Source organism: Dipodomys merriami, unplaced genomic scaffold (genome assembly GCF_024711535.1).
Source record: "Dipodomys merriami isolate MVZ:Mamm:240054 unplaced genomic scaffold, mDipMer1.0.p SCAF_901, whole genome shotgun sequence".
In the NCBI taxonomy this organism is placed as follows: domain Eukaryota; kingdom Metazoa; phylum Chordata; class Mammalia; order Rodentia; family Heteromyidae; genus Dipodomys; species Dipodomys merriami.
Window position 1 is genome coordinate 30,006 of NW_027206515.1, and position 70,166 is coordinate 100,171.

Genomic DNA, 70,166 nt, shown 5'->3' on the forward strand with positions numbered 1-70,166 from the left:
TTATTTTATTAATTATTAACATTTAATTATTGTTTTCTTTATTTGTAGCATTGTTTTACTTGTTGAAATATAGTACAACTTTTTTGGAGGGGTTTGGTCGTGGGGCCTGGGCGCTGTCCCTCAGCTCTTCAACTCAAGGCTAGCGCTCTACCATTTGAGCCACAGCACCACTTCTGGCTTTTTTCTTTTTGCTTATGTGGTGCTGAGGAATTGAACCCAGGCCCTTATGCATGCAAGGCAAGCGCTCTACCGCTGAGCCACCTTCCCAGCCCTAGTAAAACTATTTGTAAATCATCATTAGGAGGTACTTTGAGAAGGTTACTTGGATGGCCAAACCAATTTTTATAGGTGCATATTAATTTACAAAGAGGAAAATTAAGAACAAAGTATTTATTTAAAAAATTATCAAATAGAGTCTGAGTCAGAAGTGTTGATGAATGTCCACACCTAAATTTTTTTTTTTTTTTTTGTCAGTCGTGGGGCTTGAACTTTGGGGCTGGGCGCTGTCCCTCAGCTCTTCAACTCAAGGCAAGCACTCTACCACTTGAGCTACAGCGCCACTTCAAGTTTTCTGGTGGTTTTATTGGAGATAGGAGTCTTACGGTCTCTCCTGCCTGGGCTGGCTTTGAACCGCGATCCTCAGATCTCAGCCTCCTGAGTAGCTAGGATTACAGGCGTGAGCCACCAGTGCCTGGCTTACACCTAAAATTTTATCCCTAGGCTGAAGCAGTGGTATTACAGAGTTGAGGCCAAAACAGTGATAGACTGTGTTTTGTTCTTTATTTTGATTTTGTTGGTCATGAGGCATGAACTCTGGGGCCTGGGTGCTGTCCCTCAGCTCAAGGCTAGCGCTACCACTTGAACCACTGCACCACTTCCATGTTGTTTTGCTTATGTGGTGCTGAGGAATCAAACCCTGGGGCTGATGCATGCAAGGCAAGCACTCTACCACTGAGCCACCTTCCCAGCACCTGAGAAACTGTTTTAAAATATCATCTAAACAACATTTGCTTTCTGCTTTGGGTTATATAATGAAAGATATAAATATATTTTTATATTTTTGTGAATTGTACTTCTAAATTTATACTAACTTCAGCCACTTTATCCTTTTCAAAGTCATAAATATCTCTGAGAGTTTGCTTCTGAGAAGATTGTTTTGCATTATAATTTCTTCTGAGTTATTTTTATTTTTATCAAAATAACTTTATATTTCATGTTGATTTGTTATCATATATCAAATACCTTCAAATGTACACATAGAGTCTAAAGATAGCAGTATGAATATTCTCATACAGCTCTTGTTTGTCTGTTATGCACTTCCAGTATTGTGATATTTTTCTCTCTCTTTCACTCTCTCCCATTTCCTCTCTTTCTCTTTCATGCTCCATGTCTGGTACTTAGAATTTTGGCTGGTCTACTATTATCCTTCAGGATCCACTAGTTTTGTGGGAACATGATAGCGACCATCAGTTACCCTTGCATTATTTAAGAATTATAAGAGTGACTTGATATTATTCTTTGCCATAATAAATGGCAAAACAGCAGATCTAGGAATTCCTTTTCACTTTTACTATTATAAATTTTATCTCATAGGAATCATTGGGATGGATAAGATACTTTTAACCTGTGACCTAAAAGTTCTTTTTCTTTTACAAACAACCTTTTTCTTTTATTATCAGTTAGTAAATACATATAATGAAAACAAAGCTATCCTATGGAAAGTGGACCGAAGTTGCTCACAGGGATGAAAAACAAAGGAATGTGGGAAGTGAGTACAAAGAATGCCCATCATAGAGTACAGATCCTAGGAGCAATTTATCATGTACACTTTGTGAGAATGACAACGTGCTGTGAACTATAGATTAAATCACTAAACAACTGATATATATATATATGCACATATATTTGTATATGTATATTTATTTATATATGCACACATATGTGTATATGCCCTTATATATGTACACATGTATGTTACTGTACACACAAATACACACGTACATGTACACATGTATACATGCACACATGGAGAAAGACACATAGATACAGCCAACACAAGTTTCACTAGTTGTTGAATATGCCTTAAATGGAATGCTTGGAACAAAGTATGTTCAAGATGTATTTGTCTCTAAGCGTTTTTTTAACCACTCTCTTATCTCTTAAAACTTGTACATTTAGAGAGATTCCACTTGCAAAATGCAGTACAAGGGATAGCAAATCACACAGAAATCTCAGTAAGTAAAGTTCATATGGTGTTTCCTTGCTCCCCACAGAATGCTTGCTCTTGTAGAAACTCTCAACAATCAAAGTAGCAGGAGAACGCCCTGGTAAAGAATAAAGTTATAAGGCTTTAAGTGGCATCCTTGCTTGAGCTTTTTCCAGGGACTGGATTCTACACATACATTTAACCAACCCATGTGAAAAGTCTTATGTGAGAAATGCTGACTGAGCTCTTGCTGATTTCCTGGCCAAGAAAATAAGAAAAAAAGAAAATATTTTTAATGTTTTAAAGTTTGAGAATAATTTGTAACCTGTCAATAAATGTGTAGAACACAATTATACGAACTAACAAAAAATGATGGCATTTCATTTATGTGCTCTTGGCCTTGATGAGTGATTTTAGGTGTGTCTACACAAGTAGAATCAGCATAAATCAAGCTAGCACTTCTTCATTTAAGATATAAGGAAAGGATACAGGTTGACCCATTTTAACAATGAGATGTACAAGACAGTCTATCTAGGGGTGGGGGGGGTGAATGGGGAAGTTGAGGAGGTGTGAAGGAATGGTATGGTAGAGGACAAACAAATGAGGGGGTAACAATGTTAAATAAGAAATGTACTCATTACCTTACTTAGGTAACTGTAACCCCTCTGTACAGTATATTTACAATAAAAATGTATATTAAAAAGATACAAGGAAAACTTCTGTACTTATAGGAAGTTGTATTTATCACTCAATATCAGTAAGGTATTGGTTTTAGGACCCCAGGTATATGAAACTTTGGATACTCAAATTCTCTATATAAACACAGTATATTATTTACTTTAGAATCTGCCCACAAGCTAGTGCAGAGTAATTGCTATGAAAATTGTTACTACATTCTAGGTTTGTAATGAAACATAAAAATATATGCACTATCAACAGATACAAATTTTTTCAGATAAATTTTGTTTGCAGTTTGTGGACGGAACTGGGAGAGCAATTTTGAAAAGCACAAATTTCATCACCAAGACCGGTCTGCAAATTTTAACAAGGAGCTAATACAGCATCATTGAATAGTATGGAACTCCAAGGAGAAATACTTGAATTGAGACATTATCAGAAAAGGTAACCACAGGGGCAGGGAAGGTGGCTCAGTGCTAGAGTGCTTGCCTTGCAATGCATGAGGCCCTGGGTTCGATTCCTCAGCACCACATAAGCAAAAAAAAGCCAGAAGTGGTGCTATGGCTCAAGTGGTAGAGCGCTAGCCATGAGCTGAAGAGCTGAGGGACAGCACCCAGGCCCAGAGTTCAGGCCCCACAACCGGACTCAAAAAGAAAGAAAGAAAGAAAGAAAGAAAGAAAGAAAGAAAGAAAGAAAGAAAGAAAGAAAGAAAGAAAGAAAGAAAGAAAGAAAGAAAGAAAGAAAGAAAGAAAGAAGAAAGAAAGAAAGAAAATGTAACCACACAAGGACTTTTTAGAAATGCAGCTGCTAGATTTTCATGGAGAGCTTTCATAACACTTTGTGAAGCACAAATCAGAACTTCACTGAAGTGTAGATGGATTTCCCTCTCCTTCCTGTCATGGTTAGTCATTATCAATCAACATATAGCTAATCTTGAATAATCCTCTAATAACAAAATATTGATGGAGTGTTTATATGCAGAAAACCTGGGAAGGCTAACCTTTTCCAATTAGGACATTCTGGATTCTATGACCCAGCAGAGAGAAAACTAGGTAAGCATCCATTTACAGCCTTCTGAATAATTCTGATTCTGCCCACATCAGTTATCTATCCATACCTGTGCCCGAGCGAGAGGATTTTAAAAGAATTTAGTGATTTACAATTTAAACTTAAACATGGAATGAAATTAGTTCCAATGCATTACATTAAGATATTTAGAAACAACTGGGAAACCTAAAGGTCTATAAGATTTATTTTTATTGAAAATGAAGGAATATTGGAATTTGGTTTTCTACAGTTTAAGAAATTTTCAGCAGACTTGATACTTATTTAATTTTGTATATTGAAAGGAACACAAGCCTCAACAATATGTCAATACTATCCTCTTATTTATCTCTAAAGATTTATGCTTCTGGTCTCTTAATATTAAAACTTCAAAAAATTATCTTTAGCAAGTTGTGCAAAGGGGTTTCAGTTCATCATGTCAGTGTTGAATAGAGTGTATGTGCATTTCAATGTTCAGTGCATCTGGATCATTGTCAAACTTTCCATTTTTCTTCCTTCCCTTACCCCAACCCCACCTATCCCTTCAAGTTTCCTAATATATTCTCACATATGTACATTGAGTGTTATGACTGTATTAGTCCACCATTTCCCTCTCCATCCTTCTGCCCCACTTCCTTTAAGCCTAGATCCCCTTTTAAGACTTGTTTCAACTTCATGGTATTTTATTAAATATCTCTACCTTTGGCATTTGGCTATGGGCTTGCCACATCCTCTCTTCCATGTTTGACCACATAAATGAATATATTTCTCCACATTTCTAATCTCTGAATGGCTGACATAGGTCTCTTTTACTATTCACTTTCTGTCCTAAATTTAGAATTGCACCTTCAGGGCCATCCTAGAGACCTTTATTGTTCTCTACACACTGAAGATGGAAAGGAAATAATTTCCATGCTCTCAGCATTATGCAATCCATCATGAATTTCCATCACTTATCACTTCAGCAGTCTATGTTTAGGGACAATCTTCAATTTCTGATGATAGGAGCACGAGTCAGTTTTAATTATGCAGATTCCACTATGTAGTGAGCCCTGTAGTCTTCTAAATTTTCAATAAATTTCGAGTAACTTTTTATTAATAATTTAAAAAGTTTTATTTCAGTATTTGAAATGCTGCCCCAATTATTTTAAAAGTTTCACAATAAGCTAGACTGAACTTTTCCCCCCATTTTCCCCACTAGTTCAGGTTAAGTCTCCTTTGGCTTTATTGTTTGAGAGGCCAAAGGAAGAGGTTAAACAGAGAGATGATATTACTCAGATATCTCCTTCCTCTTCTGTTTCTGCTATTCTTGTTGAGAGGAAGACTGTAGCAGGGAACAAGAGTGATACTTGACTTCACCATACAAGGGAGCATTCCTGGCATGCCAATTATTGTTTCTCAGAATAACTTAAACAGCTTACTCTTGCCTTCTCTGTAACAGTAACCTAACTATGGCTTCCTTGGTGCAGGAGGAAGCACACTAACAGGTTACTACCTGTAAACTGGTATTTTATATCTCAGCTTACTACCAAAAATATAAAGCTTTGGCTACATAAATGCAAAGGTACTGATTGTCCAACAATACCTTAGTGAGCAGTAGACAATTCTACTCAACTACCCTCTCCTCTCATATCCTCCCTTTCACTCCCCTCCACTCATTTACCCACCCCTTTTACTTTGTCTCTCTCCTCCATATTAATCTCTATCTTCTCTCTTTTTCTTTTCCAGTAGCAAGTGATTTGGTTTATCAGACATACACAATTGAACAAATATTTATTTCTCCTCTTTTTGTGATTATTTATTCTTAAGAAGTGAGTTCTAGCACAGCACCAGTGGCTTACACCTAGATACTCAGTAGGTTCAAATTTGACAATTGCAATTCCAAGCTATTTTAAGTAGATAAACCTAAGAGATTCTTTTCTGCACTTGTGGTAAAAGGAAGACGTGAAGGTATGGCTCAGGTGGTATAGAGCAAACATTGAGAATTAAAGCCCAGATAGAGCTCAAGGCCAGGAGTTCAAACCCCAGTACCAGCACAATATAAAAAAAAAAAACTGAGTCCTTTGTCTTAGAAGGGATATTTCTCCAAAAATTCATACCCATGGCAATTTCCAAGGTCCAAGACTATTTGTAAGGCTCTTTCACATCTTAAACCGATTCCTCTGCTTGATTCACATTATGGAAAATAGGAGTCACACTTCGCATTAAAAAGTATGTGCATTACTGAACAGTTCTTCCCATTTTTAATGTAAAGGAAGCATGACAGAGGAATTCACCTCACTTGGGTGAGTTAGGTTTGACTCACTGACAGACTTTTGCAAGTAAATGAGGGTCTGTTTACAGATGGTTTTCTAGGAGAGAGAACAAGGTAGCTGTTGTCCAAGTTTGAATCAGAGTAAGTTTATTCCTATGATATGGTAAAGAGAAGCTCATCTCATAGAACACTATGCAGACAGTAATTTCAAAAGGATTAAAAAACCCATGTCTATGTTGTGAACAGCCAAGTTTTCACAAACAAAAAACAGTTTCCTGAGCCATGAAAATATAAGTTAGAGCAAAGGGAACTATGTTAAATATAGTTAATGGCTAAGTGACATGTGTAAAAGAGTTCTGTAATCACAACTAAACTATAAATTTTTCATCATGTCCCTAACAAGAATCGCTAAGATAGGCCTGCCTAAATCTGTCATAGAGGACTGGGTTCATGCAATTATCAGTTTTGTTTAGGGTCTAATATCTTCTACAGTTGCTTGGGTTGCAAACCGCTCACACGACATGCAGTGTCTGGAAAAACGTGCTGTCTTGCTAGGCACCTAAGGGATTTTTGTGCCACTGTGAATATTAATCGTTTTTTAATTATACCTGTCAGTGTGAAGTCGTTTCATGATAAGAATAATAGTTTCTGTACCCTTTGTTCCACTAACAAATCTCAGATGTAAATATAGCCGGGAGCCTGTGGCTCATGCCTATAATCCTAGCTACTCAGGAGGCTGAGATCTGAGGGTCACAGTTCAATGCCAGCCCAGGCAGGAAATTCCAAAGATTCTTATCTCCAATAAACCACCAGAAAACTGTAAGTGGCACTATGTCTCAAGTGGTAGAGCTCTTACCTTGAGCAGAAGAGCACAGGGACAGCACTCAAGCCTAGAGTTCAAGCCCCAAGACTGCCCCCCCCAAAAAGTATGCATATATATATATATGTATAAATGATGAGATGAATTACATTTAAATATAAGTCAATATTTATGGTACACATTTAAAATATAACTATATATGATATATTTATAATATATACATATATTTATGTATAAGATCATATTGGCTTAGGGGTGTTTGTGTGTTCATATGTGTGTTTGTGTGTGTGTGTGTGTGTGTGTGTGTGTGTCTGTGTATAAGTGTCCGGGATACCTACCCTCATCTCTCTGGTGCCTCATCCTCCCAGCAGGGAGAGCATCCAGGATCCTGACCCCAAGGAAGGTGGATGGGGGAGGGTAACTAAGGTCACATCCAGGGGGATGATCCGAATTCTGTCCTGCAACCTAAGCCTGGACAGATAAAGGAGAGGAGAGGTTTAGGGGAACATCAAGGGAAGCCCCTTACCTTTGGCTACAAGTACCAGCAGAAAACTATATCCATCTTTCTTAGTAGTCAGATAAAAGGTGTACACTGTTCATTTATTTTATGATTGTGTTAGTCTTAGGACTTGGATTCAGGGTCTGGGTGTTATCCCTGAGCTTCTTTTGTTCAAGGCTGAGGCTCTACCACTTGAGCCACAGCACATCTGGCTTGTGTGTGGATTTGGAGAGGAGGTGATTTATGGGAGATAAGAATCTCCTGGACTTTCCTGCCCGGCCTGGCTCTGAGTCATGACCATAAGACCTCAGCCTCCCAAAGAGCCAGGATGATGGATGGGAGCCATGAGCCTCTGACCGCCACCATCCATTTATAATGGGCCGGGCCACCCACATTACACCTCCTTGTTGGGAGTAGGAAGCAGACATGAGTAGGTTTGATACTTCAACAGCCTACTTATCTTTGAGCATTGTTCTGGGTCAGTCTGATGTGGCTTCCTCCTTATCCACAGCAATGACATAGCTCTGTCACAAGAACAAATGTCCAACGGAAGTTGTCAGGTCTTGGGTCTTTCCTCTGCACCCCACCCCCCTAACCAAAACTACACTCGCCAGCAAAAGGTATTAGACATGGACTGTTTTCATTGTCTTATAGCCAGGCCCTGACCAGATAGGTGGGGGTATGGGTCAGAGTCCCAGGATTGTGCTGGGCAGAAGGACAAGGCAACATCTCCTCATCCACTTTCCTTCAACGGTGTAGCAGAGGGATGTGAGGAAGGACTCAAGGGATGGACAAGGAATAACCATCACAGTCTAGCCGGGGCACAGAGGGGCTTACCTCATGAAGCTAGTTCAATAGGCTGAGCAAAAGAGCTCCTGACCCTCAGCCCACCTCCAGAATGAGAGGGCCACCTTTGGTTCCAGCCACATGGGGATGCTGGGCCACCTCCTCCAGCACCTATTCAACCAGTTCCTGAGAGAGAAAGAGAGAGACCTAGAGAGAGAGGGAAAGAGGGGCAAGAGAGAAAGAGAGGGAGAGAGGAGAGAGGTGGGAGAGAGAGAGAGAGAAAGAGGAAGAGAGGGCCAGAATTACACGTAAGCCAGGTGCTGGTGGCTCAGGCCTATAATCCTAACTACACAGGAGGCTGAGATGTGAAGATCATGATTCACAGCTAGCCCAGGCAGGAATGTCTGTGAAACTCTTATACTCAAAGAACCAACAGAAAACTGGAAGTGATGCTGTGGCTCATGTGGTAGATCGCTAGCCTTGATCTAAGGAGCTCAGGCACAGCATCCAGGTCTCAAATTCAAGGCTCACACATGACAAAAGTGGACCTCCCACCACAAGAAGTGGGCTGAATAACACTCACTGTCCTAGGAAGCATGGCAGAGAAGTCAGGCCGAGCTTCCTGTCTGCTGGAGGTCATGAGTAAGTCACCTGGCTTGTCAATGCCTCATTTTCCCCAGTTGCAAGACTGAATACAGTTAAGGATCCCCTTCCTCATGGGGATAGATTAATGATGAAAGACGGCCATGTTTTGTTTCATAATCCTATACCTGTTGCAGGATTAATAACAGACCCCATCTGAGCCCTTTCTAGGTAACTTCCTGTCATATGCTCACAGAATTTTTGAGAACCATATCTGACAGCTGCTCCCTCTGTGCCTAGCCCAGCTCTAGAGAGCCCTCTGTATTAGTCCCTTGTTTCCTCACAACTGTCCCATGAGGAGACTGAGGGCCGATGGTAGACATCCAACCCAGAGCTTCACCTGTGGTCAAGAATCGGCTGCCATGGACTAAGAGATTTGGACAATCCATCTAAAATGATAAGTGAGTGGGGCGCTAAATGTCTACCACCCCCACTGTACACACACACAAACACACCTCCACCATCCTTTGCAGGCAAAGATGTTTTACTTTCTTTCTTTTTGTTGGTTGTGGGGCTTGAACTCTGGGCCTGGGTGCTATCCCTGAGCTCTTCAGCTCAAGTCCAGCACTCTACTACTTGAGCCACAGCACCACTTCTGGGTTTCTGGTGCTTTATTGGAGAGAAGAGTCTGAGGGTCTTTTCTGCCCAAGCTGGCTTTGAACCATGATCCTAAGATCTCAGCTCCTGAGTACTTAGGATGACAGCCATGAGCCATTGGCACCCAGCCAAAGAGGCTTTTTCATGCCTGTCATCCTATCCCCTCAGGAGACTGAGATCTGAGGACTGCAGTTGGATGCACCCTTGGCAGCAAAGTCATTGAGAACTCTTATCTCCAATTAAACACCCCAAAACGTTGCAAGTGGAGCTGTGGCTCAAATGGTAAAGTGCTAGCTTTGAGCATAAAACAAGGGATGGGACACAGGCCTTAGTTTTAAGCTTTTTCTAGCATAGACGCACCCAAGTAAAGGAAGCAGGTGAGCACATGGGAGCTCAAAACGCACACATAATACTCAAGACTCACAGAATAGACCCCATCCTGCTCTGACTCTCTAGCTTCTATGTCCTAGATCATGGCAGTCTTAGATGAGACTGACCATGCACCAAGTCAGGACATTCAAGTACAATCCATACTGAGGATCCCATGACCTCATCAAGGACTCAAGATCTCTCACTGTCCTGCCTTGACACTGGGCAGTCAGGTGAGGTCTAGTTATACAACTACAGGATATGGGAATGAAAGGATTTCTCAGCCAAGGGATGCAGACTGGAGGGCTCTAGGTCCCTCTCTCTCAGGGAGGAGAAAAGAGCCCATCCATCCCAGGAATGTTCCTGGGTTGTGAGTATCCTCAAAGAAACAACCCTGCTCCGAGCCCACTGCCTCTGGTTTTCCCACTAGCCTCGATCTTCAGTCGGCCCTCTCTGAATCCCAATCTGCCATCTAGATTAATGGCTGAGCCAGCAAAGAGACCCACCTCTACCTCTGAGGATGGCAGTCACGCGGCCCTAGAGTCCCCTAAAGGAAGTCTGAGGGCAACACGGGTCTGACTCTCGCCCTCATTCCCCGGGTGTCCTCTTCCAGTGGCCCGCTTACCTCTTTCTCTGGTTGAGGAATGAACACTGGGGGTGTCATCTTCAGATTGAGCCAGCAAAAGTCCCAGTCCCCAAGGATGTACTTCACAGGCATTCTGCAGCAGATGACAGACAAATCGTCAACGGTGAACCCAGAGTACCAGGACTTTTCATAGGCATGTGGCTGGGTCGAAGGCTCTATCACTGATGATCTAGGTTGTCAGGTGAGGTCATGGCTTCAATGGCCTGACACACCTGATCTGAGATCATCCTCCCTCTTCATCTTCCTGCTTATCCCTTGCCCCTCTTGACACTCCCTCACCCTATACTTCCCTAGCCCTTGGACATTTTCTTCTTATCTGACCAGAAAATAAACTTGGTGAACCAGGACAGATTGAAACTCTGTGACCCACCCTGAGCCCTAGGGTCTACCAGAGGCTGTTTCCCTCTGCAGTCAGCGACCACTCAGATATTGGATGTCATGAAGTTGCTGATGTCATGAACGGGTCAGTGGCTTGGTCCTACATACGAGCTTTAGGCTCAGAAACTGTCCCCACAGAGATTGTGAATGGTTGGCTCCCTTGATCCAGGGACTCCAAACCAAGGCTTGTATGCTCCCTTCTTCCTTCCTTTCCTCCTTTTCTCCCTCCATCCTTCCCTCCTCTCTTTCTTTTTCCTTTCTTTGTGTCACTCCTGTGCTTGAACTCAGAGCCTGGGTGCTGTCCCTGAGCCTTTGTACTCAAGGCCAACAGTCTACAGCTTGAGCCTAGTTCTGGCATTTTCTTTTTGGTAGTTAGTTGGAGATAAGAGTCTTACAGGCTTTTCTGTCTGGGCCTTAAGCTTCAATCCTCCTATTTCAGCCTCCTAAGTAGCTAGGATGGCAGGTGTGGGGCACCAACATCCAGCTCAAACCAAAATTTCTTCATGTGCTGTGGAACCAGCACTGGAACCTTTCATTGTGTATGACCCCCACCTCTCCCCCCCCCCCCCAGGAACTGGCACACACTGTAATGTTTTGTTAGATAAATAGATGAGCATCTGTCCATGACAATACTACAGAAAAGTCCCATCCAATTCAGGTAAGCATCCTGGGTCGGGGTAAAGCCTGATGTAGCTCTCCCACAGTTCTCCCTCCTCCTTCTTCCCACCCTCCTGGTGCCACCGCACTTAATTGTTTTGGTTCTAAGGACGTGAGCCATGATGTACTCACTGGATTCCAGGGCCTCTGGGATGCCTATCTTCTCAAGGATCTCTGTCCAGCGGCTGACCAGCTGTGTGGCACTCACTTTCCCACTCAGCTGTGAAAAAGGTTGCCCTGAGGTGAAAGCCTGGCTCAAGGGGCCTCCTCTCCACTCCCTGGGGCCAGACAGGATGGTCCACCATATCCAGCCCCCAAGTTTCATGTTCCAGAGATAGGATCCCTGAGGCATCCCAGGTCTCTGAATTTCCCAGAGTCCAGTACAGGTCCTGGGAATTTTCTCTACTCACAGCTAGTAGGCTGCAGATGGCGAAGTCACAATCTCTGCTCCCCACAACATCCTCAACTGTGGTGGTCACCCTAAAGAGAGCTGGAGAAGAATCAGCATCTACCGGAGAAAAGCAGTCAAGGCACGACGTTCATAGCAGGAGACCATCTGGCTAGGGAACTCTGCTTGTGCTGCTTTGAATATCATTGTTTGGTGGCTGAAATGGTCCATCTAATTTGACCCAGAATCCCAAGCATTAGTTAGAAATTGCCAGCTTCAAGGAAAAACCCTGGAAAAGCTGGCATTTCACATGTCCCAATCAAACTTAAAGGGTTCCAAAGTTAGTGGTCCCCTTTTCCTTCCAGACAGCCTACAGCGGGTCATAGAAAATGGCATTCAGAGAGCCTTAGCTAACTGCCATGTCCTGATCCCAAGTAGGCTCCAGCAGAGGGAACACAGTTGCCTACCATTGCGCAGCTGGAAACAGCCCAAGAAGGACACAACTTGGAGTCTGCAGGACTCCAGGGAGGACTACCCACCAGTGCACTGCCCCTGGAGGGAATCCTTGCCACCATTGGGGGCCTGGAGCCCCATGCCAAGATGCCCACGTACACCATCAATACCCTGGGTAAGATTCCCCTCTCATCCTCGGTCGTGGTGAACCATCTGCTATGTCACACCAATCGTCACTTCCCAGACCCTCCTAGCTTCACAACCCCTGCCCTACTACCCCCCATCTCGTTCCCTATTTATGTTTGGCAGACTCATTCCCAACCTTGAATTAGCTCCAACTATACACACCAGAGCAGACTGTCTGGCTGGAAGAGTGCAGCTGTGATCACAGTAGCCTCATGAGCCTTCTGGCTGAAGACAGAAGAGCAGGTGTCCACTCTGGTCTGTGGTTCACACAGGCCTCCTAAGGGAGACCCACACAGGTCCAGCAGCTACTGTGGGCTGCAGGAAAGGGGAAGAAAGAGGTGGAAAGGAACATCTACTGAAACCTTCCCTAAAGGAGCCATGAAATGGTGAAAGAGAAAACAAAAATTGTGGCTGGTCTCCTAGTGGGCATTAATGAAAAAAGAACAACAAATAAAATGCTTTTGCTCTTTTTAGACATGGTGACTTAAATATATTTTCATTGTTCTCATCCTCCCTGCTCTCCCAACAAACACACACACACACACACACACACACACACACACACACACACACACAAACACACACACACACAAACACAGACTCAGAGCAGTGCCTCTCCGGAGTTTGTTTCTCATCTGGGCAATGTACCAGCTTAAGCACATGGGTTCCCTTGTCAGAATCAGGGGCAACCACCCAAGCGGAACAATGCTCTAATAATGCAGAACCACCCTGCCTCCCCGTTTCTCCAGGGCCAGACCCTTCCCCTTGGGAACAACCAGCTTTGACTCCTCATTCACCAAAACCCTAGGCCAGGACGCTGGGTGAAGGAGTCCCGAGACATGTGGCTCCTCAGAGCCTGGACAGAAAACAAAGCAGGGGGTCATGGTGCCACCTGAGAGGTGTCTGACCTGGGGTGGGGGCGTTGTTGAGGACTCTGATGGGGTTCTAAAGGCTATATACATGGTTAGACTCCCTATTTTCAGCCTATATACTTCGGGGCGACTTGGCAGATCTTGGGGAGGATGAGAAGACCAGATGGACTGGGAGCACTAGCAGAAGCTGGCAGAGCTGGGAAATGTGATCAGAACTGTTGACAGCTGGGGTTGGGGTACAGGCTGGGTGTATATCTGTTAGAAGGGGTGTGTATTTCTCCCAAATATCCACCTTCTATCTGACCCCAGTGCCCTCACCTCTCTAGTGGGCTCTTCTGGGAATGTCCGCAGGTGAAAGGGTGACTGAGCACAGAAGACAAGGGCTCACACAGCAAGGGAGGGGCCTATCTTCTGCATCCAACCCCCCCCTCCCCAGCAAAAAGGAAAAGACCTAAGAAGGCAGGTGTGGAGGTGCAGCTCACCACCTCTGACTAAAGCCATAGGTTCCCACCAGGGAGAGGAAGGGTGCAGATGCAAGGCTGTGTGGCTCCCACTGCTCCAGCCAGGGGCTCTGTGGTGTCCCTGGATGGGTGCTCCTCACCCATCCTTGCATGTCTCATTTTCCTGGGACACTGGATGCTAGGGATGGGGGTGGGATCCTCAGGTCGACACCCAGTTCCAACCCCCACCCCTGGGGTGCATTTGTGGCAGAGCCAGGGCGGACTGTGGGGTGCTGGGGAGGTGCAGGCAGGACAGGAGAGGGGAGGCAAGAGGCTGAGTTCCTGGCCTGCGGGGGTGGGGTGGAAGGGGTAGAGTGGTGGAGTCACAGGGTGCAGGGGTCACGCGAGGTGCTGGCCCGCAGTGCAGCCACTCACCTGTGCTGCTGGGAGAAGCTGTAGGCTGAGACTCTGGGTGCGAGCCCTGAGTCTGAGGGCTCGGGGCCAGGACCAAGTCAGGGCCACAAGCCAGATAGGGGTGTGCCATCTCCGCCAGGTGACTGCAAGAGGCTCCACCAGTCTGAGCCTGCAGCATGTTTGAAATGCAGATCTTCTGGGAAGGGGCAGGGGCGTCTGCTGGCACGTGGTGGGGCAGCACTCAGCCTCTGCTCCTTCTCCTCAGCCACTGCCTCCCCCTCAGTGGCCTCGTCCCCTGTGGCTGCCGCCTCTGCCTCAGCAGCTGCTGACTCTGCCTAGCTCCCTGAACCGGGACCTCAGACTCAGGGGCACCATGGCTGCTGCAGGGGCTACGCACGCCATGGCCTGCCATGCAGGCTCCACATGCTCTATGCAACCGGCCAGGACCCAGGCTATGATCGGAACAGCCGCCAGCCACTGAAGTCGTTTCCACTGGTGCTTGTGCTCATGCTCATTCTTCTCCCAGCTCTCTTTCTGCCCCATACTCCTCTCCTGGGCCACCTCGCCTCTGCTGTGCACATGCCCCAGCCCCCTTGGGCCCCTGGCCATTGCTGCCACCAAAGTGTGCTCCTGGGCCCCACCCCCTCCTCCCCTGGGCCCAGCCCCAAAGCCCTGGCCAAAATTGCAGCCCTGACTGGGCCCTGAGGCTCCCAGACCATGGTAATTGCAGCCTTACCTCAGCTCATCACTACCCCCCACCCCCAGTACCGGTCTGGGGAATTGAATCTCCCCTCAGCCCCACCGCTGGAGGAGACTTTCCTCCATCCCCCTCCACTCCACACACCAAGCAGGTGCATAGTGAAATTTGTGTGTGTATGTGTGTTTGTGCGTGTGTGTGTGTGAGTGTTGGGGATAACTACCTCTCAAGGACTCAGAAATTAGCACCCTTTGGGATGACTCAACACACAGCACACTTCCAAAAACAGCACAAAGCACCCTGTGTAAAGGACTCAGCACACAGCTCCCTTTGAGGACTCAGCATGTAGTATGCTGGGTAGAGTACTCGGCACACAGCACCCTTTGAAGGGCTGAGTATAAAGCACCCTGTGTAAAACATCCAGTGCACAGCACCCTTCAAAAAACTCAGCACGTAGAACAATTTTGAAGGACTCAGCACATACCATACTGTGGAAGCACTCAGCGAACAGCTCCATTTGAAGGACAGTACACAGCCCCCTGTGTAAAGGACTCAGCACACAGCACTCAAAAAACTCACCTCATCCCTCTCTTCACCAGTGGTCAGCACATAGCAGGACCCTTTGCGATGCAGTAGCTCACCACACCTATTGAAGGACTCAGCATACAGTACGTTGTGTAATGGACTCAGCACACAGCATCCTTTGAAAAAACCAGGACGGCCCACACTTCTCAGGGACTCAGCACATAGCACCCTTTGGAATGACTCAGCAAACAGCACCTTTTTGAGGACTCAGCACAAAACCCCCATGTGGGAAGGACCCAGCAAATAGCGCCCTGTGAAGGACTCAGCACATAGCTGTATGTCACAAATTCAGCTGTCATTAGAATTAGGGTGCTTTCTTCAGTATCACCATTCTTCAGAAACACTGCACAAATCCGACTAGTTCACATTTAGACAAGCTGTGTTTTATGGGGGAAGTCAGCTGGGGGTCTAGAACTCAAAGCTTGGGGGCCCTGTCCCTGAGCTCTTTGGTTCAATGCTAGAGCTCTACCACTTGGAGGCACAGCTCCAATTTTGTTTTTGGGGTTTGTTCTTTTACAGGTCTTATGGTGATAAGTAAGGACATGTTGGGGTACCTGTGGGCAAAGGCTCTTAGCTCAGCCTGGAGCTGACCTCTCCCTTTTTTGTGCCCCTGGTAAGCCGGGCCTCCTGGAGCTCTCTTGGTCTGGGGTGGAACAGACCTGCTGGGGCATCAGCAATCAGGGTGAGCAAAAGTCAGCTTGGCCCTGGTCACTTCCCCAAATTGAACTCTAGAGGTTGATGGCACAGGGCCGCATGTTTCACATCTGGTCCGCAGGGTGCAGGAGTAGCCCACCATAGGGATAGTACTTGAGAGTTGTGTTTACTCTTGCTTCCTTGGGGCCCCCATCATGATTCAAAGCCACCCTGGACAGGAAAGTCCTTGAGACTCTTACCTACAATTAACCATCCAAAAGCAAGAGGGGCTGTGGCTCAAGTGGCAGAGCACTAGCCTTGAGCAAGAAAACTCAGGGATAGAGCCTAGGCCTGAGTTCACACACACACACACACACACACACACACACACACACACACACACACACCACGTGCATGCAAAATCAGAGATTTCTACACTACAATCTTTTCCCCACTAAGCCTGGTGGCTGCTGGCCTAGGTATTTGATGCATACACCACCACCTACTTCCTATTTATCTGAGGAATTGTCATATGGGTTTGGGAGGGGGGAGAATCATCCTAGCTGAGAATGTGGCTCAGTGGTAGAGTGGTCACCTAGCATGCCTGAAGCCCTGGGTTCTATTCCACACAGAAAAAGCTGGAAAGGGAGGTGGGGTTCAACTGGTAGAGTGCCAGTCTTGATCAAAAAGAGCTCAGGACAATGTCCAGGCCCTGAGTTCAAGCCCCAGGACTAGAAGAACAAATCTTTGTTGGAGGCTTTTTATTTTGCTTTGAAAACAATTTATTCTTTGTGATAAGCATAACATGGGCCTCTTTCCTGGCCACCAATGGGCCATTAGATAACCCTTGAATTTTGGCCACCTCCCTGCAGCCTTTGCCCTACCCGACCCCCAGTTTAACCTTCCTGTCACCCGGCTGATGGAGGCTTGAGAGAAAGCCACCTGGCCACCTACTTCTGGTGGCTGCCAAGGCTTTTGAGAGTCAGTATGTCACATAGAGAGTCATCATCCACATCAGTCTACAGAAGAAAGTGAGGGAGCACTCCTCCCCTGAGCCTGGGAGCTGTGGGCGGAACTGGATGTGCGACATCTGGGGCAGGACGTGCTCCTTGGGGGAGTCCACTATGGGGTCGGGAACCCTGACCTCTCCTCTGGCAGTTTCCATGCTGTCTTCAAGTTGCAATTCTGCAAAACCTTTCTGCTCCTCCCTGATTTCACCCACCACGGGCCCTGAGGCGTCTGAAGCAGTGCTGGTGGTGGGGAGCTCAGCCTGTGCTGGTATCTGGAGAGTCTGTGCCTTCCCTTGCGAGGAGTGACAGCAGTTCCCGCAGCACTCTCCTCTTCTCTATCTTCTCCTAGGACAGCCAGTGCATGCACTTGGCTTTCTCCCAACACAGCTCATTCAAGATCAACATCTACTCTTTACACACCATGAGGGACTCCTCGATGGTTTGGATGTGTGCCGACAGCTGGCTGCATCAATGGTGGAGCTCACCTGCTGGACTCTGGAAGTCTACCTCATCAGTCAGGTCGTGGACGAAGCAGATTTTCTTTTCACATGCCCATGTCCCTCTTCCCATCCCCATGCATGCTGTGGTGGCAGCTCATGGGGCAGAGAGGGCCTGTGGCTCCAGCTCAGTCTGTCACTGGCCCGGGTGCCTGCAGTAGGCCCATGCTCCTGTGGCAGGATTTTTCCCCTGTGGATCTCAGAGAGCCTAGTCCATCTACCAGGCAGCATGGAATGTGGGCATGGCCACCATTCTTGTATCCCTTTGGTCAGAAAGGAACATGAAATAATGGTGTGGCCGGAATCCTGTGATGCAGGCAGAATGGGCAGAGTGATGATGACAGTGGCTCCCCCAGCCCCTTTCCCAGGGAACTCTGTCCAATTCAGCTGGGGACAAGAGGGTGACATGCTTTAGCTGGATGGCTGTACAGATTGTTGTGTATGTCTGTTTATTGCCAGTCCCAGAGCTTGAACTCAGGCTAGCCCTCTACCACTGGAGCCATTTGGCTCTACTTCTGGCTTTGTTGGCACTGAAGTTGGACAGGGGTTTCAAGGACATTCCTGCTTAGGGTGACTTTGACCATAGCCTTGCAAGTTTCAAGGAGGACCTGCGCTGCTGCTGCTGCTGCTGGCCACCCTGCTCTGCGGCCTGGGCCCAGGAGGCCGGGGTGAGGCCTTGGTGGTTTCTAGTTCCCCCACTCTCTTTGGTGGTTTCTAGTTCTCCCCCCTTGGTGATTTCTAGTTCTTCCCTTGGTGGTTTCTAGTTCTCTCCTCTTTGGTGGTTTCTAGTTCCCCCCCCCAGTTTGGTTGTTTCTAGTTCTCTCTCCCTGTTTGGTGGTTTCTAGTTCTCCCCCCCCCTTGGTGGTTTCTACTTCTCTCCCCCTTGGTGGTTTCTAGTTCTCTCCCCCTTCTTTGGTGGTTTCTAGTTCCCCCCTCCTTGGTGGTTTCTCTCCCCCTTGGTGGTTTCTAGTTCCCCCACCTTGGTGGTTTCTACTTCACCCCCAGTTTGGTGGTTTCTAGTTCCCCCTCTTTGGTGGTTTCTAGTTCTCCCCCCTTTTGGTGGTTTCTAGTTCTCCCTTGTTTGGTGGTTTCTAGTTCTCTCCCCAGTTTGGTGGTTTGTAGTTCTCCCCTCTTTGGTGGTTTCTAGTGTCCCCCCCTCCTCTCCTGGTGGTTTCGGGTTCCCCCCCCCTCGGGGCCCGGGGCTGGGCTGGGGTTGTGGGGTGGGGAGGTGGCGGTGGATTTTCAGGTTGTGCCGGGTTGTTGGAGGCCAAGACCTGGTCCTGTTGGCCTGTCTGTCTCTGTGTCTGTGTGTCTGTCTGTCTCCTCTCGGTCTGTCTGTCTGTCTGTCTGTCTGTCCATCTGTCAGTCAGTCTGTCTGACTGTGTCCCTGTCTGTCTGTCTGTCTCTGGGTCTGCCTGTCTGTCCATCTCCTCTCAGTTGGTCTGTCTGTCCATCTGTCTGTCAGTCAGTCTGTCTGTCTGCCTGCCTCTCGGTCTGTCTGTCCGTCTCCTCTCTGTCCATCTGTCTTCCTTTCTGTCTGTCTGTCTGTCTGCGTCTCAGTCTGTCTGTCTGTGTCTCTGTCCATCTGCTTCTGTCGGTCTGTCCATCTCCTCTCGGTCTGTCTGTCTGTCTGTCTCCTCGCAGTCTGTCTGTCTGCCTCTTGGTCTGCCTATTCACCTGTCCGTCCATCTGTCCATCCTGTCTTGGTCATCTGTCCATCCCTTGTCTGTCTGTCTCTGTCTGTCTGCAGGTCCGTCTGTGTCTGGGCCCGTCTGTCCGTGTGTCTGTCCATGTGTGTGTGTCCATGTGTCTGTCTGTCCGTCTCCTCTCTGTCTGTCTCATTGTCTGTCTGTCCATCTGCCTCTGGCTCTGTCTGTCTGTCTCTCCATGTGTCATCCTCTCGGTCTGTCTGTCTGTCCGTCTCTGTGTCTGTCTGCCTCTCAGTCTCTGTCTGGGTCTGTCTGTCTGTCTGTCTCCTCTCTGTCCATCTGTCTTCCTCTCTGTCTGTCTGCCTCTTAGTCTGTCTGTCCACCTGGCTGTCCATCCCTTGTCTGTCTGTCTGTCCGTGTGTCATCCTCTCGGTCTGTCTGTTCGTCTCTGTGTCTGTCTCCCCATCCATCCGTCCGTCCCCAGCACCCGTCCTCTTCCCCCCTCAGGCCAGGCCGACTTTGACCTCGCCGATGCCCTGGATGACCCCGGTGAGTCCTGACCTCTCACCTTCCCCCCCATGGCTTCACCCTAGCCGCTAGGCCTCATGTGTGGCCGTGATCCAGCTGTGGGCCTGAATTCCATGTGACCATATGCCACCCCCTGAGGCCTTGGGGTCAGGGGTTGGGGGGGGTCAGGGGAGGTCAGGGGTCACCACCCTCTCTCTCTTCGCCTGCAGATCCCACCCCGAAGCCCAACTCGGATGAGTGGGGTCCTCCCCCCCCACACCAGGCCCACCCAGGGTGGGGAAACTGAAGTACGGCCCACTCCTGGCACACAGGGCTGTACCTGCAGCTGCCCGACCCACCCAGGCCGCGACCCCGGGGTCGGGATGGAGGTGAGCGGGGTCAGAAGGGGTCAGGGGGAGTCAGGGGTCAGGGGAGAGAGGGGGTAAGGGGAGGGGGGGAGGCCGGCCTCCATCCTCCCTCGCTCTCTCTCTCCCCGCAGACGTCTACCTCCCGCCCCAACGCCGGCCTCCACCCCAGCCCCAACCCCCACCAGGCACAGGAGGTGAGGACATGGAAGGGGGAGGCACGGATGTGGAGGCTGGGGATGGAGAGGCCCGGATGGAGAGGCCCGGATGTAGGGAACCCAGTGTGGAGGCCCGGATTTATGGACCCGGATGTAGGGACCAGACATGGGAACCTGGATGTAGGGACCCGGATGTGGAAACCTGGATGTAGAGACCCAGATGTAGGGACCCCAGTGTGGAGACCTGGATGTGGAGACCCGGATGAGGAGACCCCAGTGTGGAGACCCGGATGTAGAGACCCGGATGTAGGGACCCAGACATGGGATCACAGATGTAGAGACCTGGATGTGGGTACCCCGATGTAAGGACCCGGATGTGGAGGCCGAGCTTCCAGGGCTGTGTCTCTCCTCCCCCTCCACCCCAGGTGCTGGCGACGAACACGTGATCCACGGAGACCCTCCAGGGTAAGTCCCGCCCCCTCGGCCACCCCACTTCCGGTCCCCTCGTGATCTGGGCCCAGGCGTGTATTGGGACTTCCAGTCGGCATGAGAACTTCCGCTTCTGACAGTATGTGAACTTCTGGTCCAGAGTATCGGAACTTCCGGTCCTGATTGGGAACTTCCGGTCCCTAGTATATAACAACTTCTGGTCCCGACTGGGTATTTCCGGTCCCTAGTGTATAGGAACTTCTGGTCCTGGTGATGGGACTTCCGGTCCCTAGTGTATAGGAACTTCCGGTCCTGATTGGAAGGGCATTTCCGGTCCCTAGTGTATAGGAACTTCCGGTCTTGACTGGGCACTTCCGGTCCCTAGTATATAGTAACTTCCGGTCCCTAGTGTATATGAACTTCTGGTCCTGACTATGGGGACTTCCGGTCCCTAGTGTTTAAGAACTTCCGGTCTTCACTGTGGAGACTTCCGGTCCCTAGTATATAACAACTTCTGGTCTTGACTATGGGGACTTCTGGTCCAAGTGTACAGGAACTTTTGGTCCTGATTGGAAGGGCACTTCCGGTCCCTAGTGTATAGGAACTTCCGGTCCTGATTGGAAGGGCACTTCCGGTCCCTAGTGTAGAGGAACTTCGGGTATCTAGTGTATAAGAACTTCTGGTATTGACTATGGGGACTTCCGGTCCCTAGTGTATAGGAACTTCCGGTTTTGACTGTGGAGATTTCCAGTCCCTAGTATATAGGAAGTTCTGGTCCTGACTGGGGACTTCCCGTCCCTAGTGTATAGAAACTTCAGGTCCTGACAGGAAGGGCACTTCCGGTCCTGATTGGAAGGGCATTTCCGGTCCCTAGTGTGTAGGAACTTCTGGTCTTGACTGTGGAGACTGCCGGTCCCTAGTATATAACAACTTCTGGTCTTGACTATGGAGACTTCCTGTCCCTAGTACACAAGAACTTCCGGTCTTGACACACTAGGGCACTTCCTGTCCCTGTTCATGGACACTTCCTGTCACGGCTGTGATAGCACTTCCGGTCAGGCACCCTTGTCCCGCCCCCTTCGCCTTGGCTCGCTTCCTGTTTCCGGACACTTCCCAACCAGAAGCTGCAGGGAGACGCCCCACCCCCCTTCCTGGGTGTGTTCTCCCCCCATTTCCAGTTCCGGTTCTGCCCCCTCCAGGCAGCGCGCTGGCCCGGGTAGTGTCCCCCATCGTGTCCGTGGTGGTCGTGGCCCTGGTGGGTGCCACCATCACCTACTTCTAGTCTGGAGGTCGCAGATGCTGCTTCCGGGGCGTGGGCAGGGATGCAGGTGGGAACCGCCCCCTCTCAGGGTTCCCGGATGAGGAGAGGCGCAGGGCGGGGCCTCACATGATCCCCCCGCGGGTGGCTGCAGCCTGCACCTCCCCTCCCCCCAGGCCCCGCCCCAGTGTGAGGCTGGATTCGAACCCGGGGCCTCCAGCAGCAGGCGGAAGCGGAAGCATAAGAAGGAGCCTGGCGGGGAGGGACAAATAAAATCAACGTAAAGAGCACATGCGCGCTGTCAGGCCTGTCTGCCCCGCCCATCTTTCCATGGCGCATGCACAGGCTCCGCCTCTTTGGAACCACTCCTTGCACATGCGCGGTGCACGAGCCCAGGCAGCGTTTCCCTTCCCCTCTGGCCCCTGCTCAGTGTGGAGACAGGCGCAGGGCGGGACAGGATGGTGATGGACAGCTAGAGTGTCCAGTCAGTCACTTGTGGGCGGGGCTTCGGCTTGACAGGACCTAAGACGGAGTAGGAGGCAGGACCTGGAGGTAAATGACAGCTTGTGTGGCCACCCAATTGCAAGGGGTGTGGCCTGAAGTCGACAGGACACTTGATAATACAAGGGGGCGTGGCCTGAAGGTGACAGACAGGACACATGATTATACAACAAGGGGGCGTGGTCTGAAGATGACAGACAGGACAAATGTCCACACAACAGCCAGGGGGCAGGACCTGGAGGAGACAGACAGCCCCTGTGGCCTTTCAACAGCCAGGAGGCGGGACCTGGAAGTGAGAAAAGCCCCTGTGCCCATACATTCACTAGTGGGCGGGACCTCTGGGTGATGGGCACCCACAGCGTCCATAGAGCTAGCCACGAAGAGGCATGGCTTCACACATATCAACTCTCCAGCTACTGGCTTGGCAGGGGGCGGGGCCCAGGGATGATGGACAGCACACCCTGCCTTTCAATATCACCCAAGGAAGAGGCGGGACTGGACCCCCAGCTTCCCTGGGCGGGGCCAAAGTATGGAGAGACAGGCGTGTCAGCCAATCAGAGCAGGGGTCGTGGCTGGAGGAGTCCCCGGGGAAGCCAATGGGTCCCTCCCTCCAGAGAAGACCCGGATGTCGTGCAGGTGCAATGCATCCTAGGCCTAGGGAGACACAGACCTCCGACCTCGACTTATCCTACCGCAATAAGGAGCTATAGGCCCATCTGGGTCAATCCCTGGAGAGGTCATTGGGGACCCCTGGGACAGGCACAGAAGGGGAAGAGGTCGCAGGCCTGGTCATCCACCCATCCATCAACCCAACCACCCCCCCCTCCCTTAGAGTGGTCCAACATCCGGGTACCCCACATCTCCAATCCTGCTGGGCCAATCTGAATCCAAGTTCAGGTAGTTAGGGTCGGGACTGTAGTGTGAGGTCCAATCAGCAGCGAGTTGGATTTGGGAGGGGAGGCTAAGGGGCGTGTCTTACAGCTGGACCAATGACAAGTGAATTAGGAAAGTGAGGACGGGGCTTTCATGGAATAGGCCAATCAGTTGTGAATCTAGGTGGTGGGACGTCCTGGAGGAGGGTGAGACCAAGCCTGTATCCTAGCAACCCACCGGAAATGGTCTGAAATGGAAGGCGGGACTAGTCCAATACCCTAGCAACCACCGGAAATGGCCTGAAATGGAAGGCGGGACTAGTCCAATACCCTAGCAACCACCAGAAATGACCTGAAATGGAAGGTGGGACCAGCCCTGTATTCTAGCAACGACTGGAAATGGTCTGAAATGGAAGGCGGGACCAGTCCTATACCCTAGCAATGACCAGAAGTGGCCTGAAATGGAAAGTAGGCCTAGTCCTATACCTTAGCAATGACCAGAAATGACCTGAAATGGAAGGTGGGACTAGTCTTATACCCTAGCAATGACCGGAAGTGGCCTGAAATAGAAGGCGGGACCAGTCCTATACCCTATGAACGACCTGAAGTGGCCTGAAATGGAAGGTGGGAGTAGTCCTATACCCTAGCAATGACCGGAAATGACCTGAAATGGAAGGTGGGACTAGTCCTATACCCTAGCAACGACCAGAAGTGGCCTGAAATGGAAGGTGGGACCAGTCCTATACACTAGCAACGACCAGAAATGTCCTCAAATGGAAGGCGGGACCAGCTCTGTATCCTAGCATCAACCAGAAATGACCTGAAATGGAAGGCAGGACCAGTGCCCGGCCTCTGACCCCCGTGACCCCTAACTCTGCCATGTGGTGTGGTGCTCACGAGGTTTTATTGTGTGAGAAGTTAGAGGACATAGGCCCGGATGTGACAGGGCCCCGGATGGGAGGCTGGGGAAAGGCCCCGGATGGGAGGCCCAAGGTGGAGGTCCAGGAGGAGAGGCTCAGGATGTGAGAGTCCCCGGATGTGGGAATCCCTGGGTCTGAGAATCCCCAGATGTAAGACTCTCTGAATGTGAAAATCCCCAGATGTGGGAATCCCCGGATGTAAGACTTCCCCAGATGTGAGAATCCCCGCATGTGAGAGTCTCTGGATGTAAAAATTCCTGGATGTGACAATCCCCGGATGTAGGAATCTCTAGATGTGGGAATCCCCGGATGTAAGAATCTCCGGCTGTGGGAATACCCAGACGTGAGAATCCCTGGATGCGAGAATCCCCAGATGTGAGAATCCCCGGATGTGAGAATCCCCGGATGTGAGAGTCTCTGGATGTAAGATTTCCCCAGATGTGCGAATTCCCTGGTCTGAGAATCCCCGGATGTAGGAATGCCTGGATATGAGAATCTCCAGATGTGGCAATCTCTGGATGTGAGAATTTCCAGATGTGAGAATCCCCGGATGTGAGAATCTCTGGATGTGAGAGTCTGTATGTAGGAATCCCCGGATGTGAGAGTCTCTGGATGTGAGAATCCCCGGATGTAAAAGTCTCCGGGTGTGAGAATCTCTGGTTGTGAGAATCCCCGGGTGTAAAAGTCCCCGGATGTGGGATTTCCCGGATGTGTGAATTCATCCCCGGGAATCCCCAGATGTGTCACCAGAAGTGAGAATCCCCGGATGTGAGAATCCCTGGATGTAGGAATCCCCGGATGTGAGAGTCTGTATGTGGGAATCCCCAGATGTGGGAATCTCTGTATTTGAGTATACCCGCATGTGAGTCCCCGGATGTGAGAGGCGCAGGCCAGGATCTGCCGTAGCCCCGGGCAGTTGGGGGTTGGGGGTCGGGTCAGGGTCAGAGGTCGGGGATCAGGCGGTCGCAGGCGCAGAGCAGTCCGGGCGCGCAGCAGGGCTGCAGGTGCGGGCTCCAGGTGTTGTGTGCAGGGGCGAGGGGCGGGGCCGCGCGGGGGCGGCGCGTGCGCAGCATCCGGGCCACCGCGGCCTCCACGCGCCTGCGTGTCGCCATCGGGCCCCCGCAGCGGGCGGGTCTCCCCTGGGTCCGCAGTCAGGTCAAAGAGCAGTGGCCGCAGGTGGCGGGTCATGCGCCACCCAGAGCAGGCGCAGGCAGGGAAACCGAGGCAGGCGCCCGAGCCCGGCGGGTCGAAGCGCGGAGTGGCGAAGTGCAGCTTCCACACCGTGCGGCCTGCGGTGGGTGGGGGGAAAGGAGTAACATCCTGGGCCTCACATCCGGGGATTCCCATCCGGGAATTCACATCCAGGACATCACATCGGGGGATTCACATCAGGGCATTCACACGCAAGACCTTACATTCGGGGATTCCCATCCAGGACCTCACATCTGGGTATTCACATCCGGGGATTCCCATCTAGGACCTCACATCCAGGGAATCACATCCAGGACCTCACATCCGGGGATTCACATGCGGTACTTCACATCCGGGGATTCACATGCGGGACCTCACATCTGGGACCTCACATCCAGGGATTCCCATCTGGGACCTCACATCCAGGGCCTCACATCTGGGGATTCCCATCTGAGGCCTCACATCCGGGGCCTCACATCCAGGGATTCTCATCCAGTACCTCACATCTGGAGCCTCACATCCAGGAATTCCCATCAGGGACTTCACATCCGGGACCTTACATCAGGGGATTCCCATCTCATGCCTTCCATCCAGGTCCTCACATCCCGGGATTCCCACATCCGGGGATTCCCACATCCACCCCCAGGCCTTGCATCCGGGTCTCTGCGTGCATGCATGCAGCTCCCTCTCCCACCCCGGGGCCCGGCGGAGGTCGAGGCACTCACTTGGGCGGTCGAACCAGCGCACGGCATGCAGCCGGGCCTCGCAGTAGTGCAGCAGGAAGTCGTGGCCTGCGGCCTGCGCCATCCCCAGCAGCGCGGGCATCAGGTCCCGGCCGTCCACCTCCCTGCAGGACCCGGATGTGTAGGCTTCTGAGCACTCAGAGACCCAGATGTCCAGGCCAGAGCCCCCAGAGACCCAGATGTGCAGGCCAGAGATCCCAGAGACCTGGATGTCAAGGCTTGAGCATTTAGAGACCCAGATCTGCAGGCTTCTGAGCCCTCAGAGACCTGGATGTTCAGGCTTCTGAGGCCTTCAAGACCCGGATGTCCAGGCTCCTGAACACTCAGAGACCCAGATGTGCAGGCTTCAGAGTGCTCAGAGGCCCGGATGTGCAGGCCAGAGATCCCAGAGACCCAGATGTCCAGGTTTCTGAGCCCCCAGAGACCCGGATGTGCAGGTCTAAGACCCAGGCCTCTGGTCTTATAGACCTGGATGTGCAGGCCTGAGGCCTCAGAGACCCGGATATCCAAGCTTCTGAGCGCTCAGAGACCCGGATGTCCATGCTTCTGAGCCCTCAGAGACCCAGATGTGCAGTCCTGAGCCCTCAGAGACCCGGATGTCCAGGCCTGAGACCTGGACCTAGGTACTCAGAGACCTGGATGTGCAGCCCTGATGCCTTAGAGATGCGGATATGAAGGCCTGAGTCCTCAGAGACCCAGATGTCCAGGCTTCTGAGTGCTCAGAGGCCCGGATTTGCAGGCCTGAGCCCTTAGTTACCCAGATGTAAAGGCTTCTGAGCCCCCAGAGACCCGGATGTCAAGGCCTGAGCCCCGGGTTCTGGGTCTCAGGGACCCGGATGTGCAGGCTCCTGAGCCCCCAGACACCCGGATGTGCAGGTCTGAGCCCTCAGAGACCCAGATGTGCAGGCTTCTGAGCCCCCAGAGACCCGAATGAGCAGGCCTCAGCCTCCCCCCTTGGGATCCCCGAGGCCCCGGATGACCCCCCTTCCCCCCCACCCCGTGGGGACCCAGGCCAGCGAACTCGTACCTGTCCGCCGGAACCCAGCCCCCGGCCAGGCGCACCACAGTGGGGAACAGGTCCATGAGGCTGGTGGGCTCAGGCACCAGGCGCCCTGCGGGCAGCATCCCGGTCCAGCGCGCCAGCCCAGGGACCCGGATGCCGCCCTCCCAGCCCCCCATGCCTTTGCCACCTGCAAGGGGAGGGGCGAAGGGCAAAGGTCAAGGGGCGGGGGCGGGCCGCGTGGGAGGCCCCGCCCGCCCTGCCTCAGTTTCCCCCTCGCCTCGGTGCACGCCGTTGGAACCCCCGAGGCGGGTGCCCCCAGCCCGGGCCTCCAGCGAGGCACCGTGGTCCGACGTGAAGTAGACAAGGGTGCGGCGCCCTAGCCCCGCGCCGTCCAGCGCCGCCAGCAGTTGCCCTGTGGGGGGGGAATGGGTCCGTGCCTCAGTTTACTCCCAGCGTCCACTGTGCCTCGTTTTACCTCCAACATGCACCGTGCCTCAGTTTACCCAACAGGCACCGTGCCTCAGTTTACCCCCAACACTCACTGGGCCTCAGTTTACTCCCAACATGCACCGTGCCTCAGTTTACCCCCAATATGCACTGTGCCTCAGTTTACCCAAATGCACTTTGCCTCAGTTTACCCAAGTGCACCGTGCCTAAGTTTACCCAAATGCACCGTGCCTCAGTTTACCCCGACCCGCTGACCCCGTCCCCGTGCCTCAGTTTACCCCCATCCCGGTGCCTCAGTTTACTCAACCCACTCACCTCGTCCCTGTGCCTCAGTTTACCCAACATGCACCATGCCTCAGTTTACCCCAAAACCCAGTGACTCAGTTTACCCAACATGCACCGTGCCTCAGCTTACCCCTATACGCGGGCCTCAGTTTACCCACATCCACAGTACCTCAGTTTACCCAAATGCACCGTGCATGAGTTCACCCTGAACATGCACCATGCTTCAGTTTACCCAACATGCACCGTGCCTCAGTTTACCCAAGTGCACTGTGCCTCAGTTTACCCCCAACATGCCCAGTGACTCAGTTTACCCAAGTGCACCGTGCCTCAGTTTACCCCAACCCATTGACCCCACTCCCATGCCTGTTTCCCCCATCCCGCTCACCCCATCTCCGTGCCTCAGTTTCCCCCAACTAACTCACCCCACCCCCGTGCCTCAGTTTCCCCATCCTGCTCACCCCACCCCCATGCCTCAGTTTCCCTCATCCCAAGCACCGTGCCTCAGTTCCCTCCCTCCCCGCACTCACCCACCATCCAGTCGAGCTCCTCCACGTTGTCGCCGTAGGCGCCGTGCGCGCTGCGGCCCCGGAAGGCGGGTGAGGTGACCAGCGGGACGTGGACGTGGAGGAAGGAGACGAGGAGGAGGAAGGGGCGGGCCTGGTGCCTGCGGACCCACGTCAGAACCCGCCCCCATCATCAATAACCTCACCGATAACCGACCTGATCAGGTATTGCCAATAATCGATCAGATGATTGATAATCGATCCTGATCTGATCAGATAATACCAATAATCGATCGTGATGTGATCAATAATACCAATAATCAATAGTGATCTGATCGAAAATACCAATAATCGATCGTGATCTGATCAGTTATTACCAATAATCCAACAGATCTGATCAGTTATTACCAATAATCAAACATCATCTGATCGATATGACCAATAATAGAACATGAGCTGATCAGATATTACTAATAATCGAACAGGATCTGATCAATAATACCAATATTCGATCGTGGTGTGATCGATAATACCAATAATCGAACATCATCTGATCGATAATACCAATAATCGAACATGAGCTGATCAGTTATTACCAATAATCGATCATGATCTGATCAATACTACCAAAAATCGATCGTGGTCTGATCTGAAGTCTACCAGATGTCTCTACAGATCTACTAGATGGAACATCCAGGGACCTGAGGTCTACCAGATGTCTATAGAGATCTACTGGATGTAACATCCTGGGATTTGAGGTCTACCAGATGTCTCTGCAGATCTACTGATGGAACATCCGGGAACCTGAGGTCTACCAGATGTATATAGAGATATACTAGATGTAACATTCAGGGACTTGAGGTCTACCAGATGTCTATAGAGATCCATTGATGGAACATGCGGGGATTTGAGGTTGACAGTTGACTATAGAGATCTACTGGATATACATCTGGGCACCTGAGGTCTACCAGTTGACTATAGAGATCTAGTAGATGTACATCCGGGGATCTGAGGTCTACCAGATGTCTATAGAGATATATTGATGGAACATCCGGGGATTTGAGATTGACCGGTTGACTATACAGATCTACTGGATGTATATCCGGGGATCTGAGGTCTACCAGATGCCTATAGAGATCTCCTAGTGGAACATTCGGGGATTTGAGGTTGACAGTTGACTATAGAGATCTACTGGATGTACATCTGGGGATCTAAGGTCTACCCGTTTACTATAGAGATCTAGTAGATGGCATCTGTCCCCCTCCCCGACCCCAGGCTGACCTGTGGATGAAGGCCTCAGCCTCCCGCAAGAAGAGCCCCGCGCTGGCCTCGAACCTCAGAGGCTGCTGGACGACCTGGTGATCCCTCATCAGGAAGCAGTCGGCGTGGACGATGAAGACACCTAAGAGGCGGGAGGTGCAGGCCAGGAGCAAGGCCCCACATCCGGGGCCCAGTACCCAGGGCACCCAGCGCAGGCCCAGCAGGCCCGTGAGCTTCCCAGCGGCCAGGCAGAGCAGGGAAAGCAGCAGCAGCTGCGCCCCCAGGTCCAGGGGCCCTTGCAGACGCGCTCGCTTCTCCGAGGGCTCCACTTGTAGGCAGTCCCCCATCAGGGTGAAGGGGACCCCGAAGAAGGAGTCGAACCCGTGGTTCAAGGGGTGGTGGCAGTGGTCAGTGGGGGACTCACAGTTGAGGCCCAGGTGCCATTTGCCTTGAGGGGAAGAGATGGATGGATGAGTGAATGGATGGGTGGATGGGTCGATGGATGGGTGGATGGGTGGATGGATGGGTGGATGGATGGGTGGGTGGATGGATGGGTGGATGGATGGATGGATGGATGGGTGGATGGATGGATGGATGGATGGATGGATGGGTGGGTGGGTGGGTGGATGGATGGATGGATGAATAGGGGAATGGGTGGATGGATGGATGGGTGGATGGATGGATGCACAGTGGATGGATGGATGGGTGGATGGGTGGATGGATGGATGGATGGATGGGTGGGTGGATGGATGGATGGATGAATGGAAGGGTGGATGGATGGGTGGGTGGGTGTATGTATGTATGTATGGATGGATGGATGGGTGGATGGATGAATGGATGGGTGGATGGGTGGGTGGATGGATGAATAGGTGGATGGGTGGATGGATGGAAGGATGAGTGGATGGATGGATGGATGGATGGGTGGATGGGTGGATGGATGGATGGATGGATGGGTGGATGGATGGATGGATGGGTGGATGGATGGGGGATGGGTGGATGGATGGATGGATCCGATTTCTCTCTTACCTATGAGGCCGGTGGCATATCCCTGCTCCTGCAGGATCTTGGCAAAGGTGATCTCGGAGGTGGGCAGCCCGCCAGACACGGCCGCCCACTGCAGCACGCGCGCCCCGTTGGTGGTCACCATGCCTTCCAAGAGAGAGGAGAAGGACCCTAGGTCAGTGATGATGGCATCCTGAGTCAGGAGGGGGCATCTAGCACCTTCAGGGGGAAGGCCTGCTGTGTCTGGGATAGCCTGGGACCTGCCCACCTGGGGTGGAAAGGACCCCAGCCCTGGGAGCCCCTGGGGGAAACCAATATGGCGTAACTTCCAGTTTCCTGGCAGTTCAGGGGAGAAGTCCCAGAGTCTCAGGGATTTGAACCTGAGATCCTCAGAGTAGTCCTCTCCTCCCTCTGGTGGACCTCAGTGCCCTAGATGTTGGGCCTCAGTTCCCTGGATGTTGGACCTCAGGTCCCCGGATGTTGGATGTTAGTATCCCGGATGTTGGCCCTCAGATCCCGGATGATGGAGTTCAGTGCCCTGTATGGTGGATATCAGGACCCCAGATGTTGGACTTCAGTTACCCGGATGTTGTAGCTCAATTCCCTGGATGTTGGATCTTACTACCCCGGATATTGGAGCTCAGGTTCAGGTATGTTGGCCCTCAGATCCTCAGATGTTGGAGCTCAGTTCCCTGGATGTTGGGGCTCAGGTTCCTGGATTTTGGATCTTAGTACCCCAGATGGTGGATGTAAGGTCCTCGGATGTTGGAGTTCAGTTCCCAGAATGTTAGGCCTCAGATCCCCGGATGTTGGATCTTAGTACAATGGATGTTAGAGATAAGGTTCCCGAATGTTAGAGTTCAGTGCCCCAGATGTTGGTGCTCAGATCCCCAGATGTTGGATCTTAGTAACCCGGATGTTAGAGATGAAGTCCCTGGATGTTAGAGCTCAGTGCCCCGGATGTTGGTGCTCAGTTCCCCGGATGTTGGGCTTTAGATCCCCGGATGTTGGGTTTCAGATCCCCAGATGTTGGGTTTCAGATCCCCAGATGTTGGATATCAGGTCCACGGATGTTGGATCTTAGTACCCCGGATGTTGGCTCTCAGATCCCCGGATGTCCCGACCCCGCCTCCCCCCCAGCTCTCCCTCTGTTCCCCGGATGTCCCCCCCATACCGACCCAGGCACACAGGGTAGCGTCCCGTCAGGAAGGCCGCGCGGCTTGGGCTGCAGACGGACGCTGCCGCCAGGTGCTGGGTCAGCCGCACGCCATCCCGGGCCAGGCCGTCCAGGTGCGGGGTGCTGTGGGGGGAGAGGGAAACTGAGTCACAGCCAAGAACATACGGGGACCTGGGTCTAACATCCGGGATCTAATGCCCAACATCCCAGGAGCTAAACTCCAACATCCGGGGCCCTGAGATCCCACATCCGGGGATCTAAGATCCAACATCCGGGGACCTGAGATCCCACATCCGGGGTACTAAGATCCAACATCTGGGGACCTGAGGTCCAACATCTGGAGACCTGGCATCCAACATCTGGGAACCTGAGGACCAACATCCGGGGATCTAAGATCCAACATCTGGGGCCCTGAGATCCCACATCCAGGGTACTAAGATCTATATCTGTGGACTGGGCTCCTACATCCAGGGATCTAAGGCCCAACATCCGGGGACCTGAGGGCCAACATCCGGGTATCTGATCTCCAACATCCGGGGACCTGATCTTCAACATCCAGGGAACTGAGATCTAACATCCTGGGAATTGAACTCCAACATCCAGGGACCTAACATCCAACATCCAGGGACCTGAGGTCCACTAGATGTCTATACAGTTCTCCTGGTGGAACATCCGGGGAACTGAGCTCAAATATCCGGGGTACTAACATGTAACATCTGGGGACCTGATATCCAACATCCGGGGCAGTAAGATTCAACATCTGGGGACCTGATCTCCAACATCCGGGGACCTGATCTCCAACATCCGGGGACCTGATCTCTAACATCCGAGGACCTGACATCTAACATCCGGGGTACTAACATCTAACATCCGGGAACCTGATTTCCCACATCCGGGGCATTAAGGTCTAACATCCGTGGACCTGTCCTCCAACATCCGGGGCACTAACATCCCACATCCGGGGATCTGATATCCAACATCCGGGGTACTAATATCTAACATCCGGGGACCTGATATCCAACATCCGGGACACTAAGATCTAACATCCAGGCACCTGGGCTCCTACATCCGGAGGAATAAGATCCAACATCCGGAGTCTGAGCTACAACATCTGGTGTCCTAATATCTAACATCCGGGGACCTGAGCTCCACATTCGGGGCACTAACCTCCAACATCTGGGGACCTGAACTCCTACATCCGGAGCACTGAAGTCCAATATCTGGGGACATGATCTCCCACATCCAGGGTACTAAGATTTAACATCCCGGGACCTGATATCCAACATCCGGGACACTAAGATCCAACATCTGGGGACCTAGTCTCCAACATCCGGGGTACTAACATCCAACATCCGGGGAACTGAAGTCCAACATCCAGGAACCTGATTTCCCACATCGGGGGTATTAAGATTTAACATCCGGGGACCTGATATCCAACATCCGGGGACCTGGTCTCAAATCCGGGGTACTAACATGTAACATCCGGGGACCTGATATCCAACATCCGGGGCACTAAGATCCAACATCCTGGGATCTGATATCCAACATCCACAATACTAACATCCAACATCGGGGAACTGAGTTACTAGATGTCTATACAGTTCTCCTGGTGGAACATCCAGGGATCTGAGCTCCCACATCTGGGTAACTAAGGCCTCACATCCGGGCCTCCCCCTCTGCTCACCGCAGGCTGCGGTTCCCGAAGCTGCCCAGGTCGCCTAGGCCCAGGTCGTCGGCCAAGAGCAGCAGGAAGTTGGGGCGCGAGGTGGCGATGCCTGTGCAGGGGCCAGGAGGGAGGAAGAGGAGGAGGAGGAAGGCGAGGGGTGGGGCTGCACAGCCGCTGTGCGACCTGAGGAGGAGAGAGAGGAGGAGGAGGGGTGGATGGGTGGATGGATGGGAGGATGGATGGATGGCTGGATGGATGGATGGGTGAATGGATGGGTGGATGGATGGATAGATGGATGGATGGATGGGTGGGTGGGTGGATGGATGGGTGAATGGATGGGTGGATGGATGGATGGTTGGATGGATGAGTGGATGGATGGATGGGTGGATGGGTGGATGGGTGGGTGGGTGTATGGATGGATGGATGGGTGAATGGATGGGTGGGTGGATGGATGGATGGATGGGTGGGTGGATGGATGGATGGATGGGTGGGTGGATGGATGGATGGATGGATGGATGGATGAATACGTGGATGGGTGGATGGATGGATCGGTGGATGAATAGGGGGATGGATGGATGGGGATATGGATGGATGGATGGATGGGTGGGTGAATGGATGGATGGATGGATGGATGGGTGGGTGGATGGATGTTTGGGTGGATGGGTGGATGGATGGGTGGATGGGTGGATGGATAGGTGGATGGATGGATGGGTGGATGGGAAGAGGGATGGAAGGACGCCCCCTCCCTCCAGGCCCTCTCCTGACCAACATGGCTTCCAGGATCGCGTCCTTCTCATGATGCTCCCCGTTTCCTGGAAGAGAAGGCCAGAAGCAGGAAGTGGGGAAGAGCTGAGGAACATCCGGCCACCCCAGGGCCAGGCTGCTGTTGTCCCCACCAGTACATCAGCCCCTCACCTCGTCTTTCCAGGCCTGTGGCGGGGCCCTGCAGCCCCCACCCCGAGGCATGGTGGGACATGCGGGGGGGCTCCAAAAAGCAATCGAAGCCCCCCCACCCCGGGTCCCCACACCTCTCCCCATGTTCCCCAGAAGACGAACTCACATCCACAGTTCTCTGCCATCAGCGCCTGGGCCTGCTGCTCTCCCTGCCAGCCAGGAAGCTCGCAGGACTCAAATGTCCACGTCACTCCAGCAGCCAGAACTCCACAACCCCCCTCAAAAATAAAAGTCCCCTTGTTCCTTGGAAAGCACCACATCTCCCCCTCCAAAATAAAAGTCCCCTTTGTTCCCTAGAAAGGAACAGGATTGGTGCTGAAGGGGAAGGAGGGGAAGGAAGGAAAAAGCCCGGAGTTGCTGGGCTGGGCGCCAAGAAATTGCCAGACCTGGCAGAGGCAGGAGGAAGGGGAGAAGGGTAACCTCGAGAACTACATGGAGGGCTGCAATAAGAGTCAGGACCGTCAGGGAGCGTGGCCTGTGCCCAGGGGGCATGGTCTGCGCTCAGTAGGGTGTGGCCAGAGCTCAGGAGGGCGTGGCCTGGGCTGGGAATGTAGTGAGGGTCCCAGAAGGGCGTGGCCTGTGCTAGGAGCGGAAATGAGGGCGTGCCCTGTGCTGGGCGGAATTGAGGGTCTCAGGAGGGCGTGGCCTGTGCTCAGGAGGGCGTGGTCTGTGCTGGGGAGGAAATGAAGGTCTCAGGAGGGCGTGGCCTGTGCTGGGATGGAAGTGAGGGACTCAGGAGGGCGTTGCCTGTGCTGGGATGGAAGTGAGGGACTCAGGAGGGCGTGGCCTCTGCTGGAGCTAAACTGAGGGTCTCAGGAGGGAGTGGTCTGCAATGAGGCGGAAGTGAGGGTCTCAGGAGGGTGTGGCCTGCAACGAGGAGGAAGTGAGGGACCTATGTGGGCGTGGCCTGCGCTGGGGCGGAAGTGAGGGTTTCAGGAGGGCGTGGCCTGTGTTGGGAAGGAAGTGAAGGTCTCAGGAGGGCGTGGCCTGTGCTGGGAATGTAGTGAGGGCCCCAGGAGGGTGTGGCCTGTGCTAGGAGCGGAATTGAGAGTGTGGCCTGTGCTGGGCGGAAATGAGGGTCTCAGGAGGTCTTGGCCTGTGCTGGGGCAGAAGTGAGGGTTTCAGGAGGGCGTGGCCTGCGCTGGGGTGGAAGTGAGGAAGAATTCCATCCAGAAGCAGCACGGCTGCTTTATTGCCTCCGAGTCTGGGAAAGGACCCCAACGGCCCAAAGCGCAGCTGGAGCCCGGGGCCAAGGTGTGGAGCTCCCGCTCCGCCCACATCCGGGTTCCACCTCTCACATCTGGGTCTCAACCCCTCACATCCGGGTCCAAACCACTCACATCCAGGTCCAAACCCCTCACATCCGGGTCCTGGCGCCTGCCAGTGGACCTGGAGATAAGTGACATCCTGGTACTCGCCTCCACGTCTGGCTTCCCGGATCTGGAGATCCCTAACATCTGGGTACTCACCACACATCCAGGTTCACGGACCTGGAGGTCCCTAACATCTGGGTACTCACCCCACATCCAGGTTCAGGGACCTGGAGGTCCCTAACATCCGAGTACCCAGCCCACATCCAGGTTGACGGACCTGGAGTCACTAAGATCCGAGTACCCAGCCCACATCCGGGTTCACGGACCTGGAGGTCCCTAACATTTGGGTAGTTCCAATTCCACATGTCGGTCTTGGACCCTCAGTGGATGTGGAGGGACCTGACATCCGGGATCCTCACGTCACATCCGGGTCCTAGACCCTGTCAGTGGAAGGAGAGGAGCGTGACATCCGGGACTCCACATGCCACAGCCAGGCCTGTGTGTGTGATATCCGGGTCCCGCCCAGCACACATCCGGGTCCCTGCCACAGTCCACATCCGGGTTAATGGACGTGGACTTACATAACGTCCGGGTTCCCCATGCAACATCCGGGTCCTGGCCCCACAGTGGACCTGGAGATAGGTGACATCCGGGTCCCCCAGTCCACATCCGGGTCCTGGCCCCTCAGTGGACCTAAGATAAGTGACATCCGGGTCCCTGACGCCACATCCAGGTGAGTGGACATGGAGGAGGGTGACATCCGGGTCCCCCAGTCCACATCCGGGTCCTGGCCCTTCAGTGGACCTGGAGATAAGTGACATCCGGGTTCCCCAGGCCACATCTGGGTCAGTGGACACGAATGAGGGTGACATCCGGGTCCCTCCCAGTCCACATCTGGGTACTGGCCCCTCAGTGGACATGAAGGAAGGTGACATCCGGGTCCCTCCTCGTCCACATCCGGGTCTTGACCCATCAGTGCATCTGGAGGAAAGTGACATCCGGTTCCTCCATGCCACATCCGGGTCAGTGGAAATGGAAGAAAGTGACATCCGGGTCCCTTCTAGTCCACATCCTGGTCCTGGCCGCTCAGTCAGTGGACCTGGAGATAGGTGACATCCGGGTCTTTCCCAGTCCACATCTGGGTCCCTCCCAGTCCACATCCAGTTCCTAGCCTCTCCGTGGCCTCTGGTCGGACCGCAGCTTCTGTACAGCACGCACAGGTTCGGAGCCCCACATCCGGGCATCTTCCGGCTGGGGTGCAGGAGTCTTGCTGGAGCTGGATATCAGGGTCTCACGCGGTTTCCCGGCAACTGAACCCAGCGGCCTAGAGGCAGGAATGAAGCCCCACATCCGGGTCTTCTCGGTCTGTTGCCCGGCAACCAAACGCAGAGGCCTAGACGCTGCGGTGGAGCCCAAAGTCCTGGTATCTTCACTTGGTTGCCCGACAACCGAACGCCGCGGCCTAATGGCAGGAATGAAGGCCCACATCTGGGTCTCCTCAGTCCGTCGCCCTGCCATGGCACCCAGCGGCCTAGTGGCGGGAATGAAGCTGAACATCCTGGTTTCCGGCGTGCGGGGGGCGTGTCTGGGCAGCGCCCCGGGGCGGGCGCGGCAGACGTAGGCGCTGCGGTCGCGCTCGGAGGCGGCGCGCACCTCCAGGCTGCCGTCAGTGCCCAGCGTGAAGCGGCCTCTCCTCTGCGGCCCACGAAGCACCAGCCCGCCGGGCAGGTGCCAGGACACCGGAAGCATGGAGGTGGGGCAGCGCAGCCGGAAGCTGCCGCCCAGCGGCACACGCAGCGCCGCTCCTGACGCCGCCCCAGGGGGCGGAGTCAGCACCTCAGAGGGTGGAGTCGGCGCGTCAGAGGGCGGAATCAGTGCCCAAGATGGCGGGGCAGGCGCGTGATGGGGCGGAGCTGGCACACCAGTGGGTGGAGCCAACGCCTCAGAGGGCGCAGTCAGCGCCCAATATGGCGGGGCAGGCGGGCCAGGGGGCGGAGCTGCCTCAGAGGGCGGAGCCAGTGCACCAGGGGGCAGAGCCAGCGCCCAAGATGGCAGGGCAGGTGTGTGACGGGGCGGAGCTGGCGCGCCAGGGGGCGGAGTCAACGCCTGAGAGGACGGAGCCAAAGCCGCAGGGGGCAGAGCCCGCGCCCACCATGGCCGCAGCCGCACCCACATCCGGGCTTCACCTGCCGGGTTGCGTGCAACACACGCCACGGCGTAGCTGCCACCGCTGTGCAGCGCACGCACATCCAGGATTTCCAACGTCCCGTGCGCATCCACGCTGATCCCTCCCCCAGTGCGACTGCCATACGGGACTGGAAGTACCAGCCCGCCGGGAAGTTCCCACAGCAGGCGGGGCTCGGGGACGCCATCCGCCTGGCAGCGCACGCGCAGACGCACCACGGGGGAGACCCGGATGTCGTCGTTCACGTCGTCATGGACGTCAGGCGTGACCCGGATGCGCGGCGCCCGCAGCTGCACGTGTAGGCGCACGGTGGCGCGCCGGCCCCGCCCCGCCATGCACGTGTACGTGCCTGCGTCGGCCCGCCGTGCCCCTCGCAGGCGCAGACGCCCGTCTGGCAGCACCCGGAAGTGAGCGTCCTCTGGGCCGGAAGTGATGGCCACAGACTGCGAGGCCGGCGTCAGCCAGGTCACTGCGCGCGACCCCTGGGTCACGGGGCACGTGAGGGTCACGGGGGCGCCGTAGGGGACGGAGAGCTCGGGGGGGTAGCGGGGCGGAAGCGGAAGTGGGAGATGAAGAGGAAGCAGGAAGTGAAGCAGGAAGCAAAGGGGAAGCAGGAAGAGGAACCAGGAAGTGAAGAGGAAGAGGAAACAGGAAATGAAGAGGAAACCGGAAATGAAGAAGGAAGAGACTGAGAGGAAGAGGAAGAAGGAAAGGAAGAGGAAGAAGAAGTTGAATGATGTTGAGAGGAAGAGGAAGAAGAAGGAAGTGATTGAGAGGAAGAGGAAGAAGGAAAGGAAGAGGAAACAGGAAATGAAGAGGAAGAGGAAGAAGGAAGTGACTGAGAGGAAGAGGAAGAACCCACCCCAGGCCCCGTCCCCCCACCCGTGGTCACACATCCGAGGTCTAATGCAGGCCCCAGGTCCCAGATCCCCACACTCCCATCAGGCCTCGCGACCTGAATATCCGGGTCTCTCAGGACACCGGATGGGACGTGGAGGCGGTGGTGGGCAGTGCAGTCCTCCCTGGGGTCGGCGTCCTGGGTCACGGGGGTCACGGGAAGCCCGGGTTGCAGATAGGAGGTGCCTGGCCCAGCTGCCAACTCCACGCGCAGCCGTGCATGTGCGTCACCCACGGCGTTGCGCGCCACGCACACGTACTCCCCCGCGTCGCGTGACGTCACCGGACGCACGGAGAGCGTGCCATTGGGAAAGGCGCGGACCCGGATGTCAGAGCTGGGGAGGGGAGAGGGAGGGAAGGAAGGAAGGAAGGAAGGAAGGAAGGAAGGAAGGAAAGAAGGAAAGAAGGAAGGAAGGAAGGTGGGAAGGGTGAAGGAAGGATTGGAGGGAAGGAAGGAGAGAATGTAGGGAAGGAAGGATTGGAGGGAAGGATTGGAGGGTAGGAAGGATGGAAGGATCGGAGGGAAGGAAGGAAAGATTGGACGGAAGGAAAGATGGAAGGATTGGAGGGAAGGAAGGATGGAAGGATTGGAGGGAAGGAAGGAAGGATTGGAGGGAAGGAAGGATAGAAGGATTGGTGGGAAGGAAGGAGGAATGTAGGGAAGGGAGGTTGGAAGGAAGGAGGGAATGTAGGGAAGGAAGGATGGAAGGAAGGAAGGATTGGAGGGAAGGAAGGAAGGATCGGAGGGAAGGAAGCAAGAAGGGAAGGAGGGAAGGAAGGAAGGAAGAAGGGAAGGAAGAAAGGAGGGAGGGAAGGAAGGAAGGAGGGAAGGAAGGAGGGAAGGAGGGAAGGAAGGAGGGAAGAAAGTAATAGGAGGAAAGACCATAAGGGAAGACAAATTTGAAGCCAATGTTAGTTATTCGCACATGTGACATATGCATCCAATACTCATCTTGTATCGATCCCTGATCGATCATCTATCAATGATCGATCACTAGGGTTCTACCTTGCGATCTGGCAAGCCAGGACCTATTGAAAGATTAAAAATTGACCATTACCATTACTAACTTGCTAACTGCTGATTCTGCTTCTATAAACTTGCTTACGCTGGCACTGACCCTTCCCTTCCCAAAAATGAGTTAACAAGTTTCAGGGACCAGATGCCGGCCCCAGGACAAGGTCAGTGGTAGTAGATAAAGAACAGACAGTACGTGTTCCTCAGTTCCCATTTAGAAATTCCCCAGACAGGACCTTGAGATAACGACCACCTGGCAAGACCACAAGCTAAGCCAAATGTCAACCAATCATAGGCCTGTAACCATGTAAACCCCCCCTTAAACCAACCATGGGCCAGTCATTTTACAAAGAGTGTTACAAAATTTCTCGCGTGGCAAAGTGATTGTTGGTGTATATGGTGACCTTTAAATGGACCAATCATGGGATGCTTTGTGTTATGCGTTAATCTTGTGGTTTTTGCCTTTAAAAAGGGCTTGTAACCGCTGCTCGGGGCTTCCTGTGTGCTCGGGACAGAGAGTCCGTTTGCGCAAACGTCAAATAAACTCCTCATGCTTATTGCATCTCCCGGCCTGGAGTCTGAGTTTTCTGGGGTGCCCTCCTGTTGACGAAAGTATCCTAGGGGACTAGGGTCTTTCACTATCAATTACCTATTCACTGCTAATGAATCTACCATCCCCACCTCATCTCTATCAATATTTAATCGATAATCGATTTGTTATCTATGGCCTACTGTGTCTATGTCATCTGTCTAATCCATCCTCTATCAATTAACTATCTATCAAGGGGTATCATCTTTATCCCAACTATGGGTGGATAGATGGATGGGTGGATGGATGAGTGGATGGATGGGTGGATGGATGGATGGGTGGATGGATGGGTGGATGGGTGGATGGATGGAAGGGTGGATGGGTGGATGGATGGGTAGATGGATGGAAGGATGGGTGGATGGATGGATGGGTGAGTGGATGGGTGGATCGATGGGTGGATCGATGGGTGGATGGATGAGTGGATGGATGGATGTGTGGATGGGTAGATGCACGGGTGGATGGATGGATGCCCCCAGCTTCCCACACTCACCTGCTCCCAGCATCCACCAGGCGCCCATCTGGCAGCCTCCAGAACACGCGTGGGGCGGGGTCCCCGCGCGCGTGGCAGTGCAGCGTGAGGTCAGCGCCGTGGGGCACGCGCGTGGCGAGCGGGCCTCGGGGTCGGACGCTGGGGGGGAGACGCGGGTGCGCGGGCGTGACTTCGACGTGCACGGTGCGTTTTGCGCTGCTTAGCGCGTTGGCGGCTACACACTCGTACTCACCAGCATGGCGCGGGGCCTGCAGGCGGCGCAGCACCAGCGTGCCATTGGGGAGGACGTAGATGTCGCTGAGTCGAGGGTGCGTGTGCACATGCACCGGTCTCCGTAGGTCCCGTCAGGTAGACGCCAGTGTTGGGCCGCAGGGGGCCAGGCCTGGGCTGTGCAGGGCAGGTGCAGGGTGAGGCCTGCATGGGCCGACACGAACTCCGTGGGTGCCTCGCGCAGCACGGGGGGAGCGGGGGAAGCGTGCATGACATTTCCACGTGTGTCAGAGCCACGCATGCTCACTTCATGTGTATCAGGTGAGTGTGGAAGGGATGTGATCGTGTCCCTTTCACGAGTGATATTTCCACATGTGACCATTGTGTGAGTGTCAGATTCATGCGTGACATTTACATGCATGACAGATCCATGCATGTGCGGTCCAAGAGTATCAGGGCCATGCAGAAGGGACCTGATCGCGTCCATTCCATGCGTGACATTTTCACACGTGACATTTTCACGCGTGTCAGGTCTATGAATAATGGACCTGATCGTGTCCGTTCCACGCCTGTCATATCCAAGCGTGACATTTGCACGCATGTCTGATCCATGTATGTGCATTCTAAGAGTGTCAGGTCCACGCAGAAGGGGTCTGATCGTGTCCCTTTCACGTGTGACATTTCCACGTGTGACCATCATCTGAGAGTCAGGTCCACGCGTGACATTTCCACTGGGGTTAGGCCTATGAATAACGGACATGATTGTGTCCCTTTCACACGTGACATTTACACGTGTGACATTTCCACGTGTGACATTTCCACGCATGTCAGATGCAGTTATGTGCATTTCACGCGTGTCCAGTGAGTGTGGAAGGCATCTGATCGTGTCCGTGTCATGTGTGACATTTTCACACGTGATCATCAAGTCAGTGGCAGGCCTACGCGTGTCCAGTTTGCTCCTGTGAGGTCCACGCCTGTCCTTTCCACGCATGACCATCGTGTGAGTTTCAGATCCACGCGTGACATTTCCACGCGTGTCCATCATGCCAGCATCAGATCCACTCGTGTCTATCCCATGTGTGTCCGGCACAGCTGGGGTCAGCTCCACGCCTGGGGATGGACAGACGGACAGAGGGAGGGACAGGGCGTTGGATAAAGGCCCCTGTGCTGGTCGGAGACAGTGCTCTGTCCCTCTGTCTGTCTGTCCATTCGGCTGTCCATCTCTCTGTCCGTCTGTCTATCCATCTGTCAGTATGTCTATGTCTGTCTGTCTGTCCCTCTGTCTGTTCATGTCTACTTGTCCGTCCGTCTGTCCATCTGTCTGTCCATCCGTTTCTCTGTCCCTCTGTCTCTCTGTCCCTCTGTTTGTCCCTCTGTCTCTCTGTCTGTCCATCTGTCTATCCATCCAGCAGTCCATCCGTCTATCTGTCCATGTGTCTGTGTCGCTCCATCCACCGATGTATCTGTCTGTCCATTCATCTGTCCATCCATCTACTGTCTGTCTACCTACCTGTGTATCCTTCCTTCCGTCCATCTCTCTCTCTCTCTCTCTCTCTCTCTCTCTCTCTCTCTCTCTCTCTCTGTCTATGGCTCTGTTTGTCTATCTGTCCATTGCTCTGTCTGTCTATCTATGATTCTGTGTATTTGTCCACTGGTCCATCCATCTAGCTATCTGTCCATCTGTCATCCACCTGTCTCTCTATCTATCTGTCTGCCTGTCTGTCTGGTGTCTGTCTACCTATCTGTCTATACATCCATCAGTCCGTCCGTCTGTCTACCCACCCACCTGTCCATGTTAGCTCTTTCAATCCATCCATCCATCCACCCGTCTGTCTATCCATCCATCTGTCCATCTGTCTCTGACTGTGTATGCCTCTGTCTGTCTATCTGTCCATTGGTCCATCTATCCATCTGTTCATCTGTCCATCTGTTCATCTCTCTGTCCATTCTTCTGTCTATCTGTCTCTATGGCTCTGTCTATCCCTCCATTGGTCTGTCTGTCTATCTATCTGTCTGTCTGTCTGTCTGTGTACCTATCCATCCATCCAACCATGTATGTTTCTATCTGTCTGTCTGTCTATCCATCCATCTGTCCATGTATCTCTGTCTGTCTGTCTGTCTCTCTATGGCTCTGTCTGTCCATCCTTCCATTGGTCGGTCGGTCTGTCTGTCTCTTTCTATCTATCTGTCCATGTCTCTGGTATATATCTCTCTATGGCTCTGTCTATCCGTCCATCAGTCTATCTGTTTATCCATCCATCAGTCCATGTATCTCTCTGTCTGTCTCTCTATGGCTCTGTCTATCTGTCCATTGGTTTATCTGTCTGTCTACCTATCTGTCCATCTGTCCTTCTATCTGTCTGTCCGTCCATCTGTCCACCTGTCTCTGTATCCATCCGTCTGTCTGGTGTCTGTCTACCTATCTGTCTATACATCCATCAGTCTGTCTGTCTGTCTACCCATCTATCTGTCCATCTATCTCTTTGTCTATGGCTCTGTCTATCTGTCCATTGGTCTATCTATCCATCCAGCTGTCTGTCTGTCTACCTATCTATCCATCCATCCAACCATGTATGTTTCCATGTCTGTCTGTCTCCACATCCATCTGTCCCTGTATCTCTCTGTCTATCTGTCTATGGCTCTGTCTATCCGTCCATTTGTTTATCTATTTATCTATCAGTCTATCTGTCTGTCTATCTGTCCATCTGTCTGTCTACTGTCTGTCTACCTGTCTATCCGTCCTTCTGTCCATCTGTCTGTCTCTCTATGGCTCTGTCTATCCGTCCATTCATCCGTCTATCCACCTATCTGTCTGTCTGTCTGTCTGTCTATCCATCCGTCCCTCTATCTGTCTGCTCTATGTCTGTCTGCCTGTCTGTCCGTGCGTGTGTGTTTGTCTCCCCAGACATCCTGTGCCCCACAAGGCCAGGAACACAGACAACAGACAGACAGAGTAAAGGACTTCGCCCCTCCCCTCCCCATGCCCTCTGCCCTCCCAGTGACCCCTGACCTCCCTGTGACCTCTCCATGACCTCTGACTACTCTGTGACCTCTTACCTCCTGTGACTCCTGGCTTCCCCATGACCTCTGACCTCCCAGTGACCCTCCCGAGACCTCCCCGTGACCTCTCCATGACCCCTGAGTTCCCCATGACCTTTGACCTCCCATCCACTTCTCACCTGCCCATGGCCTCTCACCTCCCCGTGACCTCTCCATGACCTCTGACCTCTCTGCAACCACTGACCCGACTGTGACCCCTGATTTCCCTGTGACCTTTGACCCCCATGACCCTAACCTCCCCGTGACCTCTGACCGTCTTGTATCCTCCCTGTGACCTCTAACCTCCACCTCCTATCTGGCTCCCCTCAGTCCCCCGCCCCCACGCCAAGAGCCTGCAGGAAACAGATGGGTAAACTGAGGCTCACCCGTGTCCAGCTCGTTCCAGGCCCCACGGGGCAGGGTCACGGCGGGCGGGGCCGGGGATCGTGGGTCAAAGGTCCCGGGGTCACCGTCGGGGGAAGCCACAGGACGGGAAGGGAGGGCATCCGGGGCACGGCCGTGCAGGGTCGTGACCACGGGGTCACGGGGGTTCGCCGTGGGGCCCGGCCAGGCGCGGTGGGCTTTGTGCTGTTGCCCCCACCTGTGGCCGCCGCCAAACCTCCTGGAGGCCGGAAGTAAGGAGGCCGGAAGTGAGGAGGACGGAAGTGCAGAGGTCGGAGCAGCGGATGCTCCAGGGGTGGAGGCCGGAAGTGGGGATGTCCGTGTTGAAACCGGAAGTAGAGAGGTCCGTGGGGAGACTGAAAGTGTGGAAGTCAGAAGTGGGGATCTCCGAGTGGTAACCGGAAGTCAGGTGGTCCGACTGGAGACCGGAAGTGGGGAGGTCCGTGGGGAAACCGGAGGTGTGGAAGCCGGAAGTGGGGATCTCTCCGTCGAAAACGGAAGTGGGTAGGCCGAAGTAGTTGAGGCCGTAAGTGGGGATTTCCGAGTGGAAACCGGAAGTGGGGAAACAGGAAGTGGGGTGGTCCGAATGGAGACCGGAAGTGGGGATCTCCGCGTGGAGACCGGAAGTGTAGATCTGCGAGTGGAGCCCAGAAGTGGGGATGTTCGAGACAAAACCGGAAATGTGGAAGCCGGAAGTGGGGTGGTCCGAGTGGAGACCGGAAGTAGGAATTTTCGAGTGGAAACTGGAAGTGTGGAAGCAGGAAGTGCGGGGGTCCGAGTGGAGACTGGAAGTGGGGAGGTCCGCGGGGAGAGCGGAAGTGGGTAGGCGGAAGTAGTGAAGACAGGAAGTGGTGATGTTCGAGTGGAAACTGGCAGTGTGGAGACCAGAAGTGGGGTGGTCTGAGTGGAGACCGGAAGTGGTGAGGTCTGAGTGGAGACCGGAAGTGGGTCGGCGGAAGACACGGAGACCGGAAGTGGGGATATTTGCGTCAAAACCGGAAGTGTGGAAAACGGAAGTGTGGACGCCGGAATCAGGGAGGTCTCCGTGGAGACCGGAAGCAGGGTGGGCGGGGCCCAGAAGTCACCCGTGCCGCGGCCGCGCACGCGCGCCAGGATGCGCGCCCAGTGCTCGGGCCGGATGTGCTCGGCAGCCACTGGCGGGCGCGGGCGGCGCGGCAAGGCGGGCTCGAACCCGCGGCCAGCAGGGGCGGCACGCGGGGCGGGAGGGGGAGGCGGAGGCAGCGGACGCCGTTGCTGCCCACGCCCGGGGCCGCCCGCAGGACGCCGACGCCACAGCCGCGCTTCCCCGGTGCCCCGGCCTGAGCTCGGTGCGTCAACAATGATGTCAGCGCGGCGAGACGCCCCCGCGGCCGCTTCCGCAGCGGCGCCCGCCATCTTGGAATCCGCCATTTTTGAATCCGCCATCTTGGCCTCCACCATCTTGGAATCCGACATCTTAATTCCCTCAGTCTTGGAATCCTCCATCTGGGATTCCGCCATGTTGGTTCCCTCCATCTTTGATTCCACCACCTTGTTTTCGGCCATCATTATTCCTTCCATCTTGTTTTCTGCCATCTTGATTCCTTCCATCTTGGATTCCGCCATGTTGCTTTCCGCGATCTTGTTTCCCTCCATTTTGGATTTCGCCATCTTGGCGTCCACCATCTTTGAATCCGCCATGTTGGTGTCGGCCATCTTGGTTCCCTCCATCTTGGATTCCTCCATCTTGTTTCTCTCCATGTTTGATTCCGCCATCTTGGTGTCCACCATCTTGGAATCCGCCATCTTAATTCTCTCCATCTTGTTTTCCGCCATCTTGTTGCCTTTCATCTTTGATTCTGCCATCTTGTTTTTGGCCATCTTGCTTTCCGTCATCTTGGATTCTTCCATCTTTGATTCCGCCATCTTGGCTTCCGCCATCTTGTCCCCCGCCGCCCCACCCACGCTGACGTCCGCATCCCAGCGCGCCATCCCCAGCGCGTTGGCGGCCATGTACACATAGCGTCCACTGTGCTGCGGACCCAGCGCGGGCAGCGTCAGTGTCCTGTCCGCCCTGACCCCGACGCCGTCCGTCCCCAGCTCCGTCCCCGCCCAGGCCCAGCGCCCGCCCGGCAGCAGCCAGCCCACGCGCGCCGCCGGCTCCGCCTCCGCTCGGCAGCCCAGCCGCAGCGCGGCGCCCACAGGCAGCGCCAGAGCCGTGGCCGCTGGCGCCCGCGACGCCACCACGAACACGCGCTGCGCCCGGCCTGCCATGGCGGCCTCAAAGCCACCGTAGGCCACAGGGCCCGGGGCTGCAGATGGGACGTAGGCCGCGGGGCTGTGGCTTCAGAGGCATCAAAGGCCGCGGGGCCTGGGGCTGCAGACGGGGCTGCGGGGCCTGTGGCTTCAGAGGTGTCAAAGGCTGCACGGCCTGTGGCTTCAGACACGGTGTAGGCTGCGGGGCCTATGGCTTTCTCCTCTGTGTAGGCCTCAGATCCTATGGCTTTTTCCTCAGTGAAGGCCTCGAATTCTATGGCTTCATTTGCACCATAGGCCTCGGATTCTATGGCTTCATTCACAGCGTAAGCCTCGGACTCTATGGCTTTTTCTTCACCATAGGTCTCAGATTTTGTGGCTTTTTCCTCAGTGTAGGCCTCGGATCTCATGGCTTCATCTGAGCCATAGGCACTGGATCCTTTGGCTTTCTCCTCAGTGTAGGCCTCAGATCCTATGGCTTCATTCTCAGTGTAGGCCTCAGATTCTATGGCTTCATTCACGTCATAGGCCTCAGATTTGATGGCTTTCTCCTCAGCATAGGCCTGGGATCCTGTGGCTTTCTCCTCAGGGTAGGCCTCGGATCTTGTGGCTTTTTCCTCAGCGTAGGCCTCAAATCTCGTGGCTTTCTCCTCAGTGTAGGCCTTGGATCCTATGGCTTCATTCACACCATAGGCCTCAGATTCCATGGCTTCCTCCTCCCGTAGGCCCCGGACCCCGTGGCTCCATCCCCGCCGTAGGCCACGTGCCGTGCCTCGGTTTCCCCGCGGCGCCCCACTCGGGCCTCGCAGCGGTACCATCCAGCATCAGCCTGGCGCACCCCGCGGATCTCCAGCGTTGTCCCCCCGTCATGGCCACCGTCCTCATCGCCCCGCAGGACGGAGCCGTCGGGCCGCGTCCAGGCCACGCGTGGCGTTTCCGAGCCCTGCGCCGCACAGTGCAGCCGCAGAGTCTGCCCCGGGGTCACCACGTGCACATCATCGGGGTCATCACGGGGTTCGAGGGTCACCCAGGGCGCGTCCTCCGGGTCCTCGGGGCAATGCACGCACGCCGTCCACGTCAGATGTATGTGTGGCCCGCGCAGCCCGGCCCAGTGCAGCGTCAGCTCGGGCTGCAGAAGCCAGGCAGGCCGCGCCCACAGCCGGGCCACCATGCCCGGAAGTGACATCCGCGACGATGACGACGCACCAGGGCCGCGAACCAGGCGGTAGGCCTTGCCCACATCCGGGTCATGGACATCCGGGAAACTGGCCTCAGGGTGGGCGTGGCCTCCATCCTGGTCATACCAGGGGCCTACATCCGGGTCTCTGTCCTCAGAGTGGGCGGGGCCCTCATCCGGGTCATTGACATCAGGGTCTCTGTCCTCAGGGTGGGCAGGGCCCTCATCCATGTCACGGACATCCGGGTCTCTAGCCTCAGAGTGGGCGTGGCCTCCATCCTGGTCATACTCGGGGCCTACATCTGGGTCTCTGTCCTCAGGGTGGGCGGGGCCTATGTCCTGATCATACTCATGGCCTACATCCGGGTGTCTGTCCTGCTGGCGGGAGGGCCCTACATCCGGGTCTCGGGCTTGATACATATAGCCTACATCCGGGTATTTGTCCTGCAGATGGGTGTGGCCTACAACCGGGTCTCTGTCCTGAGTGTGGGCAGGGCCTACATCAGGGTCTCTGGCTCCCTGGTGGACGTGGCCTATATCAGGGTTCCTGGTTCGATGGTGGGCATGGCCTACATCCGAGTCTGTGGCCTGATACATATGGTCCACATCTGGGTCTCCGCCCTGACGGTGGGCGTGGCCTACATCCGAGTCCCTGTCCTGATACAGCTCATCCCCATCAGGGTCTCCGCCCGAGGTTTGGGCGTGGCCTTCCCCGGATCCATCTCCCAGGTCCCCATCCGGGTGGGCGTGGCCCAGCGCCTCCGGGTCCCAGCGCAGCATCAGCGTGACGTCATCAGTGTCATCATCGCCTCCCAGCAGGCGGCGGGCATGTGCGAGGTGGGCAGGTCGGCATAGCAGACGAGGGCAGCACTGAGCGTCAGGCGCACGTGCGCAGGGGTGTCGGGGGCGAGGCCGGGCCGCACGTCGAGGTCGCGCACGACGGGCGCGCGCTGCAGGCGGCAGGCAAGGTGGGCGGTGCGGCCACGGGCGTCTGTCAGCCTCAGCCGCACCTCGCCCACATCTTCCCAGTCCTCCACTTCCTCTTCCTCTGCCTCCACTTCCGCTTTTGGCGCCTCCTCGCCATCCGCCCAGTCAGTGTGGATGCGCGGCGACCGACAGCGCATGCGTGGCGGCAGGCGACGCAGGTCCAGGCCGCGGCGGTCAGCGGGGCTGGCGCAGGCCGCACACGCCTGTTCCTTCCCACAGCGCAGCACGCCTGCAGGGGGGAACGGGAGAGGGGCGGGGCTGACATGGGACACGCCCCCCTGGGGAGCCTCGGCCACGCTCCCGCCGCGCCTGACTGGCTGGAGCTCAGCCACGCCCTTCCTGGGGGTTCTCAGCCACGCCCCCGCCATGCCTGACTGGCTGGAGATTGGCCACACTCCCTGCCGAGCCTCAGCCACACCCCTGCCCTGCCTGACTGGCTGGAGCTCAGCCATGCCCCCGTGTCACCTCAGCCACGTCCTCATCTCACCTGACTGGTTGGACCTCGGCCACGCCCCCGTGGAGTCTTAGCCACACCCTCGCCCTGCCTGAGTGGCTGAAGCTGGGCCACACCCTCCCTGTGGAGCCTCAGCAACGTCCCCGCCCCGCCTTAGTGGCTAGACCTTGGCCACGCCCCCTGCAGCTCCTCACTAATGCCCAGCCACGCCCAGCCACACTGCTGCCGTTTTTTACTGGCTGGAGCTCGGCCACGCCCCCCTGGGCACCTCGGCCACGCCTCTGCCCCACGTGACTCGGGGAGCTCGGCTACTCACTTACGCCCAGCCACGACCCCATCCTTTTTCACTGGCTGTATCTTGGTCATGCTCCCTCTGCATCGCCTCAGCCCTGCCCCGCCCTCTCATTGGCCTGCGCTTGACCATGCCCCCTCTGCTCACCTCGGCCCCGCCCCTACAGGTCCTCCATTCAGCGCGCACAGCAGCCGCAGGCCCAGGGGTTATCCTGCAGATGCAGCGCGCGCAGCGTGGGTACGCGGGCCAGGGTGCCGGCAGGCAGCGCTGCCAGGCGGTTCCCGGCCAGTTGCAGCACGCCCAGCGTGCAGGCCGGGACCCCGCGCACACGCAGCGTGGCCAGCGTCTCGGGCGCCAGCGCCGCCAGCCGGTTCCCATCCAGACGCAGCAGCCGCAACGATGCCAGCCCCAGCAGTGCCCATGGGTGCACCGACTCCAGCCGGTTGTGGTCCAGGTACAGCCGGGACAGGCGCCGCAGGCCCCGCAGGGAGCCCGTGTGCAGTGCCCGAAGCTGGTTGTAGCTCAGCTTCAGCACCTGCGTGGGTCAAAGGGGGCGTTTCTGGGATCCGAAGGGCCACTTCGGGGTCACTTCCGCCCCACTTCCGATCTCTTTCACCCCCTTTCGTTCTCACTTCTGCCCTATTTCCATACCACTTCCTGTCACACTTCTGCTCCACATCCGGCTTCTGCCAAATTCTGCCTCTACTTCCTCCCACTTCCGAGTACATTTCCTCACTTCTTCCATTCCCACTTCTGCCCCAGTCTCACTTCCTCCCTACTTCCGACTCACTTCCGCCCCAGTTCTGGGTCACTTCCTCCCCACTTCCGGCTGATTTCCGCCTCTACTTCCTCCAAGTTCCTCCGCACTTCCAGCCACATTTACGGCCCTACTTCCTGTATCTTCTGGATCCATATCCTCACCACTTCTGCCCCACTTCTGGCTCACTTCCGCCTCACTTCAGCCCCGACATCCCACTTCCTATCCATTTCCTTCCTTATTTCTGCCCCACTTCCGGTCCTACCCATGGTCCTATTTCCACTTTCTTCCCCTCTTCCGGCTATATATCATTCCCCACTTCTGGGTCACTTCCGCCCCCACTTCCTCCCACTTCCTTCCCTATTTTCACTCCACTTCCGGATCCATATCCTCACCACTTCCGCCCCACTTCCGCCCCACTTCCGCCCCTACTTCGTCCTGCTTCCTCCCCACTTCCTTCCCTATTTCCACCCCACTTCTCACTTCCGGAACCCTATCCTAACCACTTCCGCCCCACTTCCACCCCTACTTCCTCCCACTTCCTCCCCACTTCCGGCTTATTTTCATCCCTACTTCCTCACACTTCCTCCCTACTTCCCGATTTCCACTCCACTTCCGGCCCTACTTCCACTTCCAGATCCATATCCTCACTACTTCCGACCCACTTCTGCTCCACTTCCTTCCCTATTTCCACTCAACATCCGGCTACACTTCTGGCCCTACTTCTTCCCAGGTCCTTATCCATTTCCGTCTCACTTCTGCCCCACTTCCGCCTCCCTTCTGCCTTGACTTCCTTCCATGTCCGTCTCTACTTCCTCCATTGATTCCCTACTTCCTCCCCACTTCCTTTGCTATTTGATCCCCATTTCTGCCTGTCTTCCTCCGCATTTCCCCCCTCCTTCCTCCCTACTCTTTTCCCACTTCCTTCTTCCTCCAACTTCCTTCCCACTTCCAGCCCTACTTCCTCCCACTTCCGTATCTATTTCCTCAAACTTCCGCCCTACTTCCTCCCCTACTTTGTCCCACTTCACTGCGTATTTCTGCCCCACTTCCTGCCAAACTTCCTTCCACTTCCTTCCAATTCCGCCCGCTCCCTGCGCACCTGCAGTGCACCCAGGTCGCTCAGGGCGCCCTCGGTGATGCCCGCGATCTCGTTTCCGTGCAGCAGCAGCAGCTGAAGTCTCGCGAGACCGGAGAAGGAAGCGTGAGTCAGGACCCGGATGTGGTTGAACCTAATTTAACAGATGAGAGGACAGGAAGAGGAAATCAGGAAACCAGCCTGAAAACCAGCGCTGGGAGGGCAGGACTTTTGTTTCTGGGTCAGGGTCAAGAATAATGAATCATTACTCATCATCATCTTCCTTCCTTCCTTCTTTCCTTCCTTTCCTCCCTCGCTTCCTTCCTTCCTTCCCTCCCTCCCTCCTTCCTTCCCTCCCTCCTTCCCTCCTTCCTTCCTTCCTTCTTTCCTTCCCTCCTTCCCTCCTTCCTTCCTTCCTTCCTTCCTTCTCTCCCTCCTTCCTTCCTTCCATCCTTCCCTCCTTCCTTCCTTCCCTCCTTCCTTCCCTCCCTCCTTCTTTCCTTCCCTCCTTCCTTCCTTCCTTCTATCCTCCCTTCCTTCCCTCCATCTTCCTTCCTTCCCTCCTTCTCTCCTTCCTTCTTTCCCTCCTTCCCTCCTTCCCTCCTTCTTTCCTTCCTTCCTTCCTTCCTTCCTTCCTTCCTTCCTTCCTTCCTTCCTCTTCCTTCCCTTCCTTCCCCCCTTCCCCCCCCAGGCCTCACCCCAGGTTCACGCGCTCTATCTTGGGGTCCAGCACGTGGGGCACGGCCCTGAGGCTGCAGAAGGTGCAGTGGAGCTCGGTGGGGACGTAGCAGGCGCAGGTCCTGGGGCAGCGGGTGGCGGGGGCTGAGTGGGGGCCACACAGGAGCAGCAGCAGCAGCAGCGAGGCCCAGGGGCGGGGGCCCCCCATCCTGGGGCTGGGATGGAGGGGGGAGGCTGGGGATGGAGGCCCAGGGGTGGAGGCCCAGGGAAATGGAGGCTGGAAGTTGGAGGCCCAGGGAAGGAGGCCTAGGGATTAGAGGCCAGGGTGGAGACTGGGGATGGAGGTCCAACAGGGTGGAGGATAGGGGTGGAGGCTGAGGAAGGAGACTGGAAGTTGGAGGCCCAGGGGCTGGAGGCCCAGGGATGGAGGCCTAAGGGAAGTGGAGGTCCAGGGATGGGGGCCTCGGGGTTAGAGGCCAGGTATGGAGGCTGGGGATGGAGGTCCAGGAAGGTGGAGGCCAGAGGTAGAGGCTGAGGATGGAGACTGGAAGTTGGAGGCCAGAGAAGGAGGCCCAGAGGTATTGGAAGCTGGGGATGGAGGCCCAGGGATGGAGGCCTAATGGGGTGGAGGCTGGGGATGGAGACTGGAAGTTGGAGGCCCAGGGAAGGAGGCCCAGGAGGGTGGAAGCTAGGGATGGAGGCCCTGTGGATAGAGGAAAGTAGGCCAAATGGGGTGGAGGCTGGGGATGGAGGCCAGGAGTGGAGGCTGGAGATGGAGGTCCAAGGGGGTGGAGGCCCAAGGATGGAGGCCAGGGATGGAGGCTGGAAGTTGGAGGCCCGGGGATGGAGGTTCAAGGATGTGAGGCAATCTGTGGGGGTCAGGGAGACAATGGGGAGAAAGAGGAAGGAGAATGGGAAGAGGAAGGAGATGTATCAGAAGAACAGGAAGAGGAAGAAGGACATGGACACGAGGAAGAGGAAGGGGAAGAGGAAGAGGAGATGGAAGAGGAAGAGGAGATGAAAGAGGAGATGGAAGAGGAAGAGGAGATGGAAGAGGAGACAGAAGAGGAGATGGAAGAGGAAAAGGAGATGGAAGAGGAAGAGGAGATGGAAGAGGAGACAGAAGAGGAGATAGAAGAGGAGACGGAAGAGGAGACGGAAGAGGAGATGGAAAAGGAAGAGGAGACGGAAGAGGAAGAGGAGACGGAAGAGGAGACGGAAGAGGAGATGGAAGAGGAGACGGAAGAGGAGACGGAAGAGGAGACGGAAGAGGAGACGGAAGAGGAGACGGAAGAGGAGATGGAAGAGGAGACAGGAGAGGAAGAGGAGATGGAAGAGGAGACGGAAGAGATGGAAGAGGAGATGGAAGAGGAGATGGGAGAGGAAGAGGAGATGGAAGAGGAGAAAGAAGAGGAGATGGAAAAGGAGATGGAAGAGGAGAAGGAAGAGGAGATGGAAGAGGAAAAGGAGATGGAAGAGGAAGAGGAGATGGAAGAGGAAAAGGAGATGGAAGAGGAAGAGGAGATGGAAGAGGAGACCGGAGAGGAGATAGAAGAGGAGATGGAAGAGGAAGAGGACATGGAAGAGGACACAGAAGAGGAGATGGAAGAGGAAAAGGAGATGGAAGAGGAGATGGAAGAGGAGACGGAAGAGGAGATGGAAGAGAAGATGGAAGAGAAGATGGAAGAGGAGACAGAAGAGGAAGAGGAGACAGAAGAGGAGATGGAAGAGGAAGAGGAGACAGAAGGGCAGATGGAAGAGGAGACGGAAGAGGAGACGGAAGAGGAGATGGAAGAGGAGATGGAAGAGGAAGAGGAGACAGAATGGGAGACGGAAGAGGAAGAGGAGACGGAAGAGGAAGAGGAGATGGAAGAGGAGACGGAAGAGGAAGAGGAGAGGAAGAGGAGATGGAAGAGGAAGAGATCGAAGAGGAGGCGGAAGAGGAAGAGGAGAGGAAGAGGAGATGGAAGAGGAAGAGGAGAGGAAGAGGAGATGGAAGAGGAGAGGAAGAGGAGATGGAAGAGGAAGAGGAGATGGAAGAGGAGATGGAAGAGGAGACGGAAGAGGAGACGGAAGAGGAGACGGAAGAGGAGACGGAAGAGGAGATGGAAGAGGAGACAGAAGAGGAGACGGAAGAGGAGACGGAAGAGGAAGAGGAGATAGAAGAGAAGATGGAAGAGGAGACGGAAGAGGAAGAGAAGAGGGAAGAGGAGACGGAAGAGGAGATGGAAGAGGAGACGGAAGAGGAGATGGAAGAGGAAGAGGAAATGGAAGAAGAAGAGGAGATGGAAGAGAAGATGGAAGAGGAAGAGGAGACAGAAGAGGAAGAAGGAAAACACCAACCAACAGGAATATGATCAGGAAGTCGAGAGACACAAGGAAAAAGAGACCGGGAAGACCTGCTCTGTCTGTCTGTCTCTGTCCATCTGTCTCTCCATGTCTATCTCTCTGTCTTTAGCTTTCTGTCTGTCTTTGTCTGTGTCTGTCTGTCTCCCTGTCTGTCTGTCTCTGTGTTGACATCTGTCTGTCTGTCTCTTATCTGTCTGTCTGTCTGCCTCTCTGTCTCTGTCTGTTATCTGTCCATTGGTCTCTCTCATGTCTGTCTGTCTGGTCTGTCTCTCCCTGTCTGCCTCTGTGTCTGTCTGTCTGTGTCTGTCTCTTATGTCTGTCTCCCTCTGTCTGTCTCTTATCTCTGTCTGTCTGTATCTGTCTGTCTGTGTCCCTGTCTGTCTGTCTGTCTGTGTCCGTCTTTGTCTCTGTCTGTCTCTGTGTCTGTCTCTGTCTCTTATCTCTGTCTGTCTGTTCTGTCTGTGTTGACATCTGCCTGTCTCTGTCCATCTACCTCTGTCAGTCTCTCCCTGTCTCTGTGTCTCTGTCTGTCTGTCTCTGTCTGTGTCTCTCTGTCTCTGTCTGTTATCTGTCCATTGGTCTCATGTCTCTCTGTCTGTCTGTTCTGTCTTTCCCTGTCTATCTCTGTGTCTCCATCTGTCTGTACATCTCCGTCTGTCTGTCTGGGTTTCTCTATCTCTGTCTCTTGTCTGTCCATCGATCTTGTCTGTCTGTCTGTTCCATCACTGTCTGTGTTGATGTCTGTCTGTCTCCACATCTCTGTTTGTCTCTGTCTTTTGTCTCTGTCTGTCTGTGTTGACGTCTGTCTGTCTGTTATCTCTGTCTCTCCCTGTGTCCGTCTACCAGTCTCATGTCTGTCTGTCTCTGTCCATCTGTCTCTTGTCTCTGTCTCTGTCTGACTCTCTTCCTGTCCGTCTGTGTGTGTACATCTGTCTGTCTGGATCTCTTCTGTCTCAGTCTGTCTCTGTGTGTCTTTTGTTTCTGTCTGTCCGTCTGTCTCTGTCTATCTGTCTTGGTGTCTCTTCTGTCTCAGTCTGTCTGTCCCCGTCTGTCTCTTGTCTCTGTCTGTCTGTCTCTCTGTGTCTGTGTCTATCTCTGTTGGTCTGTTCTATCTGTCTGTCTGTCTTCCTGTCTCTGTCCATCTGTCTGTGTCTCTTCCTGTCTGTCTCTGTCTCTGTCTGTCTGTCTCTCTGTGTCTGTCCATCTCCCTTCCTGCCTGTCTCTGTGTCTGTCTGTCTGTCCATCTGTCTCCTCTGTCTGCCCATCTGTCTGTCTGTGCCTGCGTCTGTCTGTCTGAGTCTGTTTCTTCTCTGTCTCTGTGTCTACATGTCTGTCTCTTCTGTCTGTCTGTCTGTCCCTGTCTCTGTCTGTCTGTCCCTGTGTCCGTCTGTCTCTTCCTGTCACTGTCTCTACATCTGTCTGTCCTCTGTCTGTCTGTCTCTGTCTTCCTGGCTCCATCTGTCTGTCTCGTCTGTCTCTCTCCATCTGTCACTTGTCTTTGTCTGTGTCTGTCTGTCTGTCTCTTGTCTTTGTCTATCTGTCTCTGTGCATTTGTCTCTCCCTGTCTGTCTCTGTGTGTACATCTGTCTGTCTGTCCCTGTCTGTCTCTTCTGTCTCTTCTCTTTGTCTGTCTGTCTCTCTGTGTCTGTCTGTGCCAGTTTCTCTCACATCCATCTCTGTCTGTCTGTTCTGTCTCTGTCTGTCTGTGCCTGTGTCCGTCCGTCTCTTCCTGTCTCTGTGTCTATGTCTGTCTATCTGTCCTGGCTGAGTTTGTCTGTCTGTGACTGTGCCTGTCTGTCTCTTTGTCTCTTCTGTCTCTGTCCATCTGTCTCTTGTCTCTATGTCTGTCTGTCTATGCCTGTGTCTGTCTCTATCCGTTTCTCTTCCTGTGTGTCTCTGTGTGTACATCTGTCTGTCTGTCTGTCTGGGTCTCTTCTGTCTCAGTCTGTGTCTGTCTGTCTGTCTCTGTGTCTACATCTGTGTCCTCTGTCTGTCTGTCTGTCTGTCTGTCTGTCTGTCTGTCTGTCTGTTTCTGTCTTCCTGGCTCGTCTGTCTGTCTCTTCTGCCTCTCTCCATCTGTCACTTGTGTCTGTCTGTCTCTGTCTCATGTCTGTCTCTGTGTTGACGTCTGTCTGTCTGTCTGTCTGTCTGTATCTGACTCTTCTCTCTGTCGGTCTGTCTGCCCCTGCGTCTATCTGTTCTGTGTCTGTCCATCTGTCTCTCTGTCTCTGTGTCTGCCTGTGTCTGTCTGTCTCCCTGTCTGTCTGTCTCTTATCTCTGTCTGTTTTTGTTCTGTCTCTGTCTGTCTCTTGTATCTGTCTTTCTATTCTGTCTCTGTCTCTTCCTGTCTGTCTCAGTCTGTCTGTCTGTCCGTCTACCTCTGTCGGTCTCTCCCTGTCTCCATCTGTCTGTCTGTCTGTTCTGTCTGTCCATCTATCTCTCCCTGTCTGTGTCTGTGTCTCCGTCTGGCTCTGGCTCTCATCTCTGTGTCTGTCTCTTGTCTGTCCATCAGTCTCATGTCTGTCAGTCTGTGTCTGTTCCCTCTGTCCGTCTCTGTCTCCATCTGTCTGTCTGTCTCATGTCTTTGTCTCTGTGTATATGTCTGTCTGTCTGTGTCTCTTCTGTCTCTTGTCTGTCCATTGGCTCTCATGTCTCTGTCTCTCTGTGTCTGTCTGTCTCTTCTCAGTCTGTCTTTCTGTGCCTGTGTCGGTTTCTTCTGTCTCAGTCTGTCTGTCTGTCCCCGTCTGTCTTCCTGTCTGTGTCTGTTTGTCTCTTTTCTCTTCTGTCTGTACTTGTCTGTCTTTTGTCTCTGTCTGTCTGTGTGACTCTTGTCTCTGTCCATCTGTCACTTGTCTCTATCTGTGTCTGCTTGTCCATCTGTCTCCTCTGTGTCTGCCCATCTATCTGTCTGTGCCTGCGTCTGTCTGTTTCTTCTCTATCTCTGTGTCTACATGTCTGTCTCTGACTGTCTGTCTCTTCTTGTCTGTCTCTGTGTCTACACCTGTGTCCTCTGTCTGTCTGTCTGTCTGTCTGTCTGAGTCTGTTTCTTCTCTCTGTGTCTACATGTCTGTCTCTGTCTGTCTGTCTCTTCCTGTCTGTCTCTGTGTCTACATCTGTCTGTGTTCTCTGTCTGTCTGTCTCATCTGTCTCTCTCCATCTGTCACTTGTCTCTCTCTGTCTGTCCGTCTCTCTGTGCCTGTGTCTGTCTGTTCTCTTTGTCTGTCTGTCTCGGTGCATCTGTCTCTCCCTGTATGTCTCTTTGTGTACATCTGTTTGTCTGTCTGTCTGTCTTTTGTCTCTTCTCTTTGTCTGTCTCTCTGTCTGTCTGTACCTGTGTCTGTCTGTCTCTTCCTGTCTCTGTGTCTATGTCTGTCTATCTGTCCTGGCTCAGTTTGTCTGTCTGTGCCTGTCTGTCTCTTCTGATTCTGTCTGTCTCCGTCTGTCTGTCAGTCATGTCTGTGTCTCTGGCTCATGTCTGTCTGTGTCTCTCTGTCTGTGTCTCTTCTGTCTCTGTCCATCTGTCTGTCTCTGTGTCTCTGTCTGTGTGTGTTCTGTGTGTCTCCGTCTGTCTGTACATCTTCGTCTGTCTGTGTGTCTCTGTCTCATGTGTCTGTCTTTCCGTCTCTGTAACTACATCTGTCTGTCTCTTCTGTTGTCTGTCTGTCTGTTCTATCTCTGTCTCTTCCTGTATGTCTCTGTATTCATATGTCTGTCTCTTGTATCTGTCTGTCCGTCTGTGACTGTTTCTGTCACATCTGCCTCTGTCTGTCTGTCTGTTCTGTCTGTGTCTGTCTTCCTGTCTCTGTCCATCTGTCTTTTCTCTGCCTCTGTCTCTCTGTCTCTGTCTGTGTCTGTCTGTCTCTATCCATCTGTCTCTCCCTATCTGTCTGTCTGTCTGTCCGTCTATCTCTGTTGGTCTCCCCCTGTCTCCATGTCTCCCTCTGTCTGTCTCTGTCTGTCTGCCTCTCTGTCTCTGTCTGTTATCTGTCCATTAGTCTCTCTGTCTGTCTGTCTCTGTCTTCTTGGTTCTGTCTCTTCTGCCTCTCTCCATCTGTCACTTGTCTCTGTCTCTGTCTGTCTGTCTCTGTCTCATGTCTGTCTGTATGTTGATGTCTGTCTGTCTGTCTCAGTCTGTGTCTGACTCTTCTGTCAGTCAGTCTGCCCCTGTGTCTATCTGTTCTGTGTCTGTCCATCTGTCTCTCTCTGTCTGTCTCTGAGTCTGTCTGTCTCTTATCTCTGTCTGTCTGTCTGTGTCTGTTCTGTCTCTTGTGTCTGTCTGTCCTGTCTCTGTCTCTTCCTGTCAGTCTCTGTGTTCACATCTGTGTCTCAGTCTGTCTGTCTGTCTACCTCTGTCGGTCTCTCCCTGTCTCCATCTGCCTGTCTGTCAGTCTGTTCTGTCTCTGTCTGTTTGTCTCTGTCTGTGTCCGTCTCTGTGTCTGTCTCTTGTCTCTGTCTCTCTGTGCTTGTGTCTATCTCTCTCTGTTGCTGTCTCTCCATGTCTGTTCATCTCCCTTCCTGTCTCTGTGTCTACAGCTGTCTGTCTGTTTCTTGTCTCTGTCTGTCTGTCTCTTCTACCTCTCTCCATCTGTCACTTCTCTCTGTCTTTTCTGTCTGTCTGTCTCTCTGTGTCTGTCTGTGCCGGTTTCTCTCATGTCCATCTCTGTCTGTCTGTTCTGTCTCTGTCTGTGCCTGTGTCTGTCTGTCTCTTCCTGTCTCTGTGTCTCTGTCTATCTGTCCTGGCTCAGTTTGTCTGTCTGTGCCTGTCTGTCTCTTCTGTTTCTGCCATCTGTCTTTCCCTGTCTGTCTGTCTGTGTCTCTGTCTGTCTGTGTCTCTGTCTGTGTGTCTCTGTCTGTCTGTCCTGTCTCTGTCTGTCTCTCCCTGTCTGTCTGCACATCTTCATCTGTCTGTGTGTGTCTCTCTCTGTCTGTCTGTCTCTGTGTCTACATCTGTCTGTGTCTCTTCTGTCTGTCTGTTCTGTCTCTGTGTCTTCCTGTCTGTCTCTGTTCACATCTGTCTGTCTCTTGTGTCTGTCCATTTACCTCTGTCGGTCTCTCCCTGTCTCCATGTCTACATCTGTCTGTCTCATATTAGTCTGTCTGTGTCTGTCTGTCTGTCTGTCTGTCTCTATCTTCCTGTCTCTGTCTGTCTCTTTTGCCTCTCTCCATCTGTCACTTGTCTCTGTCTGTCTGTGTCTGTCTGCCCGTCTCTCTGTGCCTCTGTATGTCTGTCTCTGTCTATCTGTCTCGGTGCATCTGTCTCTCCCTGTCTGTCTCTCTTCTGTCTCTTTGTCTGTCTGTCTGTCTGTCTCTCTGTGTCTGTCTGTGCCAGTTTCTCTCACGTCCATCTCTGTCTCTCTGTCTCTGTCTCTGTCTGTGCCTGTGTCCATCTGTCTCTTCCTGTCTCTGTGTCTCTGTCTATCTGTCCTGGCTCAGTTTGACTGTCTGTGCCTGTCTGTCTCTTCTGTCTCTGTCTCTCTCTCAGTCTCTGTGTCTCTGTCTGTCTGTATGTCTGTCTGTGTGTCTGTCTGTCCTGTCTCTGTCTCTCCCTGTCTGTCTGCACATCTTGGTCTGTCTGTTTGTCTGTGTCTCTCTCTCTCTCTGTGTGTCATGTCTGTGTCTGTCTGTCTGTCTGTGTGTCTACATCTGTCTGTGTATCTCTTCTGTCTGTCTGTCTGTTTCTGTCATTGTCCATCCCCCCTCCCCCCTCCCCAGGACTAAGTACTAAGTACTCAACACCCCATTTCCCCCTGGCTTCCTATCACCCATCACCCTCCTCCTCCTCCTCCTCCTCCTCCTCTTCCTCCCACCTCCATCAGCCCCCCCTCCCCGGGACGCGAACCCGGGGCCGGAGCTCCTCACCTACCTTTCCAGGTTGGGGGGTTCACTGGAGATCCGGGTCTCTCGGTTGGTCCTGGGGGGGGTGGGGAGAGGGGGTGGAGGTGGCTTTGAACCATGATCCTCCAGATCTCAGCCTCCTGAGCAACAAGGAAGGCTTGGCGAAGAATATGCCAACGACCGTCACCACCACAGTAACAAGAACAACAACAACAATAACCATTGTGACAATAATAATAACTATAATAACAATAGCAATGACAATAATAACCATGACAACAATAACAACTATAATAACAATAACAATGACAATAATAACAACGATAACAATAATAACCATAATACCCATAATAGTAATAACCATGGCAACAATAATAACTATAATAATAACAATGACAACAACAATAACAATAATAACCATCATGACAACAATAGCAGTAACCATAATAATAACCATCACCATAGTAACAATAACAACAATAACAATCATAACAATAACCCAAACATCATGACAACAATAACAATAATAACCACAATACCCATAATAGTAATAACCATGACAATAATGATGATCATAACCATCATATTAACAATAACAGTAACAACCATGATAGTAAAAACAACAATGTCAATAACAGTAATAATAATAACTATGATGAGAATAATAGTAATAACAATGAGGAGGAAGGAAAGGAGGAGGAGGAGGAAGAAGAGGAAGAAAAGGAGGAGGAAGAGAATGGGTTGGACCAGCCACAGGGGGCGTGGCTTCATGGATGGATGAATGGGTGGATGGATGGGTGGGTGGGTGGGTGGATGGATGGATGGGTAGATGGATGGATGGGTGGATGAATGGATGGATGGGTGGATGGATGGGTGGATGGATGGATGGGTGGATGGATGGGTGGATGGGTAGATGGATGGATGGATGGGTGGATGGATGGGTGGATGGGCAGATGGATGGATGGATGGATGGGTGGTGGATGGATGGATGGGTGGATGGATGGGTGGATGAATGGGTAGATGGATGGATGGGTAGATGGATGGATGGATGGGGAGGAAGAGGAGGAGGAGGAAGAGGAGGAGGAAGAGAGGAAGAGGAGAAGGAAGAAGAGAAAGAGGAGGACAGGAGAAAGAGGAGGAAGAGGAGGACCATGACACCCTGCACCCCTAAGGTGGGTTTTCCATTACCTCTGGGCCCTGGGACCCTGGTACCCCAGATTCCTGTGACCTGTGACCCCTGCACCCCCTGAACTCTGCACCCCAGGACCTTTGCTCCCTGGGCTTTTCCCCTCTGAACTTGGGGGAACCTAGGACCCAGGACCCCCGTGACAGATGCCTTCCCTCACCCCCCAGATTGGTGACCTCTGATCCCTGCACCCCTGAACTTCCCATTCCCCCTCTTCCTGACTCCCTCACCCCTGAACTTTGCACCCCAGGACCTTGGCTCCCTGATCTTGCCCATGTCCCAGGTGTCCGCCCTCCCCTGACCTCTGTCTCCCCCCTCCTTGACCTTTGAACTCCTTTGCTGGCTGCACCCCAGGACCTTTGCTCTCTGGGCCTTTGACCCCCTCTTCCCAGGAATCCTTGTGCTTTCCCCCAATGAACTTTGGGGTCCTGGGAACCCCAGGATTGACCATGTTTCCCCCTGCATCTCCCTGACCCCTAACCTCTCCTCCTTGACCCCCAGAACCCCCAAATCCCTACACCTCCCCCTTTCCCCCCTCCCAGGATCCCCTGTACCCCAAGATCCCCTCACCCCCCTCCACCCCTCGTCCAGGCCCCCTCACCTGGTCTGTCTGTCTGTCTGTCTCTCTGTTCTGTGTCTCCAGACAGCACAGCACAGCTTGCGGGCTCCTCTTTTATCCGCCCAGGCCCAGATGTCCCCACCCCGCCACGCTGCGGCCTGAGCCTCAGCTCCGCCCCACACAGCCTGGGCTGAGGGGGGGTGTCAGTGGGAAAAGGAGGGAGGGGAAGCACGGAAGAAAAAGAAGGGGTGGGGGTCGGGGAGAGGGGGATGGGGAGACCCTGAATCCCCCCCACCAGGCCAGGCGGGGAAGGGGGGGATGCTGGGGAGGGGGAGGGAGAAACGGCCGAAGAGAAAGTTCTGGAAGGAAAGAGAGAGGAGGAAGAGGAAGAGGAGGAGGAGGAGGAGGAGGAGGAGGAGGAGGAGGAGGAGGAGGAGGAGGGGAGAGGAAGGGGAAAAGGCCAGACCTGTGGGGTGGGGGGCACAGAGCTGAGAAAGAGGGGGTGTGGGGGGGCGGGGGAGGAGGGGGGATAGACAGACAGACAGAGAGGAAACGCAGCCAGAAAGACAGAGGAATGGAGTCAGAGACAGACACACAGACAGACACACAGATAGACAGAGAGAGACAGAGAGACAGAGACAGACAGACACACAGACAGGCAGATAAACAGGGACAGACACACAGACAGACAGGGAAAAATAGACAGACACAGAGAGACAGACAGAGAGATACAGACATACAAATATAGACAGACAGACAGAGACAGACAGACAGAGACAGACAGAGAGACAGACAGACAGACAGACACAGAGAGAGATGAACAGACAGACAGACTCAGAGAGACAGAGACAGACAGAGAGAATGACAGATGGACAGACAGAGACAGAGAGACAAAACACAGACAGAAACAGATAAACAGAGAGAGACAGAGACACAGAGAGACACACAGACAGAGAGAGATGGAGAGACAGACACAAATACAGAGAAACACAAGAGACAGACAGACACACAGAGAGGCAGATGAACAGAGACAGACACAGACAGAGAGAGAAAAATAGACAGACAGACAGAGAGATACAGACAAATATAGAGACAGACAGAGACACACAGAGAGATACAGACAGATAAATATAGAGACAGACAGACAGAGACAGAGAGAGAGACAGACAGACACAGAGACAGAGAGAGAGAGATGAACAGAGACAGACATGGACAGAGAGACAGACACAGAGACAGACAGACACAGATAGACAGAGACAAACAGATACAGAGACAGACGGACACAGAGAATGACAGATGGACAGACAGAGACAGAGACAAACAGACAGAGAGAGACAGATGAACACAGACAGACAGACTCACAGACATAGACAGACAGATGGACACAGAGAGACAGAGACAAATACAGAGAAACACAAGAGACAGACAGATACACAGAGAGGTAGATGAACACGGACAGACACACAGACAGAAACAGAAAAATAGACACAGAGCGATAGGCAGAGAGATACAGACAGACAGACACAGAGAGACAGATGAACAGAGACAGACATACAGAGACAGACATGGACATAGAGATAGACAAAGAGACAAATAGAGACCGAGAGACACACAGACAGGGACAGACAGACAGACAAAGAGACAGAGACAAATAGAGAGAGAGAAACACAGAGAGACAGATGAACAGAGACAGTCAGACACAGAGAGAGACAGACACACAGATAGAGAAAGACAGAGACAGACAGACAAACACACAGATACAGGGACAGACAGACAGAGACACAGACACAAACACAGAAAAATGGAGTCAGAGACAGACAGACAGACCCAGAAAGAGACAGAGAGACAGACAGACACAGACAGAGACAGACAAATGGACAGAGAGACAGACAGACACAGACAGATAACCAGAGACAGACAGACACAGACAAAGACACAAATGGACATAGAGACAGAAAGACAGACACAGAGATAAACAGACCGACGGAGAAACAGACAGACAGAAAGTCACAAAGAGAAATAGAGACAGACAGAAATAGAGATAGACAGACAGACAGACACAGAGAGACAGATGAACAGAGACAGACAGACAGACAGACAGAGAAATAGAGAAACAGACAGACACAGATGGACAGACAAATGGACAGACAGAGGCAGACAGAGAGACAGACAAATGGACAGACACAGAGAGACACAGAGTCAGACAGGGACAGACAGACGTACAGACAGAACCATAGAGACAGAGAAACGGTAAAAGAGAAAAAAGGAGTCAGAGACAGACAGACGGATGGACAGACAGACAGAGACAAATACAGAGTGAGACATAGACAGAGACAAACGGACAGAGACAGATAGAGATTGAGACACACAGAGACAGACAGACAGATGAAGACAGACAGACACACAGAGAGACCGACAGACGAACAGACAGAGACAGACACAGAAAAATACAGAGAAACACAGAGACAGACAGACAGACACACAGAGACAGATGAACAGACACAAACAGAAACAGACAGAAAAATGGAGTCAGAGACAGACAGACAGACAGACAGAGACAGAAAGAGACAGAGACAGACATAGCTAGCCAGACAGACAGATGAACAGAGGCAGAGACAGACAGACAGAGACAGACAGACAGATACAGAGACAGACACACAGAGACATAGAGACAAATGGACAGAGACAGAGTGACAGACAAACAGACTGCAAAACAGAAAGAGACACAGAGACAGATAGAGACAGAAATACAGAGACTCACAGAGACAGACAGAAAGACATAAGAAGGAAGGAAGGAGAGAAGGAGGGAAGGAAGGAAGGAAGGAGGGAAGAAGTGGAGGGAAGGAAGGAAGGAGGGAAGGAAGGAAGGAGGGAAGGAGTGGAGGGAACAAAGGAAGGAAGGAAGGAAGGAAGGAAGGAGTGGAGGGAACGAAGGAAGGAAGGAAGGAAGGAGGGAAGGAATGAAGAAAGGAGGGAAGGAGGGAAGGAAGGAAGGAAGGAAGGAGGGAAGGAAGGAAGGAAGGAAGGAGGGAAGGAAGGAAGGAAGGAAGGAAGGAAGGAAGAAGAGGAAGGAAGGAAGGAAGAGGAGGAAGAGGAGGAGGTGGAGCAGCAGCAGCCACAGTGGGAGGAGGAGGCGCAGGCTTTTCCCACATCTTGGTCTCATTTCCTGCTAATTCCTTCCAGATGTTTCCAGCTTCCTCCAGGCCATGATTCATGCAGGGCCTGCAGGAGAAAAAAAGCCACAGCAGCAGAGGCTTCCAGTTTCCCTGCGCCCCTCCTCCCCCCACCCAGCTGCTGTTCCACGTTGCACACAGGAAGGACTCAGCCATCAGCACCCAGCATGGGTGCTGTGGGCCCCGAGCTCGGTGCTTCTCCTAGGCCCTGGGTTGGACCAGAGGAGGAAGGAAGGAAGGAAGGAAGGAAGGAAGGAAGGAAGGAAGGAAGGAAGGAAGGAAGGAAGGAAGGGAAGGAAGGAGGGAAGGAAGGAGGGAGGAAGGAAGGAGGGAAGGAAGGAGGGAAGGATTGGAGGGAAGGAAGGAAGGAGGGAAGGAGGAAAGGAAAGAAGGAGGGAAGGAGGGAAGGAAGGAGGGAAGGAAGGAAGGAAGGAGGGAAGGAGGGAAGGGAGGAAGGAAAGAAGGAAGGAGGGGAGGGAAGGAAGGAAGGAAGGAAGGAGAGGAGGAGGGAAGGATTGGAGACAAGGAAAGAAGGAAGAAGGGAAGGATTGGACACAGGAAAGGAAGGAAGAAAGGAAGGAAGGAGGGAAGGAAGGAAAGAATGAAGGAAGGAAGGAAGGAAGGAAGGAAGGAAGAAGGGAAAGCTCCAATTTTAAGACATACTCATACCATTTGCAACATACTCATACCATTTGCGACATACTTAAACTTTCTGAGGTTTGTCTTTTTTCCCTTTTTTTTTAAACAATTAAAGACAATCCTTACTTTTTAAATCCTTTCTTATCTAAAGGGGATACTAATTTTTCCCCAATTTCCTTTCCAAGGCTTTCTTTACTACCCCCCTCTCCTTTACAATTTTTTTCCCAAGGCTTTCTTTACTACCCCCCTCTTCTTTACAATTTTCATTGATAACATACTCAGGTCATTACCATACCAGAGCCAAACTAGGCTGTGACCATAGAGTGGATTTCCAGTCACTATGCACTGAAGTGCCTAAGACAAGCAAGCCAGGGATATCTTTGTCCCCAATATCCACTGTGGGAAGAGAGGGTTTCTGGATATCACCCAAAAGAATGTCTCACAAGATCTTAGATATAGCAGCAGTCAACCAGGAAGCAGACTCAGGTGATGGAATCAGGCAGGAGTTCCTCCAGGTGGCTGTCAGGCCGTCGTTGAACTTTACCCATTAGGGTATGCAGCAGCAGCAGCAGCAGGGTCTCTCAGTGGCTCCAAGGGACTGTCACACCTCATGCTGGGCTGTAAATTCCTACACAGACTGGTTAAAGATACATTGCATAGGCTTGGCAGGCTTTGATCCTGCTGGTTTTTAAGATCTTCAAACAATAGTCCGGGATAATTTACCAAAATCACAACTTTTTTTTACTAACCAGATATTTTTGTAAATAGACACAGAAGGCTCAGAAGGCTTAGTACAGATGCAGTCTCCATACCTTGCACACCGACAACTGTTAACACTGTTTTTTATGCCTTTTTTTTGCCTCATTTTTCCAAAATTTCTGACTCCGGACCCTTGATCTTAAAAAGGGGGTAGAAGGGCGAAGGTCCATCTTCTGTAACTTCTTCAAGCTGACTTCAGGGGCGTTGATCCTACCTAGCCAGGAACCTATAACCTTAGCCTATTTTACAAAGAGGCCATCAGGGTTAGATGTCATTTAGAACAATATTTAACTTTTGACAACTGCACAGACCTTTTCTCCGGCTACAGCAGTGTAGCTTGTTTAGCACCCTGGTTTGCAAAAACATCTTTCTCGATGGCTTAGGAATGTGATCTCTAAAGATCCCAACAATGCCTAAATTACCTTTGCAGGCCTTTAGACAGATATCAATAGAAACACACTCTCGGGTTTATAAACTTTTTTCTGAGCAGATGAACTTCATGTAGCTGATGTCAGCTCAATAGTTACTGTCAATTAAAGCACATAAAGGGGTTGAGATTTAAACTATCCCCCATATTTTAGAACATTAGCTTTTTATTATCACAGAAGACTGGCAAGTTCCTGTCCCTTACAAGGTAGTCATGAACATTAGGCATGCTTTTAAACTATCTTCCTATGACCTCCCGGCTCTGACCAGTTTTGAAGGGCCACACACAAATGACTCTAGGATCTGACATTTCTGCCATCCAAGCAGTGGCTTACTGCCTCTGGATGCTCCTCCATTGCTTTTGTCCCAGGAGTGTCTTCTCCACATTTGGATAAATGCCTCATTGGCATTTCCCTTTAGCTGGTCGCTGGACTTGAACTCGGGGCCTGAGCACTGTCCCTCAGCTCTACAGCTCAAGGCTAGCACTCTGCCACTTTGAGTACCAGACTCGGGGCTTGAATGCTGTCCCCTAACTCTTCAGTCCAGGGCTAGTACTCTGCCACTGTGAGTCTCGAGCTTGGGGCTTGAGTACTGTCCCCTGACTCTTCAGTCCAGGGCTAGTACTCTGCTGGCTGAATAGAGGTGACAGTCTCACAGGAACCTTTTTGTGCCTGGGCTGGCTTTGAACCAGTTTGCAGATCAGTGAGTCTTATAAAAGGCCATTTTACTCCAATTAAAACCAACAAGGTGGTCAACATAGAAGTCGCTTTTAAGCATGCTCTTACCTGAAACTTGTTAAGAGCCAAAGTTACATCTGACAAACTTTTAAGAATCCTCTGTGCTTTGCTCTGGGCTTGCTGGAAACTTATAAAAACCTATAAGAGCAAACTAGAATAGCAATCATTTTGATAATCCTAATTTTTTTCCTTCTTTGTGCACATTGAGGCCAATGTCAAGAACAATTTTACATTTAAACTTTATACCCAAAAATCCATTCCCTATTTTTTTAAAAACCTCCTATTAATCACCTTTAATATTTTATACTTTAGTTTTTATTTGCATTTTATAAAAAACCTCTTAAAATCTTGAGGCCAAGTGTCACTCATTGTCTCGGCTGCTTGTTTTTACACATTAAAACTTTTAAACTCAAATGACAATTTTTCCTTAATGCAAGAATTACAGTCACCTTCACTATACCACAAAGCTAGATTTAACACCTTTATAACTTCCTAATTGTAAAACATCCTAATTGTAAAACATTAAAAGCAAGTCACATTATACAAATAACTTTTTAGCCCTCTTTTTAAGGCCTTTTTAATTTTAATGTTAACATATTTAAGGGGATGTTTTAGCAATACTAATCAGATCATTACATCACTTATTTTAACCATCATGTTTTCAGTGTCTGTCTGCAGGGAAAAGAGAGAACAAAGATGGGCCACTCAGCCCCTTCTATGGAATGGGTACGCACCCAATCCGACTCTTTAGGGTTAGATGAACTGCGTTTGTGCCAGCTTGCCCTCTTTCACCATGTGTGGACTCCTCCCAGGGCCTGTCCCACCATCCATGTCCAGTTGAACTGCACTTCTGCCTGTTCACCCCTCACCCCTAAAGATAGGTCTTCTGTTGGCTTCTAGTTTTTCCTTTTCTTTTTTTTTTTTTTTTAAATTTTATTTTATTTTATTTGAGAACATACTGTACAGAGGTGCTACAATTACATGGGCAGGATAATGCATACATTTCTTACCAAGCATTGCAGCCTCCTCCTTTGTTTACCCTTCACCTCCCTTCCCCGCCTCCCCCCTCCCCCCACCCAATTATACCCCCCTCCCCCCACCCAATTATACCCCCCTCCCCCCCCACACCGACATTGTAAAGCTGGTTTTGACATGACATTTTGTACTTCTCATTGTTGCAACAGGTCCACCTGAATCCTTAAACGACTTGTTTGTCCCCATCTCCTCCACATGTTATACTGACATCAAATATAGTGAAAGCGGGGGTTACATTGTGGGGGAGGGACATACAAAGCAACAAAGAAATAATCTTATAAATGTGTTAGAAACACATGCATGAAAGAAACGAAAACATTGAAATACATATTTAAGGTTTCATTTTCGTAACATCACATTATCTGACCTTTTCCGCTTGACTCATACCTATACTAGATATTGCAAATAAGGGAAACCATGGGACCTATGCTTCTTTGGGCCTGGCTTACTTCACTTAATATAATTTTTTCCAAACCTTTCCATTTCCTAACAAATGGGGAAATGTCATTCTTTCTGATGGAGGCATAGAATTCCATTTTGTATATATACTACGTTTTCTTGATCCATTCATCTACTGAGGGGCATCTGGGTTGGTTCCATATCTTAGCTATGGTAAATAATGCTGCAATAAACATAGTTGTGCTGGTAGCTTTAGTGTGGTCTTGTTTGTAAACATTTGGGTAAATGCCCAAAAGTGGGATTGCTGGATCATAGGGGAGATCTATGTGAAGTCTTCTGAGGAACCTCCATACTGCTTTCCAAAGTGGTTGAACAAGTTTACATTCCCACCAACAATGAAGTAAGGTTCCTTTCTGTCCACATCCCCTCCAGCATCTGTTGTTGTTAGAGTTCTTGATTTTTGCTGTTCTAACTGGAGTGAGGTGATATCTCAATGTTGTTTTGATTTGCATTTCTTTTATGGCTAGGGATGTTGAACATTTCTTCATGTGTCTATTGGCCATCCTTCTTTCTTCTTCAGAGAAGCTTCTCTTTAAGTCTTTTGCCCACTCATTTATTGGGCAGTTGTTT

At 52.6% G+C, this 70,166-nt stretch overlaps 2 protein-coding genes across 13 annotated transcripts; both read right to left on the reverse strand.

Annotated features, from left to right (window-relative positions):
• Window positions 1–24,375: 24,375 nt before the first annotated feature.
• LOC138821260 (arylsulfatase L-like) lies at window positions 24,376–37,699 on the reverse strand. 11 transcript variants are annotated; one of them, XM_070013396.1, is made up of 11 exons: window positions 36,536–37,699; window positions 34,453–34,499; window positions 33,706–33,870; window positions 32,023–32,144; window positions 30,869–30,991; window positions 29,864–29,984; window positions 28,607–28,743; window positions 27,625–27,759; window positions 27,372–27,534; window positions 26,327–26,448; window positions 24,376–25,699 (listed from the first exon to the last, which is right to left on the reverse strand). In XM_070013396.1, the coding sequence occupies exons 1-11, from the start codon at window positions 37,196–37,198 to the stop codon at window positions 24,384–24,386; spliced, it is 3,114 nt and encodes a 1,037-aa protein (XP_069869497.1). In that variant the 5' UTR covers window positions 37,199–37,699; the 3' UTR covers window positions 24,376–24,383. The 11 variants fall into 11 exon arrangements, with proteins under 11 accessions (XP_069869497.1, XP_069869496.1, XP_069869498.1 ...); XM_070013395.1 differs by having other exon boundaries at window positions 29,864–30,290; window positions 36,536–37,698; XM_070013397.1 differs by having other exon boundaries at window positions 29,864–30,290; window positions 36,281–36,620.
• Window positions 37,700–41,216: 3,517 nt separating this feature from the next.
• LOC138821259 (ras-associated and pleckstrin homology domains-containing protein 1-like) lies at window positions 41,217–46,792 on the reverse strand. Of its 2 annotated transcripts, none has more exons than XM_070013393.1 (3): window positions 44,766–46,792; window positions 41,363–42,450; window positions 41,217–41,268 (listed from the first exon to the last, which is right to left on the reverse strand). In XM_070013393.1, exon 1 carries the CDS (start codon window positions 46,771–46,773, stop codon window positions 45,187–45,189), a length of 1,587 nt encoding a protein of 528 aa, XP_069869494.1. In that variant the 5' UTR covers window positions 46,774–46,792; the 3' UTR covers window positions 41,217–41,268; window positions 41,363–42,450; window positions 44,766–45,186. The 2 variants fall into 2 exon arrangements, with proteins under 2 accessions (XP_069869494.1, XP_069869495.1); XM_070013394.1 differs by lacking the exon at window positions 41,217–41,268 and having other exon boundaries at window positions 41,513–41,544; window positions 42,283–42,450.
• Between the last annotated feature and the right edge of the window lie 23,374 nt (window positions 46,793–70,166).

Excerpts from the sequence above, each read along its gene's own strand:
- LOC138821259 (XM_070013393.1), bottom strand. The coding sequence starts at position 46,773 with ATGGCCGCCAACGCGCTGGGGATGGCGCGCTGGGATGCGGACGTCAGC.
- LOC138821260 (XM_070013395.1), bottom strand. The coding sequence starts at position 37,198 with ATGCCCGGATGTGGGGCTCCGAACCTGTGCGTGCTGTACAGAAGCTGC. Across the intron at positions 34,500-36,535 it reads ATGGGGAACCCGGACGTTAT|GAAACGGGGAGCATCATGAG; the intron begins GTAAGTCCACGT and ends CTTCTCTTCCAG. Across the intron at positions 27,760-28,606 it reads GGAGCTCGACTGGATGGTGG|GGCAACTGCTGGCGGCGCTG; the intron begins GTGAGTGCGGGG and ends CCCCCCCCACAG.